Here is a 72,089-nt window from a genome sequence, read left to right as displayed (position 1 = left end):
TACATCCATAGTGATATGGGGCATGCTGGTACAACCTGGATATGTGCTCTATATAATTATATACGTACAGCTGTTATAAATCTATATAAGTATGTATGTACATCTGGTATAATTTATACATCACCTGTATATAGTGATATAACAGAATGGTTACTACATACAGGATGTATAGCTTATACCAGTAGCACATATATAATTGTATACAGAACATACGCAGGTTAAGTATTAGCGTATCTTGATGCCACCAGGAAACTAGGGGTTTGACAGGAGGAACGTCCCTGTCACTCCCCCAGCTCCTGATAGGGTCAAGAAGCAAAGGTCCTGTAATTGGCTAAATTGTATGGGGAAGCGCCGTACTTAGTGAGTGAGGAGTGCCCGGTGTGTGTGATGGGCCGCTTACCTGCTGCGCTGTTACATCAGCTAAGCGTCTGTCCCCCGTCCTCCCAGGTGTCCTACTGCTTCAAGTGTCTGCGGGCCGGCGGCTGTGTCCACCGCTGTGTCCTGCGTTATAGCGACCGGGGGTAAGGAAACAGATGGGTGAGGGAGCGCTTTCATTGCCGCCACAGGCTGATTCCGTTCAGGGCGCTGTGCGTTTCCTCATGGCCACCCTGGCTCAGCAGTGTAAGGCGCATCGTGTGTAAAACCCCTTTCAATTTTGATTCCACCAGGACTTCCTGGTGGCATCAAGATACACTAATACCTGCAGGTTATACCAGCATGCTTCTTATCACTATATACAGGAGATATACATCCATAGCGATATGGGGCATGCTGATATAACCCAGATATGTGCTCTATATATTTATATATGTACAGCTGTTATAAGTTATAGCAGCTATACACATAAGATTACATGTGGTACATACCTGGTTCTACCGCATGATCAGCAGACTGCGCTCTCATTTTCACTTTCAGTGCACTGGCAGCCAGACAATCACATGACCGGCAGTGCACTGACATAGTGCAGTAATGACCAATCACAACTGCAGTCTCTCAGCTGAAGGGAGGGCCAAGCGACAGGCGACTCTGCAGCCTATAACTGGCTGTCAACTCCCCAGTAACAGTCCCTTCCCTCCCTGGGTGCCACCCACAGCAGGGCGCGGCCCTGCGTATGGCAGGGGCCCACAGGCCCCGGTTTGCTAAAGGGTTGGGTCGCAATTGTGACCCCTGAGTGTGCTGTGCCACCAGTTTAGCAAAGCGGAGGTTCCGTTATGGTCTGGGGATGTTTTACGCAGCATGGTCTCGGTCCGTTGGTTGTAGCGGCAAGAATCATGGAGATGTACCCGGACATTCTAGACAATAATGTGCCGCTGACAATGTGGTAATACTCTGGGAATGGTCGGCCATACTTCCAACAAAACGACGCGTCTCATCACAGATCCAACGCTGTTTTACATTGTTTTGAGGATACAGACGCTCCATGATTGGACTCACCTCGATGTTCATATTTCCTGACGCAACGTTCTAGTTCGTTCTAAAGATATTCATTGTCAGGGGTGAAGCAAAAGGCTCATGAAGTCAGGTGCAAAAGTTCAGCCTGCCCATCGATTTAAATGGGCTCGTTCACATGCACGTATTCTGTTTGAGCAAAAATATACACAGCGTGTTCACTTTTCATGCGTATTGAGCACAAAAATAGCGCACATCTAATTAAACTGAATTGCCCATTAAGATCCCTGGGGGCGTGCTTACGTGTGTTTTTTGCGCGAGCAAATACGCAGGAGCATATGTGAGCAAAAAATATAGTAACATACATGCGCACAGAAATGCAACACCCGTAGCGCAAATATGCAGCGCTAATGCGTGCGGAAATATGCCGGCCTTAAGGCTCCTTCACACGGGCGTATGCGTTGTTGTGCGCGGCTCAGCGCAATATATTTGTGCTATGTGCGAGGCTTTTTTGCATCCACAATGGCGTATTTTACTGTACTTTTTGCACATGGCCATTTGCGTGCAGCAGACAAACCCGTCAATGGGTTTTATTCTCTATGTATTGTGTATGTACATTTTGCACACGCAAATCTGTCCGTGTGAAGGAGCCCCCAGGAGCGGCTTCAGATGTGGTGGGGGAATGTAGTTTAGAGCCCCTTCTATAACCCGCCACAGACCCCACATAACGACCCAGTGATACAACGCAGATAACGCAACGTCTGACATTAAGTCTCTGATATTGTCCATCCGGCCGTTGTGGTGGATTACCATATTGTGTGACTGCAGCCTTATATTATATCGGGATAGCGGATGATGGACCGGGAATAGTCCGATTCTGCTCCGGATCGGCATGGTCTGTGGAGAAGTCTTGTCTAACTCATCCTGGTAACTGTGAGATACAATAACCCTGAGAAGAACGACACGAGAGCCGCTTGTTGTTACACCTTTATTTATTAGCAATAAGCAGTGGAGCCAATAATAATAATGACTTATATCCTATGTAATAACGAGGGTGGTGACTCCTAAGTCAGGTCATCGGTCACATCTGCAGCGGAGGATCCTTCTGGAGCCTCCGGCACAGATCCAGCATGACGTCCCAAACAAGATAGCTCAGTATGCTGCACTATGTCATCCGGGAAACATTCTGTCATCATGCAGGAAGCCAAACGGATCCCATTATAGTCAATGAGGTCCAATTGGCGCCGTCCAGGTTTATATGTTGTTCAGCTCCTAGGATGGAGACAAACAGAACAACCCAGCGCTGGTGTGACCCCCATAATGTGAGCATTCAGCACTTGTCATATATAGCACTTAGCATTATTCTGGGGTCCGGAGTTAGGAGCCACACCCCAAAGATCCAGAGGAAGGCGAAGAAAACCCCCGGAGAGCTTAGTCTCAGGGGGAAAAATAATTCCTTCCTGACCCCAAATGTGGCGATCGGATGTCACCCTGGATCTCATCTACCCTCCTGCTTAGTGCTGAACATAATCCTGCCCCGGGGAGCTTACAATCTAGGGAGACGGACTTTACCTCTCAATGACTTTATGACCGTATGGATACAGATAGAGTAAAAAATCTAACATCTGCCTGATGGAGAAGCGTCTGTGCGTATATATATGTAGAATAGTGTACGTCTGTGCGTATATATGTAGAATAGTGTGCGTCTGTGCGTATATATGTAGAATAGTGTGCGTCTGTGCGTATATATGTACAATAGTATACGTCTGTGCATATATATGTAGAATAGTGTGCGTCTGTGCGCATATGTAGAATAGTGTACGTCTGTGCGTATATATGTAAATAGTGTGCGTCTGTGCGTATATGTAGAATAGTGTACATCTGTGTGTATATATGTAGAATAGTGTGCGTCTGTGCGTATATATTCAGAATGGTGTGCGTCTGTGTATATATGTAAAATAGTGTGCGTCTGTGCGTATATATTCAGAATGGTGTGCGTCTGTGTATATATATGTCTCTTAAAAATGGTAAAAGAAATAGCAAAAAATACCATAAATTAAGAGCGCATTCAGACGGCTGTGTGCGAGTTCGCTCCAATTCTTCTCACACGGACCATTTGTCTGCGTGACAACGCCCACATATGAGAAGCCTGATGGGCTATAATGTGTCCATGTGCGGACTGTGAAACACACGGACAACATATAGACCTGTGTGAATGGGTCCTTAAGAAGGAAGCTGTGATGATGATCAGGGCAACAATGTGTCTGGTCATTAAGAGGTTAAGGCTTACAATGTAATATCATATCTTATAATACAGAGAGCATTCCGGTCAATTAAATTTTACAATATACTGATGTGACAAGTTAGGTCCTGCTCCTAAGAGCTTACAGTCTAAAGGAAGGAACCCTCTCATTACACACCTAATAGATGTCACCCTGGATCTCATCTACCCTCCTGCTTAGTGCTGCACATAATCCTGCCCCGAGGAGCTTACAATCTAGGGAGACGAACCTTACCTCTCAATGACTTTATGACCGTATGGATACAAATGGTGTAAAAAATCTAACATCTGCCTGATGGAGAAGCGTCTGTGCGTATATATGTAGAATAGTGTACGTCTGTGCGTATATATGTAGAATAGTGTGCGTCTGTGTGTATATATGTAGAATAGTGTGCGTCTGTGCGTATATATGTAGAATAGTGTACGTCTGTGCGTATATATGTAGAATAGTGTGCGTCTGTGCGTATATGTAGAATAGTGTACGTCTGTGCGTATATATGTAGAATAGTGTGCGTCTGTGCGTATATGTAGAATAGTGTACGTCTGTGTGTATATATGTAGAATAGTGTGCGTCTGTGCGTATATATTCAGAATGGTGTGCGTCTGTGTATATATGTAAAATAGTGTGCGTCTGTGCGTATATATTCAGAATGGTGTGCGTCTGTGTATATATATGTCTCTTAAAAATGGTAAAAGAAATAGCAAAAAATACCATAAATTAAGAGCGCATTCAGACGGCTGTGTGCGAGTTCGCTCCAATTCTTCTCACACGGACCATTTGTCTGCGTGACAACGCCCACATATGAGAAGCCTGATGGGCTATAATGTGTCCATGTGCGGACTGTGAAACACACGGACAACATATAGACCTGTGTGAATGGGTCCTTAAGAAGGAAGCTGTGATGATGATCAGGGCAACAATGTGTCTGGTCATTAAGAGGTTAAGGCTTACAATGTAATATCATATCTTATAATACAGAGAGCATTCCGGTCAATTAAATTTTACAATATACTGATGTGACAAGTTAGGTCCTGCTCCTAAAAGCTTACAGTCTAAAGGAAGGAACCCTCTCATTACACACCTAATAGATGTCACCCTGGATCTCATCTACCCTCCTGCTTAGTGCTGCACATAATCCTGCCCCGAGGAGCTTACAATCTAGGGAGACGAACCTTACCTCTCAATGACTTTATGACCGTATGGATACAAATGGTGTAAAAAATCTAACATCTGCCTGATGGAGAAGCGTCTGTGCGTATATATGTAGAATAGTGTACGTCTGTGCGTATATAGGTAGAATAGTGTGCGTCTGTGTGTATATATGTAGAATAGTGTGCGTCTGTGCGTATATATGTAGAATAGTGTACATCTGTGCGTATATATGTAGAATAGTGTGCGTCTGTGCGTATATGTAGAATAGTGTACGTCTGTGCGTATATATGTAGAATAGTGTGCGTCTGTGCGTATATGTAGAATAGTGTACGTCTGTGTGTATATATGTAGAATAGTGTGCGTCTGTGCGTATATATTCAGAATGGTGTGCGTCTGTGTATATATGTAAAATAGTGTGCGTCTGTGCGTATATATTCAGAATGGTGTGCGTCTGTGTATATATATGTCTCTTAAAAATGGTAAAAGAAATAGCAAAAAATACCATAAATTAAGAGCGCATTCAGACGGCTGTGTGCGAGTTCGCTCCAATTCTTCTCACACGGACCATTTGTCTGCGTGACAACGCCCACATATGAGAAGCCTGATGGGCTATAATGTGTCCATGTGCGGACTGTGAAACACACGGACAACATATAGACCTGTGTGAATGGGTCCTTAAGAAGGAAGCTGTGATGATGATCAGGGCAACAATGTGTCTGGTCATTAAGAGGTTAAGGCTTACAATGTAATATCATATCTTATAATACAGAGAGCATTCCGGTCAATTAAATTTTACAATATACTGATGTGACAAGTTAGGTCCTGCTCCTAAGAGCTTACAGTCTAAAGGAAGGAACCCTCTCATTACACACCTAATAGATGTCACCCTGGATCTCATCTACCCTCCTGCTTAGTGCTGCACATAATCCTGCCCCGAGGAGCTTACAATCTAGGGAGACGAACCTTACCTCTCAATGACTTTATGACCGTATGGATACAAATGGTGTAAAAAATCTAACATCTGCCTGATGGAGAAGCGTCTGTGCGTATATATGTAGAATAGTGTACGTCTGTGCGTATATAGGTAGAATAGTGTGCGTCTGTGTGTATATATGTAGAATAGTGTGCGTCTGTGCGTATATATGTAGAATAGTGTACATCTGTGCGTATATATGTAGAATAGTGTGCGTCTGTGCGTATATGTAGAATAGTGTACGTCTGTGCGTATATATGTAGAATAGTGTGCGTCTGTGCGTATATGTAGAATAGTGTACGTCTGTGTGTATATATGTAGAATAGTGTGCGTCTGTGCGTATATATTCAGAATGGTGTGCGTCTGTGTATATATGTAAAATAGTGTGCGTCTGTGCGTATATATTCAGAATGGTGTGCGTCTGTGTATATATATGTCTCTTAAAAATGGTAAAAGAAATAGCAAAAAATACCATAAATTAAGAGCGCATTCAGACGGCTGTGTGCGAGTTCGCTCCAATTCTTCTCACACGGACCATTTGTCTGCGTGACAACGCCCACATATGAGAAGCCTGATGGGCTATAATGTGTCCATGTGCGGACTGTGAAACACACGGACAACATATAGACCTGTGTGAATGGGTCCTTAAGAAGGAAGCTGTGATGATGATCAGGGCAACAATGTGTCTGGTCATTAAGAGGTTAAGGCTTACAATGTAATATCATATCTTATAATACAGAGAGCATTCCGGTCAATTAAATTTTACAATATACTGATGTGACAAGTTAGGTCCTGCTCCTAAGAGCTTACAGTCTAAAGGAAGGAACCCTCTCATTACACACCTAATAGATGTCACCCTGGATCTCATCTACCCTCCTGCTTAGTGCTGCACATAATCCTGCCCCGAGGAGCTTACAATCTAGGGAGACGAACCTTACCTCTCAATGACTTTATGACCGTATGGATACAAATGGAGTAAAAAATCTAACATCTGCCTGATGGAGAAGCGTCTGTGCGTATATATGTAGAATAGTGTACGTCTGTGCGTATATATGTAGAATAGTGTGCGTCTGTGTGTATATATGTAGAATAGTGTACGTCTGTGCGTATATATGTAGAATAGTGTGCGTCTGTGCGTATATGTAGAATAGTGTACGTCTGTGCGTATATATGTAGAATAGTGTGCGTCTGTGCGTATATGTAGAATAGTGTACGTCTGTGTGTATATAGGTAGAATAGTGTACGTCTGTGTGTATATATGTAGAATAGTGTGCGTCTGTGCGTATATATTCAGAATGGTGTGCGTCTGTGTATATATGTAAAATAGTGTGCGTCTGTGCGTATATATTCAGAATGGTGTGCGTCTGTGTATATATATGTCTCTTAAAAATGGTAAAAGAAATAGCAAAAAATACCATAAATTAAGAGCGCATTCAGACGGCTGTGTGCGAGTTCGCTCCAATTCTTCTCACACGGACCATTTGTCTGCGTGACAACGCCCACATATGAGAAGCCTGATGGGCTATAATGTGTCCATGTGCGGACTGTGAAACACACGGACAACATATAGACCTGTGTGAATGGGTCCTTAAGTAGGAAGCTCTCCCGATGATCAGGGTAAGGGCGGCTTCAGATGACCCAATACGCAGTAAGGCTCACCCAGGGCAATGTATTTCCACATGAACGAGGTCGGATGAGGTACATTTGCACGCGTGACCACGCATTGTATCGTACTTTTTGCGTAAGCAGGGCCTGTTGAAACACGCGCACGCAACACACCCTTTTTGTAGATTTTAAAGGCTATTTAGGTGAATGATTTCCAGATGTGTTCTGTTTTTCGCTCTTTTGCGCAGTGTTTCACGCATCACCTTGCGTATTTGTGCAGCTCCCATAGACTTTTGTACGGGCCTATGCTGGGCAAAACGCAGAAAGATAGAGCAGGTCCTGCTTTTATTCCCGCGGGGTGAAATGCACGCTCCAAACCAGTTCATGAGGACGAATACATTGAAACCGAGGGTTACATTCTCTGCGTTTGTGAAATACACGGCCGGCGCAGCCTGATTATGATCAGGGCAGCAATGTGTCTGGTCATTAAGAGGTTAAGGCTTACAATGTAATATCACATCTTATAACACAGAGAGGATTCCGGCCAATCAAGGCTTACAATACACTGACGGGACAAGTGAGGTCCTGCTCCTAAGAGCTTACAGTCTAAAGGAACCCTCTCATTACACACCTATAAGCTTTACAGGTATACACTAATGTCTGAACCTCTTAATAAATGTGGCAGATGGTGTCCCACGAGGCCCCAGCAGTGATCATAGAAGACGTTCAGATCCTTCTCCATCCGATCCTAGAATATCTCCGGCACGGACATATGTGACTCTATAGGAGACGGTGGTTGTGTAGCCGGAATACATATCTGACGTTCTTCCTCTCTCCGTCCGCCATGTTGTTCGTCCTCGTCAGCTTCCTCCATCCTCTTCATGTAGAACTGAGCGGCTCCAGCCGTGTATGGTCTTCTATACAAGAACATCACTGAGATGTCTTAGAATGTTCTCAGGTATTGTTGCCTTTTGACATCATAGAATGTTCCCAACCAATCACAGTGCAGCTTACATTTTACCTCAGCAGCATAAAAGCTGCATTGTGATTGGTTGCTATGGGCACCACACCATTATAAATGCTGCCTAAAAGAAAATTTGTCTTTGTCGCCCATAGCAACCAATCACAGCACAGCTTCTATTTTACCTCGGCAGCATAGTAACCAATCACAGCACAGCTTCTATTTTACCTCGGCAGTATAGTAACCAATCACAGCACAGCTTTCATTTCTTATACTGCTGAGGTAAAATGAAAGTTGCGCTGGGATTGGTTGCTATGGCAACAGAGACAGATTTTCTTGTAGACAGCTTCCATAGGAGTGTGGTGCCGGCCTACCTTTCCATGGCCGCCCTGTATTATCAGTCACACATATGTATGGAAATATGATTTTGTTTGTTACCCCACTACAGTCATCTTCTCCTCCTTCTGAAATGGCTGATAACAGGGAGCAATAGATAACATTTAAGAGGAGGAGATATTGGAGCACGTGATGAATCACTGGGATGATTCGGCCTCATGTTAGTGATGGGAATAATTATGGCCGTTCTGCTCACTCTGTTGCTGATATGTCGGACCGCACACTTATGGCGGTTTGTGTGAATTAGTAGCAGCCGGGCAAATATTTAGGTCGGCGTTCTGGACAATTGGTAAAATACGGGTTTAATTATTTGTTTAGTAGATTATTTTTGCCGAATTCCAACCACATAAATGCGTTAGATATTGTTTTCCCGTACAGACTCTGACACCCTTTTCACCCCCTCAGGCCGGGCTCATACGAGCGGGTCAGATTCTGCATGTGGGAGGCCCGCTGCGGATTCCGGTTTTGAGCCCGGCCGGTGACTCTCCGTACGGCACTTTAAAACCTGCAAATCGCTTGCAGGTTTTTGATGCATCTTTTAATTGTATGTAAAGTGTGCAATCATATACAGGAGATATTGAGATACCCAGGTTATACCAGCATGCTCCATATCACTATATACAGGAGATACTAAGATACCCAGGTTATACCAGCATGCTCCATATCACTATATACAGGAGATACTGAGATACCCAGGTTATACCAGCATGGTCCGTATCACTATATACAGGAGATACTGAGATACCCAGGTTATACCAGCATGCTCCATATCACTATATACAGGAGATACTGAGATACCCAGGTTATACCAGCATGCTTTATATCACTATACACAGGAGTTACTGAGATACCCAGGTTATACCAGCATGCTTTATATCACTATACACAGGAGTTACTGAGATACCCAGGTTATACCAGCATGCTCCATATCACTATGTACAGGAGTAACTGAGATACCCAGGTTATACCAGCATGCTCCATATCACTATATACAGGAGATACTGAGATACCCAGGTTATACCAGCATGCTCCATATCACTATATACAGGAGATACTGAGATACCCAGATTATACCAGCATGGTCCATATCACTATGTACAGGAGTTACTGAGATACTCAGGTTATACCAGCATGCGGATAGCGGATGGACCACATTATAGTCAATGAGTCCGTCTGATGCTGCTCAGTTCCGTCTAAAGACAAAGCCATTCGGTTGCGGGAAGTCTTCTTTCATGCTCCCCGAATAGAGCAGAAAAGTGGAATCCCCAATTCCCTGTATATAGTGATATGGAGCATGCTGGTGTATATACAGGACATATACAGGTTATACCACATGCTCCATATCACTATATACAGGAGATATACACCCAAAGTGATATGGGGCATGCTGGTGTGACCTGGATAATTATATATGTACAGCTGCTAGAAGTCTATATAATTATATATGCACAGCTGGTATATATACGAGGGACAATGACAGCTCAGCGATATGTTCATGACCAGGGTAGGTTACATTAACCACTTAGTGGCCACCAAAATCTCTTACCAATAAATACTAAACACAATATTTCGGGTAAATTGGCCACAGCAGCTGTTTCATTAATACAAACATTAAAACATAAAATACTTCCATTTTTTAACCTCCCCAGTGGGGGGGAATCCTTGGAGCCACAAACAATCGGGTGCTTGAAACTTCCTTGATAAAGATGTACCTTGCCCACAATCGTACAAACCAATTCATGGGCACCACTAGCTGCCCGTTGGGTGGCTAAAATATAAATGAGGCCAGGAGGGATAACTGCCCCTCGTTAACCGCATCCCGTAGCACCCAACACTAACTTAACAAAAAGGAGGGAGTATTACCCAGTGAGGTGGTCCTCACCCAGAACTCCCGCCCCCCCCCCCACACACACACAATTTACAACAGACTCCAAGGACCCCCCACCCGCCACAGCCAGCACTGCTTATACCTAAGCCTGCACCGCACCCACCAACTGAAGTGCCTTTTCAACTCCAAGCATGCCCACAAATCTATACCGATACCATTGAGATGGACCCTGTCCTCCAACCAATAATTACCTTCCCCTCTTTCCAGGTCAAAATGTCTAACACTAATCCCCCCATTCCACACTACGAAAGCTGATATCTGCCTATTGATTTTTATTCTATTAATACTTTCAATGGATCTCGCCCCCCTCGAAGTCTTCCTCACGACTATCTCTGACCACACTATTATCATATCTGGGAAGAGACATCGCAATCTTTAAATATCAGATTGGATGTCCCTTCTCAGGTCTCACGCAGGACGACTCACCAGGTCATTCCCACCAACATGCAAAACTAGCATATCCAGGCTTCTATCCCTGCCCACACACTAATGAGCTTCCTGCAATACGTGTCTCCACAACATCCCTCGCCTACCTATCCACCAAATTACAGCATTCTCTTCTTAAAATTTAATTGTTAACCATTTGGACGTGCTCTTGCCTGTTTTGCCACCCTGTAGACGTAGGAATGGCCCAACAGTCATACTAATGCAGGGGAATTTTGACCTGTGAAATAAAAGCACAACAATTGTCCAAAAAACTCAACAACCCAACTAAACAACTCCCTTTAAAATTTACTTCCACTCATCCCTTCAGGCTGAATATATAGCCTAAAAAGATTTGATTGCCATCTCCCAATCCTCTTAATTGTCTCAGACCCCAAACCTCTCTCAAAAGCTTCAGTAGCTGCCCCAATTCGAAACGAGTGTGAAGAATACACACCTCCTACCCCGAAATCACCTAAAACTAGTTTAAAAACTTTGCCAAATTTAAATTTGGAAAGGAAAGTTCCATCCTTATGCCTAAACAGCGGTCCTTGTTCCCCAACAACTGAAGCCCGATAAGCTAAGAAACGATCCACCAGACACATTAAAGCCCCTGGCACCTTTGCTAACCACACCGTCTTACCTTTACCTGCTTGATTGGTTTTTGACCTATGCAATAGTATCTCTAATCCCTTATTGAGGACCCGAACCTCTCTCAAATTTAAACCCCTTTAACCCTTTTACTGAGAAACACTAGTTCAGTTACTCTAAAAGCCCCCAAAAAGGCAAACGCAAAGACACATTAAAAAAAGGCTGGTTTTATAACTTTTCATACAACACTTATCTAAACTGCACCCCATCCTTTCCAGAATTTCAAAAGTAACCGGCTTCCTCAAATCTCTTGCCACCTTACCTCTCCTATATCGCTTCAACACCCGTCTCACCAAAAAATTCTTTGTCACATCCCTTAAACCGCTCAACTGAAAGCCAAAAGCCAACGCAGAAACCATGCGGTTTACTTTAGCTATTGACCATCCCATAATAGATGCCTCCCTTAAAAAAAGTAAAAAACCACTGACTGCATCTTCTTCATGCCGCACCTCTTCCTTCCCACCAAGCCAATTCTCCCATTCTTGCCAAGCTGTATCATTGACCTTGCTAATGAACCCCGAATTAAACTTTCCACTGCACATCGACCAGTGTCCAAAGTTCCAGAGAACATGGACATCCCTTTTTCGCTGTGTCCGGCACCAGGGAACAAAAATGATCTCACTGGAAATGAGAAAGGGAATCTGCTATAGAATTGTCTACTCCAGGAACATGCTCCGCAACCACCCATGCATTCAGGGGCAAACACAATAACACCATGTGGCGTAACAAGTCCACTACTGGTGGTGAACGCGCCGATATTGAATGGATGGCTTGGACTACTCCCAGGTTATCGCAATGAAAACGTACTTTTTTGTTGCGAAACCAACTCCCCCACACTGAAACTGCAACTACAATTGGAAACAATTAAAAAAAAATCTAATTCCTGGTTAGCCCAGCTGTTACCCATTGAACAGGCCATGGAGTAACACACCATTCACCTTTAAAAAAAAAGTCTCCAAACCCGCTGCCCCTGCTGCATCTGTGAACAGTTCACAGTCAAAATTGCTCAACTTTTTTCCAAAAACAATGACCTTCCATTGTATCCGACCAGAAATTCAGCCCAAACATCCAAGTCCGCTTTCATTCCCTTCGACACGCAAAGAAAATTAGGCCCTGACTTTACTCCAGCCGTAGCCTCTGCTATTCGCCCCATCGGCATAATGCGACAGGCAAAATTTGATTTCCCTAACAACGACTGTAAAGTCCTGAGAGTCACCTTCCTCGTCTGCCGTATGCCCTGTAAATCACGTTGCAGCTGAATCAATTTGTCCTCCGGCAAACTGCATTCCATGTTCTCAAAGAAACAGCCAACAAACGCCAACAAAACGACGTCTTGCGCGCGAAAATATCCGCCACCCGTCAGCGGATCCTCGAGATACTGGACCAACGCTCACTAGCACTCAGAGATAAACTCAAAAAGGGTTCCTTCGAATATGGCGACAAATGCGGCAGCCACCTAGCTAGGACACTACACCCCAGGACACCGCTCACATACATCCCCAAAATTCAAACCAACAGAGGTCAAATAGTACACAGCACCACGGACATCCTAAAGGAATTTAAAACCTTCTATAACAAACTATACAATATCAAAACTGACTCTCTAACACCCCCACCAAGCCACAAAGACGAGATAGATGCCTACCTGACAGATCACGCCCCCAGACGCCTGACCCCCGCGGAAATCGAAGACCTAGAACTAGACTTCGCCCCCCAGGAACTGGCAGACATAATAAAAAATTTGAAAATAAATAAGAGCCCGGGCCCGGATGGGTATACAGCCAGATTCTACAAACTCTTCGCCGAGGAGCTATCTCCTATGGTATTAGAGGCATTCAACATGATAAACAAAAACTGCCCCTTCCCACAACAGGCCCTTCAGGCCCACATATCGGTCATACTCAAACCAGACAAGGATCCCTCGGCTTGCGGGAGCTACAGACCAATTTCACTAATAAATATTGACATTAAAATGTTCGCCAAATTGATCGCCAACAGACTGCAGAGTGTGATCCCGCGACTGATCCATCTGGAGCAGGTCGGCTTCGTCCCAGGCAGAGAGGCAAGGGACAACACTATCAAAACAATGTCCCTAATAGCCAGGGCCAAACAATCCAAGACCCCTTTATGCCTCCTGTCAATTGATGCAGAGAAGGCTTTTGATAGGGTGAGTTGGTCCTTCCTCTCTGCCACGCTGGGAAAAATCGGAATGAGCCCACGGATGCTCCAGAGGGTCATGGCGCTATACCACGATCCTACAGCAAGAATTAGGGTGAACGGGACACTGTCAGAACCCTTTAAAGTGAGAAACGGAACGAGACAGGGGTGCCCGCTTTCGCCCTTCCTGTATATACTGACAATGGAAACCATGGCAAATGCAATCAGGAAAAATGACTCAATTAAAGGTCTAAAGGTAGGCTCAGAGGAGCATAAAATGTCACTTTTTGCAGATGACTTGCTACTTTACCTATCGAACCCCCGGGTGGGCATGCCCGTCCTATTGAGAGAATTCGAAAAGTTTGGAAGGGTCAACAATTATAAAATCAATGCCCAGAAGTCGGAGGCCCTAAATGTCTCCCTCCCGCAGGCCGAGGTCTCCCATCTAGAGTCGGTACTCCCATTTCGCTGGGTCAACTCTCATATCAAATACTTAGGAGCCCGGATTCCAACAGACCCCACACAGGCTTTCAAACTAAATTACACACCCTTTGTCGAAAAACTGGAAAGAGACTTAGACAGATGGAATCCTCTATATCTATCCTGGAACGGGCGAGTAAACGCCATAAAAATGGACGTACTACCCCGTTTCCTCTATATATGTCAAACAATCCCGATTAGACTTCCAGGCCTCTACCTTAAAAAAATTAGGTCCCTAATCACGGATTTCGTTTGGAGGGGGCGCAAGCCTCGCCTGCGTTTCTCTTTGCTGACAAGGGAAAAAGAGAGGGGGGGAATGGGTCTCCCAGACTTCTCCCTATATTATAAAGCTAATATCGCAACTTGCGCCCTAGACATACTTAAAAGTGGGAGCTCTAGACTCTGGGTGCAAATAGAGCACTCAGGCGACATAGACGGCCTAGAGGGAGCCTTCTGGATCCCACCAAAGGGAATCAGATCCATCCCCAACATTTCCCCCTTCTGCCTCCAATTAATCAAAACATGGGCAAGCTTCGCGCCCAATTACGGCCTCGTTAATATACCAGGCCCACTAACTCCGCTCATAGCAAACCCCTTATTTGAAACCACGCTACAACACCAGAAAATCCTATCGCTCCCGCTTTCGCCGATTCCCAGACTAAGAGACGTAGTGTCACAGACGGGCCTAAAACCCATGACAGAAATCCTAGGACAGAATCCACCACAACCAGGATCTTGGCTCCAATACCTCCAATTAAGGGGTTTTGTAAGCTCATTGACCCCGAAGGAAAACCTAACAGCCCCACTCACGGCGTTCGAACAATTATACCTATCACACACGAACCACAGGCACATGATCTCCAGGTTGTATAAGATGTTGTTGGCTCGGGAGGCGGAGAACGAAATCCCGAGATGCAGAGAGGCCTGGGAACAAGAACTGGGAGGTGGTTTCTCAGAGGAAGAGTGGTCTAAGATTTGGACATTAACCCATAAACTTTCTTCAGCGGGTAAAGTCCAAGACCTCAACTACAAAATACTATCACGATGGTATAGAACCCCTGACCAGCTCCAGAAGATTTTCCGTGACACCTCGCCCTTGTGCTGGAGATGCAGTGAGAGCAGAGGCACAATTGTACATATATGGTGGGAATGCCGACCAGTAGCCTCACTATGGAAGGACATATCATTCCTATTCAATCGAATTCACCATACGAGGGTGACCATGTCGCCAAAACTGGCTATGCTTTCGCTCTTCCCAGGATCGGTGAGCGAGGCCAAATCAGGCCTGTTAAGATTCTTTATAATAGCAATGAGGAGACTCATTCCGAGGTTCTGGCGCTCCCCATGTGCTCCCACCAGGGGTATGTGGGTAGAGGAGCTCCACACCCTCATGAGATATGACGAATTGGGAGCGGAGGACCCCAAGACCTGGGAAGCCACTCACAGGACGTGGCAGCCGTGGGTAGCGTTCAGGGTCTCTGACAACCTCAAGAGCTGGGTTGAACAAGGCCAATTCTGAGAGATATAGAACAATACTCAAGAGACAGGGAGGAGCCAGCAGATGACAATCCTCCAAGAGCCCGCCAAAGACTCAGGACCCCTAGATAATGGCGATTTCCTCCCCCCCACCCATTCTTCCCCCCCCCCCCCCATCCTCCCTCGTGTTACCAAACAGGTTAAGTTTTGTCTCCCCTTTTTCTTTTATGCATCTAAAATTGTTAAATATATATTGTTCATATCGCGGGTTCACATGACCGTGTTGAAAAATCATTCTGTTGTCAACCAAGTGATATGCACAATAAAAATTTATTTGAACCAAAAGCAGTACATGTAATGGGAGCCGTGAGACCAAATGTCCGTCAGCCAAGTGCCTGGAAATGGTTCTGATAGACACAGGGGTGTAACAATGGCGCCACCTGTCTCTGGATGGCGGATAACAAAACATCAGATGCTCCTCTCTACTGGTGGTCTGCGTGAGCCCAGTCACCTTGTGTGCCCTCACACAACCACTGGTCCCAGCACCTCCTAACAGTCTGGTAAGATCATCCCCTCTACTGGTGGTCTGTCGGGGGTCCTTAGACAGGTCATCTTGTGTGCCCTCACACATCCACTGCTCACAACACCTTCTAACAGTCTGGTTAGATGCTCCTCTCGACTGGTGGTCTGAATGAGCACAATCACCTTGTGTGTCCTCACATATCCACTGGTCCAAACACCTCCTAACAGTCTGGTCAGATGATCCCCTCTACTGGTGGTCTGTAGGGGGCGTCCTGAGCCTGGTCACCTTGTGTGCCCTCACACATCCACTGGTCCAAACACCTTCTAACAGTCTGGTCAGATGATCCCCTCTACTGGTGGTCTGTCGGGGGTCTTGAGTCTGGTCACCTTGTGTGCTCTCACACATCCACTGGTCCAAACACCTTCTAACAGTCTGGTCAGATGATCCCCTCTACTGGTGGTCTGTCGGGGGTCCTGAGCCTGGTCACCTTGTGTGCCCTCACACATCCACTGGTCCAAACACCTTCTAACAGTCTGGTCACATGATCCCCTCTACTGGTGGTCTGTCGGGGGTCTTGAGTCTGGTCACCTTGTGTGCCCTCACACATCCACTGGTCCCAACACCTCCTAACAGTCTGGTCAGACGATCCCCTCTACTAGTGGTCTGTCGGGGGTCCTGAGCCCGGTCACCTTGTGTGCCCTCACACATCCACTGGTCACAACACCCCCTAACAATCTGGTCAGAACGGCTCAGTGGGGGACAGTTCATTGATACGACCATCCGCCTTCTCACACCCCAATAATTAAAGGGGTATTCCCATTCATAGGATATGCCACAAAAGTCTAACAGATCGAGTCCCACCTATGAGATCTGCACCGAACTTTAAAACGAAGTCCCCCTGGATCGGGTTAATGAGGTGATGATCGAGTGCAGAGAAACTGCCAAGTGGGCTGCTCTACATCATTTCTATTACTCCCATAGAAATGAATGAAAGTTACAGAAACAGCAAAGCGCAGCCCACTCAGTTGTTTTTGTACTCCTGACTACACTTGTACAGAGGAGTATTTCTAATGCTGCCATGAGTGGCTAAGATGGAATACCTCTTTAAGGCTCACTGATCCTCCCAGGCTCTGACTACTGGGTCTTACCCCACCTTTGTACCACAACATGGCCTAGTAGTGAAAAGCAGACAAACTCCCCCATAAGCCAGTAGAAAAAGGCAAAGTGGGTGATCCCTAAATAAGTCCTTCCAGTATGTCCAATTATATATTATACATCCCCATCCTTTTTCTACACGTTTACACCTATTTTGACAGTATTAAAAACTGTTGGAAGAAAGAGGCGTGGCTAAAGGCAGGGGCCATATTTCTAAAGACAGGCCTCTCTTATAAAAGTAACGTTCAGCCATGGCAAGTTTGCATGTTACTGGGGGCATTGATGTGGTAATTGTTGGCTGGATAGTTATCTAACATGTGTGGCGGCAAGGGGGGGGGGGGGGTTGGGAACGAGGGGGAATAATATACACTCATTGTCAAAAACAATCGTGTCCCTAGAAAAAGTTGTCATTTTGCTGCAAAGCTCAGCATGCAGTTCCATCTCAGGCAGTTATGTAAATAATGAGAGTTGTGTGATTAGATGGACAGTCACCCCTCTGTCTGTCTAATGCTGCTCGGTTCCATCTAGAGACAAAGCCGTTCGGCTGCGGGAAGTCTTCTTTCATGCTCCCCGAATAGAGCAGAAAAGTGGAATGCTCAATTCCCTGTATATAGTGATATGGAGCATGCTGGTGTATATACAGGACATATACAGGTTATACCACATGCTCCATATCACTATATACAGGAGATATACATCCATAGTGATATGGAGCATGCTGGTGTGACCTGGATAATTATATATGTACAGCTGCTAAAAGTCTATATAATTATATATGCACAGCTGATATAATTCATACATCACCCGTATATAGTGATATTACTACATACAGGATGTATAGCTTATACCAGTAGCACATATATAATTATATACAGGACACATACAGGTTATACCAGTATGCTCCATATCACTATATACAGGAGATATACATCCATAGTGATATGGGGCATGCTGGTACAACCTGGATATGTGCTCTATATAATTATATACGTACAGCTGTTATAAATCTATACAATTATGTATGTACATCTGGTATAATTTATACATCACCTGTATATAGTGATATAACAGCATGGTTACTACATACAGGATGTATAGCTTATACCAGTAGCACATATATAATTATATACAGAACATACGCATGTTAAGTATTAGCGTATCTTGATGCCACCAGGAAACTAGGGGTTTGACAGGAGGAACGTCCCTGTCACTCCCCCAGCTCCTGATAGGGTCAAGAAGCAAAGGTCCTGTAATTGGCTAAATTGTATGGGGAAGCTCCGTACTTAGTGAGTGAGGAGTGCCCGGTGTGTGTAATGGGCCGCTTACCTGCTGCGCTGTTACATCAGCTAAGCGTCTGTCCCCCGTCCTCCCAGGTGTCCTACTGCTTCAAGTGTCTGCGGGCCGGCGGCTGTGTCCACCGCTGTGTCCTGCGTTATAGCGACCGGGGGTAAGGAAACAGATGGGTGAGGGAGGGCTTTCATTGCCGCCACAGGCTGATTCCGTTCAGGGCGCTGTGCGTTTCCTCATGGCCACCCTGGCTCAGCAGTGTAAGGCGCATCGTGCTGCGTTTTTGTATTCTGCAGGAGGAGCGGGGATTTCAGCGGCGGCAATGGGCAACTTCTGCGGGGGCTTGGAAGTCATGGAGGTGCAGCCCTCCATGCTTTGCAGCAGAATAACTTGTTGTGGCCGACCGCTAGTTAGGTCTATTGTCCTGCCCTAAATAGCAACATGCTCCCTTCTTCAAGGTGGGCGACAGAGAAAAGGGGGTTGCAGCCACAGCCTCTGCTTACTTGGCTGCCAGGACCTGCAGCACACCCACCTATTACAGCCAATCAGGTACGGGGGGGTGTAAAACCCCTTTCAATCTTGATTTCACCAGGACTTCCTGGTGGCATCAAGATACACTAATACCTGCAGGTTATACCAGCATGCTTCTTATCACTATATACAGGAGATATACATCCATAGCGATATGGGGCATGCTGATATAACCCAGATATGTGCTCTATATATTTATATATGTACAGCTGTTATAAGTTATAGCAGCTATACACATAAGATTACATGTGGTACATACCTGGTTCTACCGCATGATCAGCAGACTGCGCTCTCATTTTCACTTTCAGTGCACTGGCAGCCAGACAATCACATGACCGGCAGTGCACTGACATAGTGCAGTAATGACCAATCACAACTGCAGTCTCTCAGCTGAAGGGAGGGCCAAGCGACAGGGGACTCTGCAGCCTATAACTGGCTGCCAACTCCCCAGTAACAGTCCCTTCCCTCCCTGGGTGCCACCCACAGCAGGGCGCGGCCCTGCGTATGGCAGGGGCCCACAGGCCCTGGTTTGCTAAAGGGTTGGGTCGCAATTGTGACCCCTGAGTGTGCTGTGCCACCAGTTTAGCTAAGCGGAGGTTCCGTTATGGTCTGGGGATGTTTTACGCAGCATGGTCTCGGTCCGTTGATTGTAGCGGCAAGAATCATGGAGATGTACCCGGACATTCTAGACAATAATGTGCCGCTGACAATGTGGTAATACTCTGGGAATGGTCGGCCATACTTCCAACAAAACGACGCGTCTCATCACAGATCCAACGCTGTTTTACATTGTTTTGAGGATACAGACGCTTCATATTTCCTGACGCAACGTTCTAGTTCGTTCCAAAGATATTCATTGTCAGGGGTGAAGCAAAAGGCTCATGAAGTCAGGTGCAAAAGTTCAGCCTGCCCCCCCCCCCCCCCCCCCGTGCTGTTCTGCTCTTCATGGCCGCTGGCCACATCTCATCCATCAGTTTTGACTGTATCGCTGGAACTCTTAAGGGACTCATCACACAGATGACGGGTGACACTCGAGTATCTTACAGTCCCATATATATATATACATTTATATATACCCTGTTTCCCCGAAAATAAGCCTTAGTTACACTAAATAAAAAAAAAGAATACATTACCCAACAGGCTCGGTCCAGACCCCTCCCGCTGCTCTCTAGAGGTTTAGTGTGATTCGGTGCGGTTCCCGCAGACCTCCGCCGCTCGTACAACATCACTTACTGGTTACGGGATTCACCTCCAGAAAGCGATGGCTCTGATTGGTTCTTCGGCCACTCCTCACCCAATCAGTGCAGCGCTGGATGAACCAATGCTATGGCTGGGATCGGTGTATCTGCTACTATATACTTCTGCTTTGTGTCAGTCAGTTAGGTCTTATTCACACGAACACATTTGCGCTGTGTATTATGCTTGTAAAACGCCTGCGTACAATACGCAGTGAATAGAACCCATCAATTTAAATGGGCTCGTTCACATGCCCGTATTCTGTTTGAGCAAAAATATACGCAGCGTGTTCGCTTTTCATGCGTATTGAGCACAAAAATAGCGCATATCTAATTAAACTGAATTGCCCATTAAGATCCCTGGGGGCGTGCTTACGTGTGTTTTTTGCGCGCGCAAATACGCAGGAGCATATGTGAGCAAAAAATATAGTAACATACATGTGCACAGAAATGCAACACCCGTAGCGCAAATATGCAGCGCTAATGCGTGCGGAAATATGCCGGCCTTAAGGCTCCTTCACACGGGCGTATGCGTTGTTGTGCGCGGCTCAGCGCAATATATTTGTGCTATGTGCGAGGCTTTTTTGCATCCACAATGGCGTATTTTACTGTACTTTTTGCACATGGCCATTTGCGTGCAGCAGACAAACCCGTCAATGGGTTTTATTCTCTATGTATTGTGTATGTACATTTTGCACACGCAAATCTGTCCGTGTGAAGGAGCCCCCAGGAGCGGCTTCAGATGTGGTGGGGGAATGTAGTTTAGAGCCCCTTCTAGAACCCGCCACAGACCCCACATAACGACCCAGTGATACAACGCAGATAACGCAACGTCTGACATTAAGTCTCTGATATTGTCCATCCGGCCGTTGTGGTGGATTACCATATTGTGTGACTGCAGCCTTATATTATATCGGGATAGCGGATGATGGACCCAGAATAGTCCGGTTCTGCTCCGGATCGGCATGGTCTATGGAGAAGTCTTGTCTAACTCATCCTGGTAACTGTGAGATACAATAACCCTGAGAAGAACGACACGAGAGCCGCTTGTTGTTACACCTTTATTTATTAGCAATAAGCAGTGGAGCCAATAATAATAATGACTTATATCCTATATAATAACGAGGGTGGTGACTCCTAAGTCAGGTCATCGGTCACATCTGCAGCGGAGGATCCTTCTGGAGCCTCCGGCACAGATCCAGCATGACGTCCCAAACAAGATAGCTCAGTATGCTGCACTATGTCATCCGGGAAACATTCTGTCATCATGCAGGAAGCCAAACGGATCCCATTATAGTCAATGAGGTCCAATTGGCGCCGTCCAGGTTTATATGTTGTTCAGCTCCTAGGATGGAGACAAACAGAACAACCCAGCGCTGGTGTGACCCCCATAATGTGAGCATTCAGCACTTGTCATATATAGCACTTAGCATTATTCTGGGGTCCGGAGTTAGGAGCCACACCCCAAAGATCCAGAGGAAGGCGAAGAAAACCCCCGGAGAGCTTAGTCTCAGGGGGAAAAATAATTCCTTCCTGACCCCAAATGTGGCGATCGGATGTCACCCTGGATCTCATCTACCCTCCTGCTTAGTGCTGCACATAATCCTGCCCCGAGGAGCTTACATCTAGGGAGACGGACATTACCTCTCAATGACTTTATGACCGTATGGATACAGATGGTGTAAAAAATCTAGAAGCGTCTGTGCGTATATATGTAGAATAGTGTACGTCTGTGCGTATATATGTAGAATAGTGTGCGTCTGTGCATATATATGTAGAATAGTGTGCGTCTGTGCGTGTATATGTAGAATAGTGTACGTCTGTGCGTATATATGTAGAATAGTGTACGTCTGTGCGTATATATGTAGAATAGTGTGCGTCTGTGCGTATATATGTAGAATAGTGTACGTCTGTGCGTATATATGTAGAATAGTGTGCGTCTGTGCGTATATATGTAGTATTTTAGTGTGCGTCTGTGCGTATATGTAGAATAGTGTACGTCTGTGTGTATATATTCAGAATGGTTTGCGTCTGTGTATATATTAAAAATGGTAAAAGAAATAGCAAAAAATACCATAAATTAAGAGCGCATTTAGACGGCTATGTGCGAGTTAGCCCCAATTCTTCTCACACGGACCATTTGTCTGCGTAACAACATCCATGTATGAGTAGCCTGATGAGTTATAATGTGTCCGTGTGCGTCTGTAAAATACACAGCCAGCCCAGATATGAACATACACCTGTGTGAATGGGCCCCTAGCAAGCTGTGATGATGATCAGGGCAGCAATGTGTCTGGTCATTAAGAGGTTAAGGCTTACAATGTAATATCATATCTTATAATACGGAGAGGATTCCTGCCAATCAAGGCTTACAATACACTGACGTGACAAGTTAGGTCCTGCTCCTAAGAGCTTACAGTCTAAAGTAACCCTCTCACTACACACCTATAACAGTATGTTTAGATCGCACAGTTCAGCTCGGAGTTTCTCCTTGTGGATTCGCCTCTAAAAACCGCAGCAGAAATCCAGGCCAATAATAATAATGACTTATATCCTAGGGCACAGGTGTCAAACACAAGACCCGCGGGCCGAATGTATGTGTATATGTAATATATGTATGTGCACCTGTGTGTGTGTGTGTGTATGTGTGTGTGTGTGTGTATATATATATATATGTGTGTGTGTGTGTGTGTTTGTGTGTGTGTGTCTGTACGTATATTTGTATAATAGTGTGCGTTTGTGCTATATGTGTAGAATAGTGTGCGTATATGTGTACAATGGTGTGTGTCTGCGTGTATATGTGTACAATGGTGTGCGTCTGTGCGTATATATGCAGAATGGTGTACGTCTGTGCGTATATATGTGCAGAATGGTGTGCGTCTGTGCGTATATATGTAGAATAGTGTGCGTCTGTGTGTATATATGTAGAATAGTGTGTGTCTGTGTGTATATATGTATGTTAGTGTGCGTATATGAGTAGAACAGTGTGCATCTGTGCATATATATTTAGAATAGTGTGCGACTGTGTATACATATATATATGTATAATAATAGTTTGCGCCTGTGTGTATATACAGTATATATATATATGTATAATAGTGTGAGCCACTGGCCACTATGGGGGACCTTATTACCAATCGGGCCACTATGGGGTTCATTTTTACTATACTGTCTTACAATTAGAATTGGCCCTTTGAAGGCAGCCATAAGGCTGATGTGGCCCTCTGTAAAAATGAGTTTGACACCCCTGCCCTAGCGAGACTGACCTTACCTCTCAATGACTTTATGACCGTATGGATATAAATGGTGTAAAAGATCTAACATCTGCCTGATGGAGAAGCTTCTCTTAAAAATGGTAAAAGAAAAAGCAAAAAAATACCACAAATTAAGGGCGCATTCAGACAGCTGTGTGCGAGCTGTGTGCGTGGTTCTTACAGGGACCATCAGTCTGTGTGAAAACTCCCACATATGAGTAGCCTGAAGGGCTATAATGAGTCCATGTGCCGTCTGTAAAATACACGGCCAGCACAGATATGAATATACACCTGTGTGAATGGGTCCTTAAGAAGGAAGCTGTGATGATGATCAGGGCAACAATGTGTCTGGTCATTAAGAGGTTAAGGCTTACAATGTAATATCATATCTTAAAATACAGAGAGCATTCCGGCCAATCAAGGTTTACAATATACTGATGTGACAAGTTAGGTCCTGCTCCTAAGAGCTTACAGTCTAAAGGAAGGAACCCTCTCATTACACACCTAATAGATGTCACCCTGGATCTCATCTACCCTCCTGCTTAGTGCTGCACATAATCCTGCCCCGAGGAGCTTACAATCTAGGGAGACGGACCTTACCTCTCAATGACTTTATGACCGTATGGATACAGATGGAGTAAAAAATCTAACATCTGCCTGATGGAGAAGCGTCTGTGCGTATATATATGTAGAATAGTGTACGTCTGTGCGTATATATGTAGAATAGTGTGCGTCTGTGCGTATATATGTACAATAGTATACGTCTGTGCGTATATATGTAGAATAGTGTGCGTCTGTGCGCATATGTAGAATAGTGTACGTCTGTGCGTATATATGTAGAATAGTGTGCGTCTGTGCGTATATGTAGAATAGTGTACATCTGTGTGTATATATGTAGAATAGTGTACGTCTGTGCGTATATATGTAGAATAGTGTGCGTCTGTGCGTATATATGTAGAATAGTGTGCGTCTGTGCGTATATATGTACAATAGTATACGTCTGTGCGTATATATGTAGAATAGTGTGCGTCTGTGCGCATATGTAGAATAGTGTACGTCTGTGCGTATATATGTAGAATAGTGTGCGTCTGTGCGTATATGTAGAATAGTGTACATCTGTGTGTATATATGTAGAATAGTGTGCGTCTGTGCGTATATATTCAGAATGGTGTGCGTCTGTGTATATATGTAAAATAGTGTGCGTCTGTGCATATATATTTAGAATGGTGTGCGTCTGTGTATATATATGTCTCTTAAAAATGGTAAAAGAAATAGCAAAAAATACCATAAATTAAGAGCGCATTCAGACGGCTGTGTGCGAGTTCGCTCCAATTCTTCTCACATGGACCATTTGTCTGCGTGACAACGCCCACATATGAGAAGCCTGATGGGCTATAATGTGTCCATGTGCGGACTGTGAAACACACGGACAACATATAGACCTGTGTGAATGGGTCCTTAAGAAGGAAGCTGTGATGATGATCAGGGCAACAATGTGTCTGGTCATTAAGAGGTTAAGGCTTACAATGTAATATCATATCTTATAATACAGAGAGCATTCCGGCCAATCAAGGTTTACAATATACTGATGTGACAAGTTAGGTCCTGCTCCTAAGAGCTTACAGTCTAAAGGAAGGAACCCTCTCATTACACACCTAATAGATGTCACCCTGGATCTCATCTACCCTCCTGCTTAGTGCTGCACATAATCCTGCCCCGGGGAGCTTACAATCTAGGGAGACGGACCTTACCTCTCAATGACTTTATGACCGTATGGATACAGATGGTGTAAAAAATCTAACATCTGCCTGATGGAGAAGCGTCTGTGCGTATATATGTAGAATAGTGTACGTCTGTGTGTATATATGTAGAATAGTGTGCGTCTGTGTGTATATATGTAGAATAGTGTGCGTCTGTGCGTATATATGTAGAATAGTGTACGTCTGTGCGTATATATGTAGAATAGTGTGCGTCTGTGCGTATATGTAGAATAGTGTACGTCTGTGCGTATATATGTAGAATAGTGTGCGTCTGTGCGTATATGTAGAATAGTGTACGTCTGTGTGTATATATGTAGAATAGTGTGCGTCTGTGCGTATATATTCAGAATGGTGTGCGTCTGTGTATATATGTAAAATAGTGTGCGTCTGTGCGTATATATTCAGAATGGTGTGCATCTGTGTATATATATGTCTCTTAAAAATGGTAAAAGAAATAGAAAAAAATACCATAAATTAAGAGCGCATTCAGACGGCTGTGTGCGAGTTCGCTCCAATTCTTCTCACACGGACCATTTGTCTGCGTGACAACGCCCACATATGAGAAGCCTGATGGGCTATAATGTGTCCATGTGCGGACTGTGAAACACACGGACAACATATAGACCTGTGTGAATGGGTCCTTAAGAAGGAAGCTGTGATGATGATCAGGGCAACAATGTGTCTGGTCATTAAGAGGTTAAGGCTTACAATGTAATATCATATCTTATAATACAGAGAGCATTCCGGTAAATTAAATTTTACAATATACTGATGTGACAAGTTAGGTCCTGCTCCTAAGAGCTTACAGTCTAAAGGAAGGAACCCTCTCATTACACACCTAATAGATGTCACCCTGGATCTCATCTACCCTCCTGCTTAGTGCTGCACATAATCCTGCCCCGAGGAGCTTACAATCTAGGGAGACGAACCTTACCTCTCAATGACTTTATGACCGTATGGATACAAATGGTGTAAAAAATCTAACATCTGCCTGATGGAGAAGCGTCTGTGCGTATATATGTAGAATAGTGTACGTCTGTGCGTATATATGTAGAATAGTGTACGTCTGTGTGTATATATGTAGAATAGTGTGCGTCTGTGTGTATATATGTAAAATAGTGTACGTCTGTGCGTATATATGTAGAATAGTGTGCGTCTGTGCGTATATGTAGAATAGTGTACGTCTGTGCGTATATATGTAGAATAGTGTGCGTCTGTGCGTATATGTAGAATAGTGTACGTCTGTGTGTATATATGTAGAATAGTGTACGTCTGTGTGTATATATGTAGAATAGTGTGCGTCTGTGCGTATATATTCAGAATGGTGTGCGTCTGTGTATATATGTAAAATAGTGTGCGTCTGTGCGTATATATTCAGAATGGTGTGCGTCTGTGTATATATATGTCTCTTAAAAATGGTAAAAGAAATAGCAAAAAATACCATAAATTAAGAGCGCATTCAGACGGCTGTGTGCGAGTTCGCTCCAATTCTTCTCACACGGACCATTTGTCTGCGTGACAACGCCCACATATGAGAAGCCTGATGGGCTATAATGTGTCCATGTGCGGACTGTGAAACACACGGACAACATATAGACCTGTGTGAATGGGTCCTTAAGTAGGAAGCTCTCCCGATGATCAGGGTAAGGGCGGCTTCAGATGACCCAATACGCAGTAAGGCTCACCCAGGGCAATGTATTTCCACATGAACGAGGTCGGATGAGGTACATTTGCACGCGTGTCCACGCATAGTATTGTACTTTTTGCGTAAGCAGGGCCTGTTGAAACACGCGCACGCAACACACCCTTTTTGTAGATTTTAAAGGCTATTTAGGTGAGTGATATCCAGATGTGTTCTGTTTTTCGTGCTTTTGCGCAGTGTTTCACGCATCACCTTGCGTATTTGTGCAGCTCCCATAGACTTTTGTACGGGCCTTTGCTGGGCAAAACGCAGAAAGATAGAGCAGGTCCTGCTTTTATTCCCGCGGGGTGAAATGCACGCTCCAAACCAGTTCATGAGGACGAATACATTGAAACCAAGGGTTACATTCTCTGCGTTTGTCTGTGAAATACACGGCCGGCGCCGCCTGATTATGATCAGGGCAGTAATGTGTCTGGTCATTAAGAGGTTAAGGCTTACAATGTAATATCACATCTTATAACACAGAGAGGATTCCGGCCAATCAAGGTTTACAATATACTGATGTGACAAGTGAGGTCCTGTTCCTAAGAGCTTACAGTCTAAAGGAACCCTCTCATTACACACCTATAAGCTTTACAGGTATACACTAATGTCTGAACCTCTTAATAAATGTGGCAGATGGTGTCCCACGAGGCCCCAGCAGTGATCATAAAAGACGTTCAGATCCTTCTCCATCCGATCCTAGAATATCTCCGGCATGGACATATGTGACTCTATAGGAGACGGTGGTTGTGTAGCCGGAATACATATCTGACGTTCTTCCTCTCTCCGTCCGCCATGTTGTTCGTCCTCGTCAGCTTCCTCCTTCCTCTTCATGTAGGTCTGTTCTCAGGTATTGTTGCCTTTTGACATCATAGAATGTTCCCAACCAATAACAGTGCAGCTTACATTTTACCTCAGCAGCATAAAAGCTGCATTGTGATTGGTTGCTATGGGCACCACACCATTATAAATGCTGCCTAAAAGAAAATTTGTCTTTGTCGCCCATAGCAACCAATCACAGCACAGCTTCTATTTTACCTCGGCAGCATTGTAACCAATCACAGCACAGCTTTCATTTCTAAGAAAAGTGTGTGAGGAGACACTTAGGAGGTGAGTGAGGAGACTTATAAGGCCACCCATGCTCCTCTGGGAAATATGCAATAAGGAAGATGGAACAATACCTCTGCAGCGCCACCTATTGGATGGCAGCATTCTCGTAAGTCAATGTCTGACTCTATATACAAGTCTTTATAACAATGACGATGAATTAAAAACTAAAAGCCAGAAAACCATACACAGACAGCTGTTTCATGGTTTTTGCCTCTCATCAGACTGCAGTAGGCTCACTAGCCAAGCTTGAAACCTCCTGCACACTGATGAGGGGCAAAAACCCTGAAACAGCTGTCTGTGTATGGTTTTCTGGCTTTTGGTTTTCAATTCCCAATCATTGCACATGTATTTGCGCACCTCCCATAGACTTCTATGAGGACCCTTGGTGCGCAAAAATAAAGCAGGTCCTTTTTGTTGTGTGTACATAAAACGGAAATGTGAATGAACCCATTAAAATGAATGGGTTCTATTCTGTGGGTGTTGCGAGTGCAAATCCGTCAATGCAAAGGAGCCCTTAAATGCGGATTTCGGTGTGGATTTTGACAAAGATCTACACCAAAATCTGCAGCACAAAATTTGCTATGTATAAACATAGTGTAAAGCAAACCTCTTTACTAATCCTGCACAGGATAGCATTTTACGCTTATACCACTCATGTGTCCTAGATCTAACTCCAAGAAAACTCCTATGATCATCTACTTTTCCAGTATTTTACTACAGCTCTTCTTGCTCTAAGTAGAAACCAATACTGTATTTCCAATTCGATAAATTACAAAGTTCATTCGTTAGCTTCATAGAATACATGAAAGCACATTCTCACATTGGTTAGGAATGAAGTAGGTGATGTCCAAGCACAGAGTCCTTCCTAAAATAGCAATTAATAAGAATAATGGGCTGAAGTATTAAGTACAACAGCTCATTGTTCTGAGCAAGCACTGTGTAATTAACAAGATTCAGCAACACAATGCAATCTATCAGGCTCAAGGAAGAGTGTCCTGAATTATCATGGGACGAGTGCACTGTGGGCGCTCAGTGGTATTAGGGGGTGCACTGGATTTATTCCGGTATTTGTTGTGTTCCTTGGAAAGGTGACTAACGTGTATAAAAATAAACCTTCTTTTATTTAAGATACTGCACTAGAGATTGGCATTCTGCTGCCAACCTGATTCAGCATTTCAAGGTACAGTGGTATCGATCAGTAGAAGGGATTCAAAACCAAGGGCATTCACTCAGAAAGATGCACAATACGGCCTTTTAGAGACAAAGCAATCTTCCAAGTCCATAGACTCGGTTATTTATAAATCACAAACCTGCAATGTTAAGTCACCAAATCACTTTTCCTTTGTATCTGTAGTGAGACCCTGGAGTTCGAGACAGGGCAGAGAAACTGGAGGCAAAAAAGATACACTTTGCAGTATTTACCAATGATACTAAATAGATACAAAACAAAGTTGTCAGACAGCAAAACAGTAAACAGGATTATAACAATGTGTTACAGATCCTGAACTTCTATGATCCACCCAAGGCGAAAGCAACTGCTACCAAGACAGAATAAATTCTCTTAAAGGAGATGTCCCGCGCCGAAACGGGTTTTTTTTTTTTTAAACCCCCCCCCCGTTCGGCGCGAGACAACCCCGATGCAGGGGTTAAAAAAACCACCCGCACAGCGCTTACCTGAATCCCGGCGCTCCGGTGACTTCTCTACTCACCGCTGAAGATGGCCTCTTCCTCCGTGGACCGCAGCTCTTCTGTGCGGTCCACTGCCGATTCCAGCCTCCTGATTGGCTGGAATCGGCACGTGACGGGGCGGAGCTACACGGAGCTACACGGAGCCCCATAGAGAACAGCAGAAGACCCGGACTGCGCAAGCGCGGCTAATTTGGCCATCGGAGGCCAAAAATTAGTCGGCACCATGGAGACCAGGACGCTAGCAACGGAGCAGGTAAGTAAAAAACTTTTTATAACTTCTGTATGGCTCATAATTAATGCACAATGTATATTACAAAGTGCATTATTATGGCCATACAGAAGTGTATAACCCCACTTGCTGCCTCGGGACATCTCCTTTAAAATAGTCCTTCTATTAACATGGCAAACAAATATGGGTCTTCCCAATCCTTAGAGTGCAATAATTTGGCCTTTATTAGTGGTTTAGGAATCTCGCAGTTCTTGGGGAGTACTCTTCATCACACTACAGAATGGATGCTGGCATCAAAAGTACCAAACTCAAAATAATGGTGGTCAACCACTCCAAGGTTAAAGTTCAGTTCTAGCTGCTCCAGTGTACGCACTGTAATCTTGTCTTTGAGACCGGTCTCTAATTGCAAATGTTGTTTAAGTTTGTCCACAGCTGTTTAATCAAAGTCTGCCAATGTTTCCCTTGCTAGTTCCAGATGGTGGTATATGGCATAGCTGCTTTGTTTCACTCCAGCAGCACTCAGCCATCTTTACAGGAGCCACTGATGACCCACTGCTGTAAGCTCTTCTCAGTGCATGTCATTTCTCTGTTCTCAGTGGCTCTGTCTCAAAGCGGGGTCTGCTTAAAGGGCCCACGCTCACTCTTTCTGCTCCACTAAAACGTATCTGCATCACGCATTTGTTCTCAGGGTGTTGCAGGATCTGAATAATGTGACATGCATCTAACTAATTTGAAAACTCATAAAAGAAATCTGAACAGAGCCTTACAAATAACAGGGTAATAGACAGTAAACATATAGGGAGAAATTTACTAAGCTCAGCATCTGTGACACTGGTCTTTCCTCCAGCACACAATGCACTTAACCCTTTCCAATCCAATTTCTATTCTGGTTTTCCTAGGGGGCTTACTCTTTTTCTGCCTTTATACAATGGCGCTATCTGCTGGCTAAAGCCAGTACTGCATGAGGTGACACATTGGATAGGCTCCAACAGCTGAGAGGCTGGCAATATACAGTAAGAGAACCCCGACGGATGTCTTCCAACATTGGAGCTGTACAGCCCTAAATAATAATGTCTTGAGACGTCAGACAGTGGATTGGAAAGGGTTAATAGATGAGGAGGAACATACCTATTCATGTATTAAGCGCATCCCAGCAGCTCCATATGCCTTCTCAGAAATGTACTCCAGATCCAACCTGGTGTACATTTCTAGTATAATTTACGCCAGTTTCTGGCATAAATTATACATAAATCTGTTGATCTAGGGTGACCTAGAAAGAGGGTGTCTCTTTCAACAAGCCATGCCCACTTTAAAATGCCAGGACTGGCGCAAAAGTAAGCAAAGTTCCAAATTTTTGTGCAAAATCCTGCTTGAGCAAAAGTTTGTGACGTTTTTACGGCAAAAACCTGCATAGAAAGTGTCCCCTGTAGTATGTAATATAACATAGTTACAAAGTTTTTAATCTTAAGTCAGTATGTGGTTTGGGCTTCTGGTTTTGCTTGGGGGCTTATTTCATAGGATTATTACATTCTAATGTTCCTGTATTTTTGCTATATCTAATGCAGTGAAATAGTTAAAAAAAATACATTAATAGTATGATTGCAAAAGACATATGTCGATTAATGTGCAGATGTTTTTGGTTTTTTTTGGCAATCCAATATAGACTAATATCAGTGGCACTCGAAAAGTCTATATAATATATGGGACTTTTGCACTGACTGTGAGGAGAAAAGGAATATATATAACCTGTATAATAGTTATCCCATATTTAATCAGATGGAATCATCTTAGCCATTTGGAGACCCTATAAGTGTGCTTTTACATGGAAGGAATTAGGCGCAATCTACACCACAACACACAGGCAGGGCTACCTGCGGATTTGGATGCAGAATTGAAAATGGATTAAATCTGTCTGCAAGTCCACATAAAAATCTGCAGTTACCCTTATGGATTTTGGTGGCAATTCTGCAATGGCAGCTTAAACTGCGTCTTGCAGGCTAATTTCGCCTGTGTGAAAGCACCCCAATATTACAGTTAGGGCTCTTTCACACGAGCGTATATCGGCCGCCTTTTTTACGGCCAGCCGATATACACTATGATCTGATGCATTGGGTTCCAGGTCGGCTGGTCGGGCCAATATAGCTCCGGTCGCTTTTACGCAGGGACAAAAAGCTAGCCCTGGAACTATCTTTCCAGCCGGAATACATCGTCCACTGCATGGGCTCCTATGGGAGCCAATGATAGCGGCCGGAGAAAGGAGGTGGAAGGGAGTTTAGCAGCTCCACGCCCTCCTATTGCTGGCTGGGAACAAGGGAAGGGGGGGCGAGTGCTCTACTCTGCCCCCATCCCGCCAACTCCGACTGCAAAAAGCGGGAGGAATGGAGAGAGGAGGTGAGCCAGCAAGGGGGAGGGAAGGGAGGCAACAGCATTGCGGCCTCGGCGTATATGCGCCGGAGCCGTACCGTCTAAACGAGCACACAAACATTAGATTTGTGCGACCGTTCCAGCGTTTTTCTACCGCGCCAGTGGGCGCACGTAAAAACGCCTACGGCCATGTGAAAGTGGCCTTAGTGTGCTATGGAGGAAATGTGGGCTGGTTTTCTGCTCCTTCCTCCCTGACATCCTCTGACCTGCAGCTGCTTTAGCAGGTAGATGAACAGCCGTCATCTCAATGCCAGGGAGGGGCTGCTTACTGAAAGGGGGTGCTGGTTGTGAAACATTCTTCTTCTTGCCATTGAATATTAGATTGTTTATACTATTTCATTCATGCTTCGTGACTTCTGTAGCTTAACAAATGATTTTGAGCTTTAAAATAAATTTTGTGTTGCAATTTTAGGTTTTAACATTTGTGATAAAACTGTTATTTCTAGCTAAAAATGAGCTGAATTGTTATTGAGTTTACTGGGTTGTGAAGTTTGCAGTAAATTATCCCTCCATCTGTGTCTAAACACTTTTACAGCTGGATTATGAGAGATGTTGTTCATGGGGAAAGGTTTACCGTGCGGAGATATACATTCTATTGTGCCATTTAGTTGCTTTATGTGCTGCTTGCACTAACCGTTCTGCTCACGCGGAGTCTGGACATTGTGCTCTTGTATCTGGAACCATTTGGGAACTTCTGATGTGTTGGAGTTGGGAAGGAAAGTTTCCCCTAAATGAGGATAATTATTAGCTTCTAGCCCATGTTTTTTGGCCTTTCTCTGGATCAACATTGGCTGAACTGAATGGACAGAAGTCTTTTCCAGTCTGTGTTACTATGTAATAAAACATGAATTATTAAAGTACAATAAATTATAGTACACCCCTCTACCTACCTATTGTAGTAAGTAACATTAGTTCTGCATGCATAAAACTATTTCAGCCCTTAAACACCATTTTTATGAAAAGTCTGATTATGAAATGTATATAACAATTAAAGGAGATGTCTCGAGGCAGCAGTGAAATATTTTTTTTGCCCAGTCCCCCTTCTTCAGTATACAATACTAAGTACCAATGTAAATGGCTTTTAAAGCCGGTTCCTACTTACAGTTCTGGCGTTTCATGAACTTATAAAAAGTTTCCCAAAGATGGCCGCCGCTTCTTCTCCCTGCGCTTGCTTCAGCCCGACGTGCTCGCTCCCGAGACGCCGGTCACGCTTCGTATTAGCAGGGAGCTGTCCAGTGCTGATCCTTTCCCCCTGCACAAGTAACCCAGGCTTCGTAATAGGAGGGAGCTGTCCAGTGCTGAATTCTCAGCAGAAGGTACTGTAATGCCTCCCTGCAATTCACTTTCCACTGTTTTAGATGAAATAGTTTTTTCACCTAAAAATATATGTGTGTGTATATATGCGTGTACACATTTTATATATATATATATATATAGATATAGATAGATATATATACAGTATACGTGTGTATGAGTATACGCATACGCGTATTCGTGAGTGTATATATACACACACATTATATATATATATATATATATACACCCACACGTGTTTGTATATGTGTGTGTATGTGTGTATATATATATATATGTGTGTGTATATATATATATGTGTGTATATACATATATATGTGTGTGTATATATATATATGTGTGTGTGTGTGTGTGTATGTGTATGTATGCGTGTGTGTATATATATATGTGTGTGTGTGTGTATGTATGCGTGTGTGTGTGTGTATATATATATATGTGTGTGTGTGTATGTATGCGTGTGTGTGTGTGTATGCGTGTGTGTGTGTGTATGTATGCGTGTGTGTGTGTGTGTGTATGTATGCGTGTGTGTGTATGCGTGTGTGTGTGTATGTATGTGTGTGTGTGTATGTATGCGTGTGTGTGTATGCGTATGCGTGTGTGTGTATGCGTATGCGTGTATGTGTATGTGTGTATGTATGCGTGTGTGTGTGTGTGTGTGTGTATGTATGCGTGTGTGTGTGTGTGTGTGTATGTATGCGCGTGTGTGTGTGTGTGTATGTATGCGCGCGTGTGTGTGTGTGTATGTATGCGCGTGTGTGTGTATGTATGCGTGTGTGTGTGTGTGTGTATGTGTGTGCGTGCGTGTGTGTGTAGGCCCCGGCGGCAGGCTCCGGGGGCAGCACGGCGGCAGGCTCCGGGGGGCAGCACGGTGGCAGGCTCCGGGGGGCAGCACGGCGGCAGGCTCCGGGGGGCAGCACGGCGGTAGCATCGGGGGGCAGCACGGCAGCAGCATCGGGGGGCAGCACGGCGGCAGCATCGGGGAGCAGCACGGCGGCAGGCTCGGGGGCACGGCGGCAGGCTCGGGCAGCACGGCGGCAGGCTCGGGGGCATGGCGGCAGGCTCGGGGGCAGGGCGGCAGGCTCGGGCAGCACGGCGGCAGGCTCGGGGCAAGGCGGCAGGCTCGGGCAGCACGGCGGCAGGCTCGGGCAGCACGGCGGCAGGCTCGGGGGCAGGGCGGCAGGCTCGGGGGCATGGCGGCAGGCTCGGGGGCAGGGCGGTAGGCTCGGGCAGCACGGCGGCAGGCTCGGGCAGCACGGCGGCAGGCTCGGGCAGCACGGCGGCAGGCTCGGGGGCATGGCGGCAGGCTCGGGGGCAGGGCGGTAGGCTACGGGGCAGGGCGGTAGGCTACGGGGCAGGGCGGTAGGCTAACACATCACCCCCGACCCCTCACTTACATGGGCGGCTTCTAGGCAGGGCTTCGCGGCTGGGCTTCGCGGCTGGGCTTCTCGGCTGGGCTTCTCGGCTGGGCTTCTCGGCTCCGCTCGGCTGGGCTGGGCTTCTCGGCTGGGCTGGGCTTCTCGGCTGGGCGGCTCTGCACCTTCCTCTAACAGAGGATGGTAGCAGAATGGCCGCTCCAGCGCGCTCCCGAGAGGTTACAGCTCTTCTGCGCATGCGCAGAAGAGCTGTAGCGGCTAACACACTGAAGCGGCTCGTGCTGAGCAGAAGACCGGACTGCGCAAGCGCGTCTAAAAAAGCAAGCCGCCAGCGAATTTAGACGGAACCATGGAGACGAGGACGCTAGCAACGGAGCAGGTAAGTGGAATAACTTCTGTATGGCTCATATTTAATGCACGATGTACATTACAAAGTGCATTAATATGGCCATACGGAAGTGTATAACCCCACTTGGTTTCGCGAGACCACCCCTTTAAGTTGGGGCTCATTGACATTAGAGTCTAAGGTTCCATTTGGAACCTACGTCATTGATTTCAGCTAACAACCAGGACACAATAGCACAGAAAGCTGCGCTATTTCATCCTGTCACTTTAAAAATGCTGGTCTACTGACCAGAAATTGAAGACCCCATTATAATCAATGGGGTCCATACGGTGCCATTGGGTTCTGTTATAAGACGGATATCTTTGACCAGCAGGTGTCAAATTCCCCCTTCCCGAACACAGCAGGAAAACGAAACCCCAAATGCTGATGTGAATGAGCCCTAATCTTATTAATACGTTGTTTTGTGTATTTCATACTGGTCCATTCTTAACCCCTTAAGGACCAGGGTCTTTCAATCCTAAAGGACCAGACACTTTTTAGGGATTTTACCCATGTGGTGGTTTTACTGTCTTATTTTTTTCCTTCAGCTACTATTATTTTTGCTGTGTTTTTTTTCTCGTGACATATAGTGCAATTTTTAATAGCTTTTTACACTGTCTTATTTTCTGTTTTTTAGTTTTATTGGGGGCGAAAATCTAAAAAAAAAATTTTTTTTTTAAATTTATAGTTGTTTATTTTTTAAATTAGTATATTTATGCTCAAATAAAGTACAGAAATTGGTTCCTCATTTTGTTTTGCATGTTGTGATATATCATTTCTATAGTTTTGGACTACAGGGCAAATATGGGGACAGTTTTTGCTGGCGGTGATTGGTCATTGTCTTTTTTATGTATATATTTTTACCTTATTCTGTAATTTTTCTTACTTATTTTTGTACCTTTTTTTTTACCCCGACGATGACATGTAATACCTCTGGGGAAAATTCAAGTTTTTTTATTTTTTATTTTATACTATTCCACTGTAGCTGGGGCATCTATGAGACCCAGTTGCAATAAAAAAAACATCCACCAGTTTTGACAGTAGTCACTAACAGAGCTGATCAGGGGCTGCTAGGACCCTGCATCTCTGCTGTGCTATGTAGCCTGGGAAGGAGAATGCAGAAGTGGTTAAAACCTCTTCTCCCTTCTCCTCTGAGTCCTCGGCTGTGTCTGGGGCCTCCTCCGGTGCCTCAGCTGAGATTCCAACCTGCTCCTGCTTGATTGCAGGAGTAGAAGCTTTATTCCCGCAATGTATTTTTACTATCGGCCAGGATTAAAGCCCAGGACCAAGTACTGTATATTTACTGTGCTTGGTCCTTAAGGGGTTAAAGGACTGTGTCATAGTGCAGAACTACATAATCTGCTGGTTGTTATTAGAAACGGTGGTTAAACACAACTCTGCTAAACTACTGGAATTAATTTTTAGTACATCAGATCAATGGTGTGAAGACCACAATTTTCACAATGCTAATCACCAGGGCAAACACTGTACAGGACTAGAGCAAGCAAGGAAGCCTCATCCACTAGCTCGAGGCAACAATGACTTTTCCTGCATAGTAATCTAATGTCTCATGATAGCCATGGGACAACGCAGTCACACAACATTATATCGCTACAGTCGTGTCTTGTGGAAAAAATAATCCAATTATATGCATATTGCAAAGTTTTTCTTCTTTTCTACAGGCTTCTGAGTGGTTTAAAAACTTCTTAAAGATCAATTGCTAAAACAGAATTTTTGGCGGAAGGTTCGTCCTGCCTTCCCAGGATCACCTTATTAATTTTTCCCTAACCAATGCTCCTATGTTTCTGAAATCATGTGGCAGCGGGCTGATAGGGTCCCTGCAGGTAAGTCAGCAGTCTGGCATAACTAAACAAGGCCGGTTCTGATATTCAGATCACCTGGAACCCTCTCTACACTGGGAATGCTGTCCTGGCCAGGACCAAATGTGGAAGTGATGGACCTCTAAAAAGTAGGACTTGGGAGGCAATGGCTTGACTTGAACTTATTAGTCGCTACTCACACACTAAGGCCTCATGTCCACGGGGAAAAGAAGAATTAAAATCCACAGCAGATTTTAACTTTTCTCCCGCCCGCAGATCCGCACCCCATAGGGATGCATTGACCACCCGCGGGTAGATAAATACCCACGGATGGTCAATAAAAGTGAATTAAAAAAAATATGAAGCATGAAAAAAAATGGACATGCTCCATTTAGGTGCGGGTCTCCCGCGGGGACGGCTCCCGCAGGCTTCTATTGAAGCCTATGGAAGCCGTCTGGATCCGTGGGAGACCTAAAATAAGAATAACTTACCCGCAGCGGACCGGGCAGGTCTTCTCTTCTTCATGGCCGGATCTTCTTTCTTCAGCCTGGCGGATGTGCCCGGCGCATGCGCACGGCACGCCGCCGACGTGTCGGGCACATCCGCCGGCCGGAGAAAGAAGGAGAAGAGGAGAAGATCCGGCCACGAAGAGGAGAAGATCTGCCCGGTCCGCTGCGGGTAAGTTTAATCTTATTTTCAGAGCTCATGTCCGCGGGGCAGGAGGGACCCGCTACGGATTCTCCATGTAGAATCCGTAGCCGGCCTGATTTTCCCCGTGGACATGAGGCCTAAGACTTTTATTAGCCAAGTATTTATAGTCTAGTTTTTATCTTGGCAACATACTTTATATTCCAATTATATATGACTGCAGCTACACAGAAATGTAATGTGGTTTTTCACAGGGACTGCCAAAGTAGATGCTGCTCTTTGTTGCACATCAATATTAAACTGTATTTTGAAGTGTAATTTGACTCCAGTGTTTAATTAAAGTCAAAGTAATTTCCATTTTATGTAAAATGATGCATGCCTCCAGGCTGGTGAGATAACCAAGCCCAATCAGTCCTAAAACAAAATTAAATGTGGGAGAAAGAAGGGGAAAACCATTGACCTCTAAATGTAATTGACCCCAATAATGCTTCCATTTTATCATATTGTAGAATATTTAAGAAGAAAGGAAAATAGTAAAATCTACCATCCAGCTTGTCCACGGCTCTATAAATACATGGCTATAACTGAAGAAGAAAAGGTGAAATGTCATATATGCCTGAATCAGACAAAATGGTTAAAGGAACATTGAAGGGGCCTCATTCTAAATAGAAGCCAACCTACTGATCCATTGTTTCAAGCAGGTCCAAATTCTCTAACCATTCCAATGAATGGCTGGCAATGTAATGTATGTTTGGGCCAAGTCCACCAGAGCTGGAGCCAAACTTTTGGATTTGATACCAGAGAACCCCAGAGTGGGAATATTCTACATGTTTCCCAAAGATGGCAATCCAGTAAGGCCAATTATTTCAGGTGTGGGAACCCTCACTGAAATAATCTTAGGATGGGTAGAAGGTGTCCCACCCTGGATGTCTAATCCTTCTATTTCAACATCCCACAAAAGGATGGACTGACCGCCTGCCAAGCACACCTTGAAGCCAATGGGGTTGCCTCTGAATCGGTGTTACAACTCACAAGATTTATCCTCGCACACAACTATTTCTCCTTTGGCAAATATACGTTCAACTCACCGGAACCTCTATGGGCAGTAAAATGGCACTGCAATATGCCAGCCTTTTCATGGGAAAACTGGAGAGTGACTTCCTGGCCTCCTGCGCCAGCAAACTATTGGCCTACACATTGATGACATCATAATCATCTGGACCAACACCAAACAAGAATTAATAAAATTCCATCAGAGATTCAATGCATTCCACCCCACCATAAACCTAACATTAAGCCACTCATATACAGAAATCAACTTTGTAGACACCATCATAGAAATTTTAAACAGCTCAACACAGACATCCCTATACCGGAAACCTATTGATTAGCCAACATACCTCAGATGGGACAGTTTCCACCCCAAAAACACAACAAAAAGTCCATCGTCTACAGCCAGGCCATCAGATACAACCGGATCTGCTCCAACTCAATAGACAGAGAGAAACATGTATACTATCTTAAAAGGACATTATTAAATCAGGGCTACCATCCCACCTCAATTGATGACCAAATCACCAGAACCACCAGGATACCCAGAAATCAACTACTCCGATACCCAGAGAAGGAAGGAAACAATCGTGTGCCTCTAGTAGTGACCTACAATCCACAGCTAGAGGAGCTAAGGAAGACTACAAGGAAACTCCATCATACCCCGCACAAGGATGACCGTCTGAAAACCATATTCCTGGACCCTCCGCTTCTGTGTTACAGGCAACCTCCAACAAACAAAAAGGAAGTTATCCCAGCAATGTAAGGAGCTGCAAGACTTACTCTTAGCTGGGGGCTAAGGGCTTGACTTTTTTCCGTATTCCCTGGTCTGGTGACCGTAACAATAGCAGTGGTTTCCCATCTTGATTATGGAAAGCAGAGATAAGAATGTCCCTTGGTCAAAGACTTTTATCCCCAAAATGTCCCTTTTTGAAGACGAGTCAGGTGTTACAGGTTATTTTTCCCCTCCCGACCACGTCATAGGCCTCTCACTAGGCCAAACCAGAATGCTACTGCAGACTGATAAGGAGCAAGCACCCCAAAACAGTTGTCTGTGTATGGCTCCTAGCTTGGTTTTCAATTCCCAATCATTGTTACATAGACTTGTATAAAGGGTTGGGCAGTGATTTGCAGGAATGCTGCCATCCAATAGGTGGCGCTGCAGAGGTATTGTTCCATATTGTTCCTTATTTGCATATATTTCCCAGAGGAGCATGGATGGCCTTATAAGTCTCCTCACTGACCTTCTAGGTGCTCTCCTTAAGGAGTGATGATACCCCTCCTGACTCAGGTTATTTTTTATAATAGTGCATATGATGAAGTTGGCACTCACTGTAATATAAATGTTCTTTCATAACATTCATTTGGGAGACTTCATATATGTATTATTACAGCATAAATGTCTAATATCTATCTTCATTCATATTTCATTAGCACTCGATACTTTCATATCCGGTTGGTTCAATATCATATAACATCTTATGATTTGAAATGCAAGACCCTGTTTCTCGGAGATGAATTTCTCACTTCTTTGAAATAATGATGAGTGGTTTAAGTGGAATCTGTTAATAATGTGGGCAGTACGGACGCTCAGAGGTTAACACTATAGCAGCACTAGGGTCCTGAATATGAAGGCCAAAATCTGCATGGAGTTTGTATGTTTTCTATGTTGGCATGGGTTTCCGTGGGGTACTGCGATTTCCTCCCCCACTACAAAAGCATACTAATAGGGAAATTTAGATTGTGAGACCCCAACACCCAATGGGAGACCAGAGCCTGATGTAAGTAATGACATCCTCTGTACTGCACTGCAAAATACGCATGCGCTATATACATTATTAAATTAAATCATAGGGTCAAGACAGAGATCTCTACCATCATCTATTTGTACCCAGGACTGTGACTGTAAAGAGGGGGCGCCCTCAACGTCTAGAGGAAAGGCTTCTACATCGACATAGAAGGGGGTTCTTTACTGTAAGAGCACTGAGACTATGGAACTCTCTGCCTGAGGACGTGGCAGGTACTGCAACGTGTTTCAGCGTTCTCAGACGCCTTTTTCAAGTCTGAATTCAGTTCAAATATCTGTGATATTTATATAAAATCTTACTTTTTGTTCCCCGTCCAGTCAGTAAGCGCTGCCTGTGATTGGCTGAGTGCTGTGACCAATCACAGGCAGTGCTCAGCTGTTATTCAATGAATGGCTGAGCGCTGCTTGTGATTGGCTGAGCACTCAGCCAATCAGGCCCAGCTCTTTCAGGAGGCGGGAATTTTTAAATCCCCAGCCAGGAGCAAGAGCTTCACAACAGTGCCGGGGAGTCGTCGAGAAGATACACAGCGGCGTAGAGGTGATGTATATAATTTTTTACAGCAGTTAGAGATGATTTTCAGGGAAGGGCTTATATTTCAAGCCCTCCCCCCAAAATCACTGCGTGGGTTGCCTGCATCCCATTGAAACGAATGGGTACGGAGCTTCGGTCACGCACATTTTTAACATGCGTGGAGCACTTTTTTTGCGCAAAAAAAACCCTGCTCATGTGACTAAGCCCTAAGTAAGCATTTTTTTTGTAAATGCTTCAACTAAGATTCAAGTAGCGCTGGCCCCATATTGTTTGCCCCCATGTTCTATTGGGGTTTATTGGTTTGCTTCCTGGGCACACGATTTAGAGTGTCTGGTGTTATTGGGGTCTGCAGCTCCCCACATACCAGTGGATGTTATAGGCTGCATTACACATTCCAACTCCGTGCCCGTTATTTCTGCCTTGGTCAGTTGCCCGTGCGCTCTCCTACTTTGTTTGCTTGTTTTTCATTTTGATTACTTCAGAGGAGTTGGTGAATTATTCTGATTGAAAGTTGGAGTCAGGAAGGAATTTTTTCTCCTAAATTGAGGATAATTGGCTTCTACCTCATTGTTGCTTTTTTTTTGCCTTTCTCTGGATCAACACTGCAGGATAATAGGCTGAACTGGATGGGAATATGTCTTTTTTCTGCCCTATGAACTATGTTACTATGTATGTCTCAACCTTTATGTTGACTGTTCTACAGAATAGTATCATTTGCAAATTTTGAAATTCTTCTATGTCCGTCATTAATACAAGGTCATTAATAAAGTTATCGAAAATCACTGGTAACTATGAGCCAATCTACAGTCAGACCGGTCAACCCAGTTCTGCTCCGGTGTTTGAATAATGGCGTTAATACAGTGTGGGTTGCAATATACCTCCACTGATTTAACCCGTTTAGGACCAGCCACTGTAAATTTACGACGGCTGGTTCTGGGCTTAGAGCACCGCAGATAGTAAAATTACGGCGGCGCTTTAAGTCTCCTGCCTCTGCAATCAGTCAGAGACAGGAACGGGTTATCAGCTGTTAGTGACAGCTGATAACCCGGAGCAGAAGGCAGGAGGGGTTTTTAACCCTTCCTGCATTCTGCTTCCCCGATATACAGTGCTCAATGAGCACTGTATAGGGAAAGTGAAAGTAACATGTACTTTCACTACGGGAGCCTCGGGGGGTCATGTGACCTCCTGGGATTCCCTGCTACTGCAGAGCTGGAGGGTCAGACTAGACCCTGGCAGCTCTGCAAGTGACTAATGTCACTACAGGGGTTACTTTCCCCTGTAAGTAGGGCTCCTATGGATGCCCCAGCTACAGCGGGAAAGTGTCAAATAAAGAAAAAAATATATATATGTGAATGTCCTCCAGAGGTCTTACATGACATCATGGGGGACATAGATAGTAAAAAACATAATTACATACATAAGTAGAACAAAACAGAATAAAACAACAATACATACATAAGAAAGAGAATAACACAAAGCAGACGCCAGGTCCTTAAGGTAAAAAAACAGTTTGGTCCTTAAGGGGTTAAAAGGCTATTTAGCCTAATTATGTCCAGATGTATTTTTTTTTTTATGTAGTTTTGCGGTGTATTCCCTTTGCATTTAGGCACTTCCCATAAACTTCTATGTGGCCCCTTTGCTGCACAAATACACGGAGGACAGCTTCCGATAAGTGTATGTGCAAATACGCTCGCCTCAGCGCAACATATTTGCTCAGTGAACTAGGTTGATTTGCACACATATTTGCACATGGTCCTGTAGTTTTTTGTGCACGTGACCCCCCCCTCCCCCCACCCCCCCTGATTTAAAGGGCTATTTAGCCTAATGAGGTCCCAGTGTGTTCTGTTCCTGCTGGGTTTGCGCAGTGTATTGTGCGTCCCATTGTGTATTGCGCACCTCCCATACACGTCTATGTGGATCTTTGCTGCACAAATGTGCAGAAAAATAGAGCAGGTCCTATTTTTTCGCTCTTGCGAGAAATGTGTGCGCAACAATGAAATGAGAATGAACCCATTGAGATCACTGTCCGTATGAAGCCGCCCCAGGGGTCTGCACAGCCTGACTAATCCCCCAAGAGCTTACAAGGGCTCCAGTCCAAAGATAAGATCCAATGACTTTATGGGAAAACGTGATAACAGAAGCGGCCAACAGACCGCAGGGCGACGCACTAATCCCACGCTGGGAGAATTGTAAAGTTCTTACTTATGGCAATAAGGGGCGGCTTGATAAATAGGTGGGGGGGGGGGGATCTTCATTCTGTAACCCCTCAAGAGCGTCCGATCACCTGGAGCTACAGGGATTGTTTATAGATGATTGCAAATGTCTCAAGTTATCCAAAGTTGTGCTTCCGGCCGGCTATTTACGCTCGCATTTGCGCTGTGTATTTGCGTGATGAGCGTTGCGCTTGTCTGTGTGCTCACAAAAAAACATGCAAGCACGCTCCCATTGACTTCAATGGGTAATTAAGTTTAATTCGTTTAACATGGTTCATTTTCGAAATGCGTGCAAATTACGCTGATGTGAAAGAACGCATTGACATCGATAGGCTCTATTTAATGCGTACGACACGCACACATTTTGCAGGCATAAAGGCCCATTTAGATATAACAATTATCGCTCAAAATTCGCTCAGAAACGATCTTTTGAGTGATAATAATCGCAGTGCCCATCTTTCAGTGTTCTGCGGAACGATGGATTTCAGTTCTGCTTGAAAACCATTGTTCAGCAGAACAGCTGATAAGCAGAACTGCATGCTGTGTTCTGCTGGGGAAGAGCTGATTACAGCTGATTGCTTTGTCTCAGCTGTCAGCCCCACCAGCAGAACAGCTGATAAGCAGGACTGCAGGCTATGCTCGTCCTGTGGAGAGCTAGTAACAGCTGATTGCTTTGTTTCAGCTGTCAGCCCCGCAAGTAAAATAGTTGATAAGCAGGACCGCATGCTATGTTCTGCCTGGGAGGCATATATTGTATTTCAGCAGGAGTTCAGTAGCACAGAGCGATTCCAGCCACCTCATTGGTTGCTGGGTAAACACCCCCCTTTGGAGATGTGCATGCGAGAGCTAGTTCACGAGACCTCACAAAGCCCCGCGGGCCGTGACATAACCGCTAGTGGCCCCGTAGGAGGGTCGGCGGCACCCTGCAATGCCTGCCAGCGTTACACTTGTACTGTGTTGTCCGCCGTTCTCACCTCCCCCCCCCCTGCATGCTGGTGTTGTTCCCTCTTGTTACATCAGCGCAGCGCTCACGGTCACTTAATGTACTCAGCCCGGGTCTGACTACCAACTGTCCGCACCGATCCAGCCTTCTATAATAAGACACACGGGGATGTAGCGGATCTGCCGATTGGGATATACTTCTTCCAGCCTTATTATTGAAGGGTGGATCGGTGCGGACGGTCGGGGGGGGGGGGGGGGGGGGGTCACAGCACGGTACATTAAGTTGACCAGGAGTCGCTGTGCTGATCTCACAACAGGGAACAGCAGCAGCCTGCAAGGGGCTCATAGCATTCGGCCAACAGAGTACAAGTTGCCGACCCTCCTACGGCCCTGCTACCGCTTACTTAAGGGGCCGCGGGGCTTCGTGAGGTAGCAGTCGTGCACGCCCCCACCCCCATCCCCGCGCGGGTCTCGTGAACTAGCACTCGCGTGCATATCTCCAAAGGGGGGTGTGTACCCAACAACCAATGAGGTCGCTGGAATCGCTCAGCGCTACTGAACTCCTGCTGAAATACAATATATGCGCCAGGGAGAGCTGATTACATCTTATAACATTGTATCAGCTGTTCTCAGCTGTCAGCCCCGCCAGCAGAACAGCTGATAAGCAGTATGCAAGCTGTGTCTGCTGTCCATGGTGCTGAGCTCTCCACAGGGAGCTAGAGATTACATTGTTTTACTCTGAGCAGCTCCTTCTGAGTTCTGTAACAGCTCCCAGAAGCTCGTTTGCATGCAAATGAAGCTGATAAAGTGCTTATAGCAATTAGTGCCTATTAGTACTTTATGCAAAACGATGGCTGATCTTTCAGTGTTTTGAAAGATTATCTGTGTGTGTAAGCGGGCCGTAACACACGGCTCAGATGTGCTCATGTGATTAAGCCCTTCGGGTATGTTCACCACAGTACATTCTGCCTAAAAAAACGCATCAAAATCTGTTGGAAAAGCAAAGAGCGAGGCTTCACACCGAAGGGCCTGACAACCAACTATAATGCAACCTGCCCCTCTGTGTTGGAGGGAGGTGATAGATGTAATGCCGGTATGTCGTGAGACCACGTGACGTGCCTGCCGCGGCTGGACGCATTGCTTGTGAACGTCACTGAGACGGCTGTAGTACCGCGGCTCTCACACTAGAGGGCGAGGACAAAGTCCAAGGCCTTGGTGACCGGCTCCTACGCCATTACTGGGGCCGGCTGTTTCCATGGTAACACGACACCGGCTGTCAGAGTTCAGCCTCGCCGGCAGGGAGGACCCGGGGCGGGGCGGAGGTTCTCCCTCGGCCGTGAGTGCAGTGAGGCCTGGCAGTCGGCATGGCTCCTCGGTGTAGCTGGATGTGGCGGCTCCCTCGCTGTCCTCTGCTCGGAAGGAATCTTTCCACCACGAGACGTCTGGGTGAGAGCTGCACGGGGGGCTGGGGGAAGGACTACAAGTCGCAGCAGGTCAGCCTGCCGTAGTGTGGGTTATGCGATGACTTGCTGGGACTTGTAGTACTCACTGCAGAGGTCCCGGTTATCGGGCCGCAGTAATCCCTGTGATTGTCGCCGTGCGCCAGACTAGAACGGGTTTCCCGGCGCAGACGTTTCTGCAGTGTGTGACCCCAACAAGCATTCCCTCGCTCCGCAGAGGTGCACCCCACATCTGGCAGCAGGACACCTTATGCCAGGCGCTGGCACAGGCTGCCCACGGTTTATACCTAACTGGCATAAATTTGTATTTTGGGGTGGCTCCTTTAAGGGCTCCTTTACACGATCGTGCGTGTCTTTGCCCGTGCCTCAGAACTACATATTAGCGGAATGGACGATGCATTTTTGCCCGCATCGGCGCACTTTACTGCCCTTTTTCTGCCCGCCGGCTTGCTCATTTGCACGTGGCAAACAAAAACGTGCCGCTTGAAAGGGTTAACTTATTAAATGTGCTCCAGATGTGTGTTTTCCAGCAGAATTACGCAGCGTATGACTTTCTGCACACATTTGCGCACCGCCATTGACTTCTATGGGGACCCTTGGTGGGCAGTAATATGGAGCCGGCTGGGTTCTGGGTTTTCTTGAGCAACCAAAATGCCAACGGACCCATTGATATGGATGGTTCCCTTCTCTGAGTGTTGCGCCAGCATATCCGCCAGTGTGAAGGGCCCTAATAGTTCTGCTCCTCATCGGCGCGGTGTGATGTGTGCGGTTCTCCGGCTGGATCTTGCGCTATATACTGTATATCGCACCACTAATGTGTTGCATTGTGTTATATTAAGGTGCAGGACGAAGTCTTTCTTCCAAGTCCCCGACGCCGCAGATCTGCGTGGTTGGCAGCGGCCCGGCCGGGTTCTACACCGCCCAGCACCTGCTGAAGGTAAGGAGCGCTCTCCGCCGCCTCCACGGGATATAGGTACAATCTACTGATTCAGCAGGTAGCGGGCGAGGCGGGGGTTACTTCTTGGAGATGTGAAGTAGGCTATGGGCGCCATACGGCAGGTTTATACAACATGGGTCATTCCAGGATGCATCGCTCAAGGGGACACAAAGGACAAGAACCCCGAAGGATAGGGAGGTGGGAGAAATCGGATACAAGGGTGAACTGACTTGTTTGACAACTTTGTGGACTTCAACGGACCTCCTCCCAAATCCAGGTTGGCTTCTCAAATATCCCACTTTACATCCAGGTGTCTTTAGGAGAGCAGGTGCTCCTCCATTGCTTATTACACTCACGATAGGACAAACTGTGTAGTACAAGGGGTGCAACGCGTTTCAGAGGGTTTACTGTCAATTCTGCCTCTTTTTTTCCCAAGCATAATCTATCTATGTCCTGCTTGAAAAAGGAGGCAGAAGAGATAGTAAGTCCTCCGAAACGCGTCATAGATATGTTATGCTTGAAAAGGCGGCAAAATTGACATAAGTACTCCGAAACGCGCTGTGCCCCTTGTGCTACAAGGTTTGTCGTATGGGGAGTGTGATAAACAATAAAGACAGCTGGATGTAATGTGGGATATTTGAGAAGACAACCAGATTTGTGAGGAGGTTCATTGAAGTCCACGAACTCCCCAACCAAGTAAGTCTACCCTCCAGACTATTTCTATCACCTCTCTATCTGCACACTTCAGAGCGCTCTATTCTTGTCGTTTGTTTTCCCTAATTTGCGGCCGGCTGGCCCCATCGAAAGTAATGGGGCTGTGATCTGAGAGCACGCAGCCAGATACAACATGCCGCGATTTGTTTTGCAGATCTCTCTCTCTCCCTCCCGATCCCCTCTGCAACCCCCCGCTCACCCCCACGCCCCTCTTCAGGGACGAGCCAGCAGGTACTCGAAAAAGGCAATGCTCTCTCTCATAAATCGCCTTAACGAGTATGCTCGCTCATCTCTAGTTATAAATCTACATATTATGAAGGGAATGACGCCCTGCACGCCTTCCTACGCCCAAGAGTATCTCTGATGGGAATGATCTAAAATGATGGTTCTTGGTGAACTTTGTCCCCCCTGTATTTCTTGACTCGAATGGGCCTGAATATTGAGATTTTTGTAAACATTCTAGTAACGAACAAATGTGCAAAGTTCCGTAAAAAGTGGAGATGGCCGTGGGATGGGAGTGTTAACCCTTTGGGTGATTTGTCCTGGAATGACCCACAGGTCAGTGTACATGAAGATGGCCATCCACCTTAGATACCTGCTGGCTGACGGGTATTCCTTCCAGCCCCCTCCATACATATGCATGCTTGGCTGAGTGTGATGGATTCTCAATAGAGATCGTAGACTAAACTGCACCAGACACACTTGGTAGTGGCTTATTTGCCATAACAACAAAGGATCAGCATGTTAAAATTTGTGGTAGATTTCCCCGATATGTGTCATTGGGGGAGAGTCTGGACAATGGTCAGCCAGTCCTATCGAAATCATTGAGTTCAACTGACATTCCACTAATGTATACGGACACCTTGAAGGTAGCCACACACATTAGATTACGTTGATAACAATGAACGTTTTCAAGGGTCCGTTCACATGTAGCCGATTTGTGGTGGGATTTTCCACAGCACATCCGCACCAAAATCTGTCAAAATCCCTAACATTTGGTGTAGATTCCCAGCAGATTTCACTCCTTCCATTTGAATTCAATTGAAAGGGTGAAATCTGGTGTGGATATTTTCAGCTGCAGCAAATCGACTTGGTGTGAACGTTCCCCAATGTACGTTTTGTTACGTGAAGTCATCTAGCCCAGGGGTCCCCAACTCCAGTCCTCAGGGACCACCAACAGGTCATGTTTTCAGGATCTCCTATGGTAAGAACACCTGTGGCAATGTCTGAGGCACCGACAATAATTACATCACCTGTGTAACACTGAGGAAATCCTGAAAACATGACCTGTTGGGGGTCCCTGAGGACTGGAGTTGGGGAGCACTGATCTAGCCGACCGATGAATGGTCAGTTATGTTTGAAGTTCTTACAAAAGATCCTTCTCTGAAAGACCATTACCAGAAAGATCGTTTGTCCTTCTCCGGCGTGATGTAGGATGAGTTTGGACAACTCTAATAGCCAATATGGACCAAGATGTGTATGGCTGTGTCTGTGAATCCATCATTAACGTGATGTTCATTCAACAGTTGTCCAAGCATCAAACTACTTCTAGTTAAAGGGGCTTTCCAGGACTGAAATCTTGATAGTCTATCCTTTTGGATAGGTCATGAATATCTCTGGCAGTCACATGGAGTGCTCACATCCGATGGCTACCTCATTCATAGAGGGGAACACAGGAGCCCCAATCAGTGGAGTCCAGGAGGTGGGACCCCCTGCAATCAAACGCTTGTCACTTATCCTGTGGATCGGGGATAGGTTGTTCTGGTGGGACAACCCCTTTAAATGTGAAATGCTGAATAAAGTCATCACCTGTTATATGATGTAATTGCAGCATTATCTTATGTTTGCAGCACCACTCAGAAGCCATTGTGGATATTTATGAGAAATTGCCTGTTCCCTTCGGCTTGGTCCGCTTTGGCGTGGCACCGGATCATCCAGAAGTGAAAGTAAGTATGACTTATGAGTGTGATATTTTGTTTGCATGATATATTCGTATAGGCCCTTTTACACGGGCTGATCAGGAAAACGAGCGTTCATATGATCGTTCCTGATTTTTCGTTGTATCATTAAGGCAGTGATCAGACCAGGTGACAAGCGAGCAAACACTCATATGTCGGCTGATGGCATCCTTTATGCGTCGGCCATAATCGTTGTTGCCAGCTATTCTCCCTGGCGATCTGCTACTGACGATAATAAGTGTTCGGAGGATGTACAGTCATTTTGACAATTCTTCACTTCCCGTACAGTGTGCATCAGCCTATATGAAGGGTGAAGGCACTTTAATTGAGTGCCCACTGACTTTAATTGGCATAGGCCCATGTGGGAGGAACCTATGCAATAGCCCAGGAACATTCCAGCAGATATCTTATGCATAAAGCTGGAAGAAACTCATCATCATCTCAGGAAAAAATTAACTTGGCAAATGCTGTAGTTTGAGTAGAGTTCCCTTTTAACATGTTGGAAGTGTAAGTTAACCCCTTCAGCCCTAAGGTTGTATGTAATACATTGTGACTTTAAGTGATACAGTATAAGTAGTTTATTCTCTCCTTCTATCCCGCCCCCCTCTCGCCCCCCCACTTGCCCCCTCTCCCCTTGGGGTACTGGCTATATTATACCGCTGTCACCCTGCCCTGTAATGGTGGGGATTCACAATAACTCAGATTCGGATCGTTTTAAGGGGTATCCTGGAGACTTAATGTTTGTTCATGTTTTCACCCATCCACTGGATAGGTGAAAACTGTTAAATCGGTGGAGGTCCGACGCATGGGACTCCCACAAATTCCAAGAACGGGGGTCTAGTGGGTCTTTGTGAACAGAGTGGCGGTCACACAGGCACATTGCCTCTCCATTCATTTCAGTGAGCGTGCTGGAGATGTAAGAGTTCGGATGTTCAACATTCTCCATCACTCTCATTGAAATGAATGGAGCAGTGGTGCACCTGTGTGACCTCCACTCTGTTTTCTTGGAGACTGACCGGATCCTCTTTTTCGGGAACTGTGGGGGTCCCAGCATTCAGACCCCCACCAGATTGTCAGTTTTCATCTATCTAATGGGTGCGTGAAAAATTGAAAACAACATTAAGCCTCTGACATGGAATACTCCTTAGATGAATTTACTGTGGCATCTAAGTGGTTAGACAGAAGGAGAATGCTTGCTGATGAGTTGTCTTGGGAGGCAGAGGCCTATTGTAGGCCACCTGATCTGCCATCTTACTACACCGAATAGTAATAGGGTACCTGTCAGCGTAACTCTGATAGGCATATTGCACTGCAATACAGAAATAATGCAGTGTATTATACCACCAATCAGGTAATCACAAGGCCCAAATCCATGGTAGGACTTAAAGAAAAGTGTAAAAGGAAAAGAGATTAATGAAATGTTTTGTTTTTGGGAAAAAATACACATAATCTCTACCCGATTTAAAAATGCTTCATTATATAAAAAAGTAAAAAAATATACAATTGATATCACTGACTCTGTAACAACCCAAACTATAATATGATCACATTATTTAAACTCACATGGTGAACCCCGTGTGGAAAAAAGTCAAACATGGTACCCCACTCTCCAAAAAATGGAATAAAACTCGATCAAAAAATCTTATGTACTCCAAAATGGTCCCAATAAAAAGGTCTACTCACCCCACATATGACAAGCCTCCGCAGCTCCGCGGCTGGAAAAATAAAGCCATGTATGTCAAAAGATGATGATACCCAAAAAATATACTTTCATTTTTTGCAAAAGTAATAAAAATAATTTAAATTTGGTATAGCAGTAATTGTACAGACCCGCAAAATAATGTTCGCCTCGTGTGTACTGCACGGGGAACGCCGTTAACATTGAAAAACACAACATTGCAGAATTTTTCTTTTTATTCATTCACCCCCTCCTCACGCTAATGTGCCACATTGGTTCTTATGGCGGATGCTACATTTGTGTCTCTTGCTAAGCTAACAAATGTGTGGTACCGAGACATAAGGGACCGATCATATGACTACAAGATCATGCTACACAAGGTATGACGTTGTATAGGTCTGTATAGAAACCATGGGTGTAACTATAGGGGCTGCAGAGGGTGCGGTCGCTCCCAGGCCCTGGAGCCTTAGGGCAGTGTTCCCCAACTCCGGTCCTCAGGGACCCCAACAGGTCATGTTTTCAGGATTTCCTCAGTGTTGCACAAGTGATGTAATTATTGTCGGTGCCTCAGACATTGCCACAGGGGTTCTTACTATAGGATATCCTGAAAACATGGCCTGTTGGTGGTCCCTGAGGACTGGAGTTGGGGACCCCTGCCTTAGGGGACCGATAAAGTCTCTCTTCGGCATATTGCAATGCAGTACTATCAATGAAGCTTTATAGTTGGGGGCCTAGTTCCAGATTTTGCCCTGGGGCCCAGCAGCTTTAAGTTACACCTCTGATAAAACGGCAGAAAACAAAGTAGGACATTTTTAATCAAAAACTATTACAAAGTTGCTTCATTTTTCATCTAGGCTGCATTGAAGCAACTAAAAAACAGATAACACTACAGACTATCCTCAGGGAATCGGCTCCCTTTATAAATATGATTGAGCCAATATGTTATAAAATGACAAAAAAAAGGCCACAGCTCAATCCCCCACCAGTCTAGCGCACATTCTTTGGTGGTTCCCTCTGACATTTCTGCACCTGACCATTGCGGTCTTCGAGTCCTCTGTGGTCATGTGTTTTACTAGCGGCATCAGTGCTTGTTTTATCGTTTTGGTTTTTTTTCCCGACCACAGCTTTAAGAACCATTGTAATGACTTTGACCAGCTTAGCGGGACTTTATGGACACGTGCCTTTATCTTAAGGACTTCTCTGTTAATAGGATTGTGAAATTTGCATCAGATATACATTAAATTTGTCGAACTAGTTGGAAGTATCACCTTGAGCTGTCCAGAGATCTGATCTGATTCCTCTTGGGTATGTTGGGAGTGACTGGAGGGTTGGAAGCTGATATGAAAGGCTGTATGTGTGAGATAAGAAGAGGAGCCCTTGAAGAGTCTGTGGCCTTGCAGATAAGATACAGACCTCTAGCAAGGACTCACGTAGGTGGAACGTAGGTGTCTCCTAACGTCACACAGCCCTCTAATTGGGGCTATTCTCTGAAGGTTGGCCAGATTTCAGCAGAAATGTCAATGTTAAACACACAACCACTAGAATAGAAGTTTTCCAAATTGCCAGATTGAATGCAGATTAGTTATTTCTCAATCTCTGCATATTAATGATGCAGAAGAAGCTGCCACATCCTGACCAGCTATGTCGTTTCCAGTATAGCCAGTGACATGGACAGTCGTGTTCTCTTTTTAACGGGGTTATGCAAGGATAAAAGTCTTCTCAGGATAAAAGTTACTCAGTCCACGGTAAAAATAAAATCAGTGATCGTCGCCTCACTGATCTGCCACCATCCGCATTCTGCCAGACCTCAGTCCCTCACCGCTCTTCACCTCCAACTGTAGTGATCATGAATGATGGACAAGTGGCTCCCGCAGCCAATCGTCAACTCACTACGTTGTTGGAACGTCATCAATGCTGCAGCTGAAAGTAAGGACCAGTAGGCCACTGGGCATTGGTGGAACGGGATTGGCAGGGGCTTAGGTGAGGAGCATATGGCTTCTTTTAATTTTTATGGCAAGCTGAATAGCTTCGAAAACATTTTTTGGACTCCGATTGTCCCTTTAAACAGTGTCAAGACGCTCCATGATGTGGCTAAGAAGAGATGCAAATCATATACATGCAAACATGTCACGGTTAGAGATGAGCGAATCTACTCGGTTCGGGTGTTTTTGAACTCGAGCACCACTTTTTCCGGGGTAGTAGTAGGGGAACAGGGGGGGCTCTCTCCCCGGCGCCCCCCCCCCCCCCCCGAATCTTTTTGTCCGAGTAGTGAGTTACTCGGAAAAAGCAGTGCTTGAGTTCAAAAACACCCGAACCGAGTACGCTCGCTCATCTCTAATCACGGTGCTTGAAATAAGTAAGTTTCCTTAGGACACCTCCGTTCAAGTCATGACTTTATTACAACATTTTCTTCTCCGTAAATGCGAGATTATTGGCCAGCACGCAACAATTGATCCAATCTTGGTACAATCTACCCACAGGCAATTTTATTTTTCCACTGCTCGACAGTTATTGGTTCATGGATCGTATAAATTGGTGTATTTATGACCATCTACAAACTAGATCTCCATGGATCACTATACTTGTTAAAACCGCAGCTGTTGTCTCTTCTTCATGGTTGGCGGGTTCCACATAATGGCATAGTTGTTATGGTTTAAGTTCCTAAAGTTCAACTTTTGGTGTTGATCTAAAAGGATTGCCGAAAAGTTTTCTACTCTTTCTTGGTGCTTTAGTTCACTCCGCTGTATTCGCTGCAGTTGAGCCAGGTCTTTCATGGGTGTTCGTCGTCGGACGCAATATTCCATGTAAGGCCTGACTAGTAATCTGTAAAAAGGCAACATTATATTCTTGTTGTGGGCATCGATGTCTCTTGTGATGCATCACACGATTGTTTAGCTTTTGCCTTGGCAGCAGCTGCCTGGCTTCTGTTGCTGAAGTTACGTTTATTGGCTGCCAATGTCCCAAATCAGTTTTAGTAGACTTAACAATATAGTGCATAATAAAGTTAGTTTTCTCATCCCGCTGGGCATAAACTTACATTTATTCAGGTTAGACTTAATTTGTTTTGTTGGGGATGGGGGAGAGTATGATTTGTTTATATACAGTTATGATTAACTGTATGGTTTGGGTGGGGTAACGCTTTGATCTAGGTCTATTATGCTTATGCATATATAAATGTGTGGAAATTAAGGGGTAATTGGATTCAAAAATATATCTACAATTAAAAAAAAAAAAAAGAAAAAAAAAAAATAATATATATATTATAGTTTGACATTTTCCTGCCAAAACCTTTTGCTTTCCCAATACACAAGGTGATGCGTGAAACACTCCAGAATTCCACTGGAGGAAGAACACATCTGGAACTAATTAGCCATTTTAATCGGCGTGTCTGTTTGCCGCGGGCAAATGAACATGTCCTGCAGGCACGAAGTACAGTAAAATGAGTCGATGCACTTGCAAAAATGTATCATTCATTCTGCAAATGCGCAGCGCTCGGGCGCTCGCAAACACTCTTCTGTCCATGTGAAGCCAGCCTAAATATCTACCATTAACCCTTTGCAATCCTATTTTGGATTCAGGGTTTCCTAGGGGCCTTTCTCTTTCTGCCATTATACAATGGCACCATCTGCTGGCTAGAGCCAGTACTGCGGTATGCGACATGCTGGAGAGGCCCACCGACAACAGAGCAGCCATTATTATACAGTAAGAATACCCTGCCGGACGTCATGCGACATCGAAGCTGTACAGCCTTCAATCAGAATGTCTTCAGACGTCAGACAGTGGATTGGAAAGGGTTAATAACCGTCCTCAGCTTTCTATTACTGAGCAGCTATTCATCAACTTGCAAGCGTTTTCTGCTAGTTCCAGCATCTAAATTTTATGCACCAACCTTTTATGCGGCAGAGTATCAAAAGTCCAGATACACAAGATTGCCAGCCGCATCCGGGTCCTGATCGGATTAGTGTGACGGGACCGATACCTCATCAGCCCATGCTGGTCTACGGATAGCACCAGCTCTGAGAAACCCTGCATTCTATCCACTATAGAGGTGGAGGCTCTGTTTACACGGGCGAGAGCGATGTAGGTCCGAGCTGGTATGCACTACTGCAAAAGTCCAAATTCATAAAAAAGAAAACTTTGGTATTTTAGTAGTTATAACGACCCTCAGAAAAAAGTTAGTATGGTATTTGTATTGCACTGCGAGGGCTCTTTCACACCTGCGTTTTTCTTGCGCCTTTTTTTCCATGAAGGCCAATGGGACTTTCTAATGTTAAACGCATTGCACAAAAATCGCACAGCACAACTTGCGATACTATTTTTTTTTTTCCGATGACTATCGCGTTAAAAACCGCAGTGATATTGCAAGTGTGCAAGAGCCCTGAATGTTGTAAAAATAAACCCTCCAAACAACCCCTTTAAGTACCAAACTAGGCTACATCCTTAAAGGGGTTGAAAGGAAAGTCTTAAAAAATATATATAATAAATGGGACTTGACTAGAGATGAGCAAGCATACTCGGTAAGGCGATATACTCGAGAGAGCATAGCCTTTTTCGAGTACCTGCTGGCTCGTCCCTGAAGATTCGGGGAGGGGGTGCTGCGGGGGTGAGTGGGGGGTTGCAGAGGGTATCGGGAGGGAGAGATAGGGATCTCTCACTCTCCCCCTCGCTGCCCCGCGCCCCCCCCCCCCCGAATCTTCAGGGACGAGCCAGCAGGTACTCAAAAAAGGCAATGCTCTCTCAAGTATATTGCCTTACCGAGTATGCTCGCTCATCTCTAGACTTGACGTATCAGTAAACGCATGCATTTTATCTCCTTCCAGAACGTTATTAACACTTTCACACAAACTGCCCGCTCTGAGCGCTGCAACTTCCTAGGAAATGTGACAGTCGGAAGAGATGTAACCGTTGAGGAACTGCAACGAGCCTATCATGCCATAGTGTTGGTAAGTGATTACTTCAGTAGGATGCCTCAGATGGTGCTAATGTTTTGTCTCCTGTTAGAAGTGTAATGGGGTTGTTCACTTTCTATAGTGTTTTTTTGCTTTTTTTAAAATTTAGTTATAAAATAGGAAATCATGCAATTTTGGGATTTCCTTGTATTTAAATTGTGTCCGTGTAGAAGCAGCTCTTCTATTCTTCTTCTTCCTGTCTCCTCTGGGTGGTGTTTTTTTTCCAGTTAACTTTATTAACAACAAAATGACAATCACCTGGAGACCTGTGTTACTTTTTAACAGTTCTAGAGGTTGTACGAAGATTGACTTTACATCTTCAATGGGGCTGCAGGAGATGGCCGAATACAAGTGATCAGCTATTTCCATCAGCCCCATTAAGATGAATGGAGCGGTGCTGTGCATGTGCGACTGCTGTTCCACTCAATCTCCACATCACGGTGAGTGTTTGCAGCGAGCCCACAGTGATGAGAACAGGGGTGCTGTGCCCCTCTCTTCTCGGGATAGATGGATGTCTCAGTGCTCACCCCAATCTTGATACTTGATGGCTTCTCTTACACATGTAGGAAAATCCCCTTGGAGAAATGCACCATGCTAGAAATAACCTCGACCTTCAATTAAAATACCTGCATATTCATACATAATCACTAAAGTGCTCAGAATAGTTATTGTATTTCATATGACATTTCAGCAAAGTAAGAACGCTTTTAAAAGTAGAAGTGTTGGGGTTCTTTAACACGGGCCGGAATTGGCCCACAGGACACACTGTAAGCCTCAGTAAATTGCACACCAACATCCGCAGGCTACCTGTGGATTTTGGTGTGGAATTCTGCAGCTGCGGATTTTGGGTGCGTCCTGCGGGCTAATGCCAGCCAGTGTGAAAGCACCCTTAATAGTTTAGTTTATTTTTTTTACAGAATGGAAAGTAAATGAACAAAAGAGAAATATAAATTGCATCAATATTTGGTGTGACCAGCCTTTTGTCTTCAAATTGGTACAGTGTTCCCCAAAAATTAGCCCTACCCCTATTTTCAAGGGGTATGAAATATAAGCCCTAGCAAATTGAAAAAAAATTATAAAACATCAACACTCACCTAGCCGGCGGTGTCTGAGTCTCTTGCGCTAGTCCCCATGGTTGCAGCAGGCTGCCGTATCCTCTGCACTGACACAGAACTCTCCTTCTGGTGACGGGGCTTAGAATACCCTGCCTCCAGCAAGCGAGCGCTCTGATTGGATCGAGGGCCAGCCAATCGGAGACTGACATCACTGAATGGCTGTGATTGGCTCATCGAGCGCCAGCTCTGATTGGCTGACCCACGGCGCTCATTAGCCAATCACAGCACTCGCTTGCTGGAGGCGGGGTATTCAAAGCCCCTTCACCAGAAGGAGAGTTCTGTTTGAACGCGAGGACACTGCAGCCTGCCGTATCGCCACCGGAGATCAGCAGTGCCAGGGATCCAGACGCCGCGGACCAGGTGAGTATAAGTCCCTCGCCCTCACCCTTGAAAATAAGACACTGTGCCTCTTTTGTGGGCAAAAATTAATATGAGACAGTGTCTTATTTTTGGGGAAACACTGTATCCAAATCCTTGACTTTGTGGGCACCTATGTGTGCAAAAATAAAGCGCGTCTGATAGAACCATTGCTTTCCTATGGTGTGTTCATATGTCCGTCTTTTACAGGCAGAAAATACTTGCACCCGCAAAAGATAGGACATCCGTGCGCCAGGAAGTTCCGTGCTGCGTGTAAAGATTCCTCGCGGGGAGTTCCCTCATTACTAAACACTGACAGCCCTGTCACAGTGTTCAGTAACAAGGGGACTCCCCGCGGTGGTGACAGCTGTGGCAAAGGACCACAATGCCATCCCATTGCTTGAAAGCAATGGGATGCCAGCAACCCACGCAGTGATTTTCGGGGAATGGCTTCAAATATAAGCCCTCACCTGAAAATCATCCATAGCTGCTGTAAAAAAACAAAACATAAATGCTGTCGGGGCTCTGGCGTGTCTTCTCGCTGGCTCCCGGGCACTCTTCTGAAGCTTCTTCTGACAAGGATTTAAAAATCCCCGCCTCCTGAAAGGGCTGTGTCTGATTGGCTGAGAGCTCAGCCAATCACAGGCAGTGCTCAGCCATTCATTGAATGACAGCTGAGCACTGCCTGTGATTGGTCACAGCGCTCAGCCAATTGGAGTCAGCGCTCAGCTAATCAGGCACAGCCCTTTCAGGAGGCGGGGATTTTTGAATCCATAGCAGGAGAAAAAGCTTCAGAAGAGTCCCGGGGAGCCAGCGGGAAGACGTGCCGGAGCCCCAGCAGTGGAGGAGAGATGATGTATTTATTTATTTTTTTCTTTAAAGCAGCTAGGGATGATTTTCAGGGAAGGGCTTATATTTCAAACCTTCCCCGAAAATTACTGCAGGGGTTGCCTGCATCCCACTGCTTTCAATGGGGTCAGTGGCAGTAGCGTTGACCCCATTGAAAGCAATGGCCACGGAGCTGCTGTTATGCACATTTTCAACATGCGCGGAGAGCATTTTTTTGCGCACATAGGCGCACAAAAAAATAAGAAGAAACACTCAGCTGACTGAGCCATGTGCTCAGTCCCTAGATGAATTTATGTTGTTTTGAAGGCAAAGAGGTCACACCAAATATTTAATTTAGATTCCTCTTTTGCTCATTCCCTTTGCATTTTGTTAATTGACAAAAATAAACTATTAACCCTTTATTTTTGAAAGCATTCTTACTTTACAACATTTTTTCCACACCTGCCTAAAACTTTTTTTTGTATTTGTAGGTCTAACTAGGTTTTAAAAGAATCTACTAGTAAGCTCTGCTACAGCTGCATAAGAACAATAGAATTTCCTTACGCCGGACACAACCTTATACTGTAACTATGTGAATGACTAAACTAGGCATCTACATATTTATTTCACCCGTTGCTCCTTTTTGCTTCACTTTTGATCCCACAGAGCTATGGAGCGGAAGATAAGAAGGAACTAGGGATACCTGGAGAGAAGCTTCCCGGGGTATATTCAGCCAGAGACTTTGTGGGCTGGTATAATGGACTCCCAGATAATAGATATGTGAGTAACTGGGGGGTATTGTCAAGCAGTGCATCGGCCCTGTGAATTAGTAGAGGAAATGATTTACAAGCATTTAGTGCCAAAAATGAGTACATTTCCATTTGTTTGGGTGTCCGGGCGTTGAGGGGGTAATTGTCTGATCAGCATCTGATCTGGTTTATAGTAACTCTGCCTGTAGGAAAATGTGCTGAAGTCTATAAATCAGAGTGGGTCTTAGATCTGGGCTTATATCAACACAGATGTTGCAATGGAAATCTGAGTTAAGGTCATGGATGATCCAAGGTCTCCAGTTGGAATTTTGCTTGAGCTATAAAGGGCTTTAGTAAATAATGATAGCACTTAGTACTCATAACAAGAATATAGTATTAACTCATTTGTGAGCTTCCATAGGCTTTTTCATGATAGTCACTAAATGGGTCAGGACAGAGACAGCCAGATTCTTGCTTTAATGGCTGGAAATGGAGAAAACGTTGTTCCTGACTGTTCAATCCCTTCCATGCTGTGGTCAATAGCGTCCGTAGCATGTAGTGGGTGACGGGGGGGTCTCCCTGTCACCCATGGGCAACCCCTGATGCAATTGCGAAGTGTCAAGGGGTTCTCATGGCCACTGTGTCTATCATGTTCCTCAGCCCATCAGAATCTAATAGGCTGACATAATATGCATTCTTTAGTGCATTACAGAAGTAATTCAATGTACTATGCTAGCATTAGACTGACTGCATCTTTAGGTCCCCTTGAGGGACTTATAAAATTGTGATAAAAAAACAAACTGTTCAATAAGGTTAGTTTTAAAAAAATCCAGTGTTTAAAAGAAAATGTCCCCACACAACTCTTTTTTAATTAAAAAAAAAAAAGTAAAATGTACATAATGGGTAATTTCAGAATTGCTATTTGTCATCCATCTACCTTGCAAAAAATGCAATAAAAAGCAGTCAACAAGTCAGATATACTCCAAAATGGTATCAATCAAAAATACAATCCTTCTCACACAAAACAAGCCCTATTGTTTACATTGAACAAGAAGTCGCTCAGTAGTCATTTATGTTCTCACTCAGTACCCTGTCTGGGGACGATTACATGGGTCAACAGTCGACTATTATTTGGGTAACTATCGGCCCATGTAAAAGTACCTTTAGTTAGGGGGAGCCTGGAGGTTCACTGAAGGTGTTTGTTTTTCTCGGATCCATATAGGATCAATCTAACTTCTAACCCTCTGGCTTTTATACACATTAGAATGAAGTACATGGGCCACAGAACATCTGATAGAAGTGAATGAGTGATGCACTTTGTCTTCTAGTTATCCCCAGACCTGAGCAGCGAGACAGCTGTAATCTTAGGACAAGGAAATGTAGCACTGGACATTGCAAGAATGCTGCTCTCCCCTCTTGAGCTGTTGGAGGTGAGTGAACACTTACAGGAGTTGTCAAAGGCAGAGGCGTAACTTGAAGCTCCCGGGCCCTGATGCAAAACTTGTAAGAGGGCCCCCAACTATAATGCTTTACTCATAGTAATGGGCTCCCTATATGGAGGAGAGGCCTTATGGGCCCCCCAAGGCTCCTGGGCCCGAGTGCAACCGCATCCCCTATAGTTACGCCCTTGGTCAAAGGTTAGAAAAGCATAGCTGCTTCCGCTTTCTTTCTTTCTTCTGGTAGTGCGAGTTGTTGCCGCTCAGTCTGTTTGACTTCACTGGAGCTGAGTTGTAATACCAGAGACGTTCCTTGCTCAGGTGTAGCGCTGACTCCGAGAGAATGCCACCATGTTTTTCTAACCGTGGACAAGCCTTAAAGGGGTTCTGACACAAATAATGTTTTTATGCTTTAGCAGCCATTGTTCCCTGGTCTGCCTAATGGACCCAGGGAACCCAGGGTTTAATGGCTGCTAAAGCATAAAAAGATAACACTTACCTGTTCTTCTGTTGTTGTTGACATCGGGAGGGTCATCTCCCAGCAGGCGCTGTTCCTCCTCTTCTGTCTGCACGAGCCACGCCACTCCTGGATCGCGCGCATGCGCAGTGGAGAGGTGCCCTCTGACAGGAGTCAGGACGGGCTGCGTCTCCACTGCGCATGCGCAGCACTCCGGAGTTCAGCAGGACGGACGGGCCGCCCACAGCAAGCACTGTGCGGTCCGTCCGTTCACCTCGGAAGTGCCTGACGGACGGACCAGAGCAGGAAGCGGTCTTTTTGACCGCTCCTGCTCTGCTTTAAAGGCACAGAAGAAGATGCCGGCTGGAGGGGACATGCCTGGCGATCGGGCCAGGCCAGGCAAGGTGAGTACAATTTTTTTTTTTTTGATGTCAGAACCCCTTTAATATTAATCACCTTCATTTATATAGCACATGCATATTATATATCATTTTACATAAATTGATATTGGGATCTGTCCCCATTGGGGCTCATAATCTATATTCACCTATTTGTATCTTTTGGAGAATGGGAGGAAACCCACACAAATACAGGGAAAACATACAAAATCCATGTAGATGTTGTCCTTGGTGGAATTTAAACCCAGGACCCCAGCACAGTAAGGCCACCATGTTGTACAGCTCCTTTAAGTTTGTTGATTCTTCCACCTATTCCAGTAACATGGCCTAAACAATGGCTTTTTGCAGAAAACCGACGTTGCACAGCCTGCTCTTGAAGCCCTATCTCAGAGTCGTGTCAAGAAAGTCTGGTTAGTTGGACGCCGTGGACCCTTGCAAGTGGCATTTACAATAAAGGTGCACTTTCTGCTTTTATATGATTAAATAAAGAACAAATCTGCAGCCCTGTATACAACTTGCATTCACTCCGGTACTGTTGTCGTTGGGTTTATAATTTAGTTCTCGTGACGCACCCCTTAGAACCATTTTCACTCAGCAAAGAGCAATATGTCCTGAACACATTGCTATTCTCATGTAAGCAGCCATGTTGACCTGCAGGTACATTGAGGGAAGTGGAGTTCTGGGACTGACCATATAGTCAAGGTTTCCTGCTTTGTGGTTAAAGTATACTTTTAGTGCTACCCTTAAAAACCTCTTAAAATATGATTTTTTTTTTTTAAATTGTGTAATTTCAAATCTAATTGAACGAGTGTCCTGTGCTATGTGGTAGCTCCATTGCCGGCTGTACACTCCATTCATTGCAATAGACGGCAGAGTTGGAGCAGATTTATTTACTGCAGCCCTTTACTTTCTCCTTGCTGATGTCAGCTTCAGGAGCAGTTAAAATAACTTGGAGAACCTGTCATCAACAGGACCCAAGGAGTCTGGAGATGTACCTCCTATACTCTCCCATCTCTCTATTCTTAGAGATGACCGTTTTCCTTTTAAATATCTTAATCAGGGAATGAGAAGCTGTCTTTGTCTGTAGAGGAATCTTGTTGGTTACCAATATCCTGTGATTACAGCAGCATTCGTTTGGCCAGTCCTAACTGCTGTGAGGACAACCTCGGATGGAAGTTAGCACTAAACGATAGGGATTGTGTTAGTATATCATCTTCCTACGTATGGTGGTACACGGAAAACCCACTCTGTAACTTTGACTCCTTAACCTCTTGACATATACTATGATTATACGGCAAGGTCCTCAGGTAGCTGCACCATGTGATCAGAGACTAGACAACAGCTTTTGATACAAAGTTGCACTCCTTCCATAATTTTTGGGATCAGCAATTAATCCATTTAGTGCCGTGATCAAACCTAATTGCGGTACTATACAAGGATAGCCTATGATCGCCAGTCTCGGTGATATGATAGCTAGGGCTGGCGTTACTATGGAGACTACCTGGAACCAGATAAAAGTCCCCAGGGCTGTGTTATACAATCCTGTTAGGCTGTAACATAAAAGTGCTGAAACTTCAAAACTCTCCTGCAAAAGAAATAAGATTCCATGTTGTTGCATTGATACAAGAATAGAAAAGTTATTAGTTCTGGACTGGCAAAATTAAACATTTTGTAGGGTCCTAATTTGCCAAAAAATCGTTTGGTCCTTTTATGAGGTTAAAGTAAATATCCAACCCTTTTATTGTCATTTATTTTAACCTAAATTGGTTGAAATTTATATGTTGGTTTTTTAATACTGAGGTATAAACTCTCTCTGCCTGCAGCCACCATTAGCGGTAGCCAAGGAGTTAATTGCACTTTTGTTGATGTTTAACCTTGTAAAATATTTTAGAGCTCCCTCTAGTGTCTGTTGCAGGTAGCCAGAATGTTGTGCTTTCAATCTAGAGATGTGTTGTCCTTCAACTTGTCCCTTAACTCGACATATTACCAGATATCTGGCACAAGAGTTTAAATTAAAAAATGGTTTAAAAGTATACGCCCAACAGAAACCATCCATTCCCATAAACTCCTATGTTTGAAAAAAAAATATATGTTTAGCTCAATATGTTTAATATGTTATCCTAAGAATAGGTAATCACTAGCTGATTGGCAGCAGTCTGCCACTTGGTACCCCTGGCGGCCAGCTGATCTTAACCCCCACACTCACTGCAGTGGGGCCGGATGTCTGCATTGCTGTTAGAGCCAGAACTGACTTTGCTCCTGTTGACACGAATTGGAACTATACCTTCTATTGTACTGCTGACTTCAACCCCAATGCAGGCGGAGCTATCAACATTCAGCCCGCTGCAGTGAGTGTGGGGGCTGAGATCCATGGATCACTGGGGTTCCCAAGTGGTGAACCTCAGGATAGGACATCAGTACTGCAAAGAGTTAAATGCCCGGCTTTTTTCCATGAACCTCATATGATTTACTAAGTCATATATTCCCACATCCTCTAGTCCTCCTCAGGAGTACACTCAAACATATTTGGACAATTCAGATAATTATCTCATTGACCACATAGCAACAATAGATCCATGGCCAGAAATCCGCGGTGTTACCCCGGAGCTATTGGGTTCTATTGGACCTAATAGCTCAATGTTCATGCTGTGGAATTCCACCACGGAATTCCACAATGTGAAAGAAAACGCGGCATGCTCTATATGCCACGGGAATACAAGCAGCCGGCTTCCATTGTAGTCACGCTATACTTCCGTGAATACGCAGCTGCGTCATCTGACACTGCGGGTGCGTCATACGCGCCGGCCCTCCATGCGGGACACGTATAGCGGATCCGGAGTGGTATGTATGGTGGTTTTGGGGGACGCCGTGGCGGACTCCGCTGCGATATTCCGATACAAATCTATCTGCAATGTTGTGTTAACAAATAATTAAATGTATAACCTCTGATAGGGAACTGCGTGTCCCATTTTATGTCGCCTCTTCCAGGTCTTTCAACCTGAAGTTTTATAACCTGCATTGCCAATTTGAGATGTACTCAATAAAATAAGATGGATTAAGTGAGAAAAAAATAAAACTGCCCGGAATATCCCTTTAGGCCAACGTAGACTCATATGTATGTCTATACAAGGGATTTATGGTTCTGTATCAGGAAACATTTAGCTCTGACTGCCATAAAAACATATTAACTAATCCATCATTACAGTAATCTGGACCTAAAAATGGCATTGTGTTAAAAGGGGGAGATTCACATTAGAGTTTAACACCTTCATATTCAAAAATTGCCAAAATGTAATGAGATGCACGGCTGTGAGCAGAATTTTTGTTGTTAATTAAGGAATTGCGAGAGATGATTAACCTTCCAGGAACTCGCCCCATCTATGACCCTTCAGATTTCCAAGGCCTGGGGGACATTTTAAAAGGTAAAGATAGATCAGCAAAGACTTAGACCTCTGCCGATTACTTTAATACAGAACTACAAACATTTACAGCCATGCATAAAGATCGCCATATGTAGGTGCTTGGCCAGTGTTTATTTCATCCTTCTGGACCGCTTAATGACTAATTTGATAGTTCTCCATCAGCCTCTTTGTTACAGAGTTTTTAACCCCCTGATTTGCTTCACACCTTCATGACGTGAACCAACATTCTGGGTGCCTGATGTTGTTACAGAGATACCTTACAGCATATAGATTTGTACAGCTCCCATTGTCACTAAAAGTAAGCTCCAGAGCTCCCCCTAGTGGTGGCTGTAGCTAATCAGAATTTTATTTTTTAACTGCAATTTTGGATTCAGGGTTTCCTAGGGGGCTTTCTCTTTCTGCTATTATACAATGTTGCCATCTGCTGGCTAGAGCCAGTACTGCAGTATGGGACATGCCAGAGAGTCACCCGACAACAAAGTGGCTTGCACTATATAGTAAGAATACCCTGCCGGACATCTTCTGACATCGGCGTGCACAGGCTTCAATCAGAATGTAGGAAAACGTCAGGCAGTGTATTGGAAAGGGTTAAACCCTTCCCGCAGCAGCCATTTGTATTTTCCTTTTCTTTTCATTCGCCATAACTTTATTTTCCTTTCACATAGTGGATGATGAGTTATTTTTTTGTGGGGGGAAAATTAGTGTTTTTTAATGGTACCATTTAATGTACCGTATCATATATTGAGAAACGTCTAAAAAAAACATACAACTCAAAAATATTTTGTGGCGTTTAACCCTTTCCAATCCACTGTCTGACGTCTAAAGACATTTTGATTGAAGGCTGTACAGATCCGATGTCGGAAGACGTCCGACAGGGTATTCTTACTGTAGATTACTGGCAGCTCTGTTGTTCGGGGGCCTCTTCGGCATGTCACATACTGCAGTACTGGCTCTAGCCAGCAGATGGCGCCATTGTATAATGGCAGAAAGAAAAAGCCTCCTAGGAAACTCTGAATCCAAAATTGGATTGCAAAGGGTTAATTGAGGGGAAAAAGGGAAATTCCTTCTTTGTGCTTTGCTCCTGAGCCCGCTCCAAGTTCTTTTCAACCACATGTGACATACATCTACGTCCTATATTGGAAGTAGGATGAAAATAAACCACATTTTAAAGCTGGGTTCAGTATACATGATTAGCATATGTGTAGGGTCCTGCAGATGGTTACTGCAGGCGGGTGTTGGCCATACAACACCACTGACTGTCCACTGCATATGGAGCAGACTCTGCTTCTTATGACATACATGGATATCAAATGTTAAGAATAGGTTAAAGGAAAACTGTAACAAAAAAGAGCCGACTCTTATGAAGTTCTTTGACATTTAGTCAGCACAGAATTTTGGGCCTATTTAGATCAGACATAATGATAGGTGCGCTCTGATCCCCATCTGTCTGTTTTGCTTTCTGCTTGACTATCCAATAACCCTGACCATAGTATTGTATTATACCTGTCCTGTGAGTACCCTCAGATGATTATGTTCTATATATGACCTATTCCTCGAAACATAACTGTTTTTGATCTTTTTAATAATTTTTCTTAGACCTCCCTCGGCCAAGGAAACGACTCACAGAACTGCTAGTAAAGTCAGCACTGGAGGAACCAGGAGAGAAAGAGGCTGTCCGTAGGGCCCAGTGTACTAGAGAATGGGGTCTGCGGTTCTTCCGCAGCCCTATAGCAGTGCTTCCCAGCGAGGATGGAAAACGAGCGTCCGGGGTCCGACTATCAGTCACTCGACTAGAGGTGGGAAATAGTATTTGCTTTGTAGGTAGAAAGCTTAATCTGTTTTCCATGTAAGTAATTCTTCCTGTTCTTCAGGGGTCTGGGGAGAGTGCCGTATCCGTTCCTACAGGTGAAACAGAGGATATGCCTTGTGGCCTTATCTTCAGCAGCATTGGGTATAGAAGTGTCCCTATCTCTCCAGGCGTGCCTTTCCTGCCCAGGCAGGGTATCATTCCCAACAGTATGGGCAGAGTGCTGGGCGCTCCAGGTCAGTGTTCTTCACTTCTCATCACTTCTATTACGAATTACTGATGGCCTCCATTCTAGAAATTTCCATGAACTTTATTAGCAGGACTGTATTGCAGCGGCTGGGTGAAGAGAGGTCCCACTGGTGTCATCACAACTACAATGACAGACAGTTTTGACACAGCTCAGTCTCTGTTGGAGGATCTAAAATCTGGGGCATTGAACCTATCAAATTCTCGACCAGGAGCCTCAGCAATAAGAGAACTTCTCCTTCTCAGAGGTGGGTTTTGCATTATCTACCATTTTTCTCCACTTCTTGTCATGTTACAGTTTTTCTGACCTGACTTGGGGACTAATCATTTGTCCTATATTCTTAATGTTTGCTTTTGCAAACCTTAAAGGCAATCTGCCACCTACTTTTAGCCCTTCCCCAATCTGCACGACTTCCCCAATCACACCGCGGGGGGGGCCGTACAGAATTGACAGCGGCATTTAAAGGGTTAATAGCGGTGATTGGCCGCACGACCGATTGCAGCTATTGCCCACAGGTATCAGCTGTAATAAACAGCTGACGCTCGTGCTGTATGAAGAAAGGTCGCCCCACGACCTTTCTCCATACATACCCTGACACTCCAGGACATAAATGTACGTACTGGAGCGGGAAGGGGTTAAGCTAAGCTAATGGGATGAGTATGTGACCCGCTGAATCGGGGATGTAAGTGTTATACTTACCTCCGCTGTCGTTACCCTGGTGTGAGCTATGTAGTCCCCCGTTCTATTTTTCCAAATGGGAGGCCTACTTAGCAGCTCCGCTCAATGCATTGACTCGTGGCTTTCAGCACTCACGCCATCGGAACGACAGGGAAAGTAAGTCTAACACTTATATCCCCGGACTTAGCGGCTCACCTATTTTCATCTCATAAGCTTAGCCCATAGGACTAAAAGTAGGTGACAGAGTCTCTTTAAGGAAATTGTATTTTCTAACCTAGGAGTTGATCCTGTCTCATTCTCCGACTGGGAAAAGATAGATGCGGTGGAGACGGCACAAGGTTTGAAGGTGGGAAAACCCCGAGAAAAGATCCTAAACACAGAAGAGATGCTGCAGTTAGTTTCTCGATGAGGAGTTCACTTGCACCAAATATTCAGGCTCTGACGTCTTGGACTTGGAAAGGCAGACAGTAATTGTTTCTTTCTTCACACAACCTGAAATGCCTCTTTTTTTGTATATTTGTAAATAGTTTTTTAGCTAATAAATATGTGCTGAAATATATATATTTTTAGATTATTCTGCCATTTTATGTAAAAAAAATTCTTCCTGTGAACGTGTATACTTTGAAAACCCAAGGAAACAAGATTATTCTCTTCCGGTAGGAAGAAACCTACCTCTTTAATGCCACCTGTAAGTGGCTTCCTGAATGTCCATCCCTTAAAGGGAATGCTGCTTTCAGCACTCTCTTATGGGATAATGTGTTGTGGTTTTTAAAGAGACTCTGTGATCTACTTTTAGTCCTATAAACTAAGCTTATGGGCTAAAAGTTGGTGACCCACTAAATCTGGGGATGTAAGTGTTATATTTGTCCCTCCCCGTTGTCAGCGCTGGAAGCTGCCACTTAGTGCAAAGTCTGCCCATTGTAAAATTAGAACCGGCGGACTATTTAGCAGCACTGCTCAATGCATTGAGTGGCGGCTTCCAGCGCTGGCAATGGGGGAGGCAAATATAACACTTTCGTTCCCGGACTCAGCGGGTCACCTACTTTTAGCACATAAGCTTAGCTTATAGGGCTAAAGGTAGGTGACGGAGTCTCTTTAAGAACCAACAGCTTGTACCCCAGGGAGACATGAGTCACACTTAGGCCAGTTTCGCACAGTCGAAAAACTCACCCGAGATTTGTGCATTGCGAGACGCGTTAATTAAAACCCCATTGTTTTGAATGGAGTTGTATATATGAGCGATGGTAATTGTGGCACATCCTATCTCTTTGCGTTCCTTGGTATTGCATTATACTTTGTTTTAACAGGCTTCCTATTAAGGATGTGCTACTGGCACGTCTTAATAGACAGAAATACATGGCAGCCCTGGGGAACCTTCAGAAGCCCTCAGGCTGCCATGACACCCGAATGGCACCCCTGCAATCTTATCGTGGCATTTAAATCCCAATCGTTCTGGACATTTAAATGCCGATATCTGAACTGTCAGTGGCATCTCAAGAGTTAACAGCCATGATCAGAGTTCTCTGATCGCCGCTGTTGTGGGTGGGTGTTGGCTCTTTACCCTGCTCCATTCCCAGCATTTGCTGTGGACAACTGTATACATCCTAACCGCACAGGGTATGTGCACTTAGGATGTATATAGCCAAAAGTATGCTGGGAAGGGGTTAAAGTATATGACAGCTTTAAAGGGTGACCTGCCATTTGAAAAACGTCTGACTTTTCATAGTGATGTCAGATGTTTTCATTGGTTGTTGTCTGGGCCCTAGATCCCCTAAGAATCTTAGCTTTAAAAAGACACCAAAGGGATGTATGTAGCACCGAGCTACCGCTTTTCTGAAGTAGAATGAGCTCAGTTTGTCTGAAACTATTAATGAGCTTGTCCTAAGCTACAGGGGGGTCAAGTGTTACAATTTAAAATCCTCGAAACATGGCTTGTGTTATGAGCCAAACCAGAGATGGCCATCTCTAGACAGGCATTGCTCTGTCAGTACATATTAGGATTTCTTGTCTCCTGTGATACGTACAGAGGAAGGCACTCACAAAGCCTTTTATGCCGGTTTCTGGCATTTAAAAAAAGAAGAAAAATGGGTGGGACTTGAGAGTCAGCATGGCCGCGCCGCGGACTAACAAATTTATGCCTTAGTCATATTAAGACCGGCATATGAAGTGCCAATATTAGTAAATTTCTCCTGTCACATTTCCCTGAAAATAAGACCCTGTCTTATATTTGTTGTCCCCAAAGCGGCACTAGGTCTTATTTTACCTACCTAACAACTGCAATCTGGGTCCCTCCCGCTGGTATCTGAAGTTCCGTAGCTCTGCCGCTCGTCCTGCACTCATCAACCGCTGACAGAACATCAGTTCCTGCTTACAAGATTTATAAATCCTGCCTCCCGGAAGCGATGGCTCTGATTGATTGGCTGAGAACAGCGCTCTCTGAACCAATCACTGCAGCACTCACTGAACCAACTCAACAGCTGCAATCGATTCAGCAAGCGTTGAATTGATGGGCTGAGAGCAACCAGGAAGTGATCTTCTGTCGGTGGCTGAGGAGCGCAGGACACGTGGCGCGGAGCTACTGAACTTTGGAAAGCGGCAGGAGGGACCCGGACCGCACCTACTAGGTAATGTATTCATTTTTTTTCTTTTTAAATATAGTCTATCCAGGGCTTATTTTCAGGTTAGGGCTTATATTTCAAGCCTCCCAAAAATAGCTAAAAAATCAGGATAGGACTTATTTTCGGGGGAACACGGTAGCATCTTTAGAAAAAGTAAGCAAAATATGGTAGCTCTCCCCTGGAGGTAAAAAAGCTGTCTTTCTAATTCCACCTATAATGACTGATTTCTGCCTTGTATATTTAGACCCTACATCCTTTGCATACCTTTTTCCCATGAAGCATTGCCCTGAACCTCTCTAAGGGGAATCGGTGCAATACATGAGGCAAAGGAAGCAGAGGATTTCCTCAGTTAGTGAGTTTACACATTTTGAAGAAGCAATCATAACAGATGTATTTAAGATGAATTTGGGGGGCTGTATCCCAATTATTGGATTAGCTCTCGTATGTCTATGGACGACCGGATATCCACCTCCGCTGTTGTGTCCTTATTCCCATGTCTATATTACAGCTTTGACCAACATCTACTTTGTCTTGGCTGACCCGATAAGCCTCTTTTATAGCCGTGTTAAACAACCGGTCACTTGTTCCATCTGAATTATTGGGAGTTTCTCGATGACCGCAGGACTATGTAAATACAATATTAAGGTTAGAGCTGGCCATAGGGCAACAGTCAGGATGGGTAATGGCAATCGAACCTTTATGGAAGTAATTTACAGTTCTACTCTTTACTCAGAAGTGATGTAAAAGCCATATAATGCTAATGGGCTGTATGAAATATGATGTGGGAGAGCAGCAGAGAATTTGGATGAGTTGTGTAATGATATGCAAACACGTATATTAACTGGATCGGATGTCATACCAGGCTAAACTCATGGAGAGCGGCATAATGATATACCGAGCAGCCTCGTTATAATGCAGCATCGCTCCAGCTTCAAGTTCATTGCTCTAAGTATGTTACAGGGGCAAGAAAGAAAACACAGCAGCTCACATGGTATTATATACTGCTGTCCTTCAATTGTTTGCGGTTTTGTGTAAAGGAAGATCTTTCAATTGTTTTCCACATGTTTGTCTTAGACCACAGAAGACCCTTTACAGCAAGCAACTGATGAAAACTGACAATGTAGTCTTTGAAGAATAAGGTGTTTTTTTATTTTAAATTGCTCAATCGAAAGAAGGAAAAAAAAGGCAACTTAACCCTTTCCAATCCACTGTCTGACGTCTTCCTACTTTCTGATTGAAGCTTCTACAGCTCTGATGTCGGAAAATGTCCGACTGGGTATTCTTGCCGTCTATTGCCAGCCACTCTGCTGTCGGTGCCTCTCTGGTGCGCACACACTGGCTTTAGCCAGCAGATGGCACTGTTGTATAACAGCAAACAGAGAAAGCCTTTTAGGAAACCCTGAATCCAAAATTGGATTGGAAAGGGTTAAGGTTCCAAGGTTGCTCAACTATCCAAATAAAGTTGCAAATACAAAGGAGGTAT

At 44.9% G+C, this 72,089-nt stretch overlaps 1 protein-coding gene across 2 annotated transcripts; it reads left to right on the top strand.

Annotated features, from left to right (window-relative positions):
- Window positions 1–45,991: 45,991 nt before the first annotated feature.
- FDXR (ferredoxin reductase) lies at window positions 45,992–68,547 on the top strand. 2 transcript variants are annotated; one of them, XM_066586329.1, is made up of 12 exons: window positions 45,992–46,244; window positions 47,098–47,195; window positions 49,760–49,855; window positions 56,366–56,488; window positions 59,461–59,574; window positions 60,872–60,973; window positions 62,183–62,290; window positions 65,172–65,256; window positions 66,853–67,052; window positions 67,128–67,299; window positions 67,384–67,557; window positions 68,267–68,547. In XM_066586329.1, exons 1-12 carry the CDS (start codon window positions 46,163–46,165, stop codon window positions 68,395–68,397), a joined length of 1,485 nt encoding a protein of 494 aa, XP_066442426.1. In that variant the 5' UTR covers window positions 45,992–46,162; the 3' UTR covers window positions 68,398–68,547. The 2 variants fall into 2 exon arrangements, with proteins under 2 accessions (XP_066442426.1, XP_066442425.1); XM_066586328.1 differs by having other exon boundaries at window positions 67,381–67,557.
- Window positions 68,548–72,089: the final 3,542 nt, after the last annotated feature.

Source organism: Eleutherodactylus coqui, chromosome 13 (assembly GCF_035609145.1).
Source record: "Eleutherodactylus coqui strain aEleCoq1 chromosome 13, aEleCoq1.hap1, whole genome shotgun sequence".
Classification (NCBI taxonomy): Eukaryota; Metazoa; Chordata; class Amphibia; order Anura; family Eleutherodactylidae; genus Eleutherodactylus; species Eleutherodactylus coqui.
The sequence above is the reverse complement of the archived record's forward strand: the minus strand, read 5'-3'. Positions and strand labels throughout refer to the sequence as shown.

Coding starts and splice junctions, on each gene's coding strand:
- FDXR (XM_066586328.1), top strand. CDS start 46,163: ATGGCTCCTCGGTGTAGCTGGATGTGGCGGCTCCCTCGCTGTCCTCTG. Junction 47,196..49,759: donor CCGCCCAGCACCTGCTGAAG/GTAAGGAGCGCT, acceptor TTATGTTTGCAG/CACCACTCAGAAGCCATTGT. Junction 67,558..68,266: donor AGAACTTCTCCTTCTCAGAG/GTGGGTTTTGCA, acceptor TTTCTAACCTAG/GAGTTGATCCTGTCTCATTC.